This window comes from Myxocyprinus asiaticus, chromosome 16 (assembly GCF_019703515.2).
Source record: "Myxocyprinus asiaticus isolate MX2 ecotype Aquarium Trade chromosome 16, UBuf_Myxa_2, whole genome shotgun sequence".
Lineage (NCBI taxonomy): Eukaryota > Metazoa > Chordata > Actinopteri > Cypriniformes > Catostomidae > Myxocyprinus > Myxocyprinus asiaticus.
Genome location: NC_059359.1, coordinates 30,677,065 through 30,742,586, shown reverse-complemented (window position 1 = coordinate 30,742,586; position 65,522 = coordinate 30,677,065). Strand labels below are relative to the sequence as shown.

At 37.7% G+C, this 65,522-nt stretch overlaps 1 protein-coding gene and 1 long non-coding RNA gene across 3 annotated transcripts; one reads left to right on the top strand and one right to left on the bottom strand.

The window, feature by feature from the left end:
- Positions 1 to 5,784: 5,784 nt before the first annotated feature.
- Positions 5,785 to 43,254, top strand: LOC127454081 (ankyrin repeat and IBR domain-containing protein 1-like). 2 transcript variants are annotated; one of them, XM_051721034.1, is made up of 21 exons: positions 5,785 to 5,911; positions 17,166 to 17,430; positions 19,018 to 19,318; positions 19,773 to 19,955; positions 20,149 to 20,266; positions 21,941 to 22,149; positions 22,706 to 22,794; positions 22,911 to 23,055; positions 28,354 to 28,520; positions 30,942 to 31,030; positions 31,147 to 31,277; positions 32,452 to 32,586; positions 33,896 to 33,982; positions 34,072 to 34,138; positions 34,322 to 34,467; positions 34,797 to 34,975; positions 35,591 to 35,642; positions 35,886 to 35,960; positions 37,456 to 37,567; positions 39,345 to 39,388; positions 39,502 to 43,254. In XM_051721034.1, exons 2-21 carry the CDS (start codon positions 17,243 to 17,245, stop codon positions 40,294 to 40,296), a joined length of 3,312 nt encoding a protein of 1,103 aa, XP_051576994.1. In that variant the 5' UTR covers positions 5,785 to 5,911; positions 17,166 to 17,242; the 3' UTR covers positions 40,297 to 43,254. The 2 variants fall into 2 exon arrangements, with proteins under 2 accessions (XP_051576994.1, XP_051576995.1); XM_051721035.1 differs by lacking the exon at positions 35,886 to 35,960.
- Positions 43,255 to 58,406: 15,152 nt separating this feature from the next.
- On the bottom strand, positions 58,407 to 61,760 carry LOC127454082 (uncharacterized). The gene is made up of 3 exons (XR_007899492.1): positions 61,648 to 61,760; positions 59,061 to 59,123; positions 58,407 to 58,738 (listed from the first exon to the last, which is right to left on the bottom strand). It is a non-coding gene; the product is annotated as an uncharacterized LOC127454082 (long non-coding RNA).
- Positions 61,761 to 65,522: the final 3,762 nt, after the last annotated feature.

The following is a 65,522-nucleotide window of genomic DNA, read 5'->3' as shown; positions in this document are numbered from 1 at the left end:
TTCAGTTCTTTTAAAGAGACAGTTCAACACCCCCCCCCCCCTCCCCCCCCACACACACACACAGACCCATATGACTTTATTTCTTCTGTTGAACAAAAATGGAGATTGAAAGACAGACTGTAAGCCTCAGTCACCATTGACTTTCATTGTATGGAAAAAATATGTTTGCTTTTGTGTTCTAGGACAGTCACATGAGTTTGGAACAAAATGGGGCTGAGTGAGTGATGATTTTGGGGTGAACTATACCTTTAACTGACTTTTCTCAGTTTTCTCAAAACCAATATGCACCACTGGATCTTACCTTGATTAGAGTCTACAGTCAGTATAATTTAGAATAGCCATTACCAGATTATCAGTATGCAGCATGTTAGGAGATGAGTGCTGCATAAAAAGCCTGAATTCTTCAGATGTGAGAAAAAAATTAACAATGCATGATTATGTTCACTGCAGTGTTGTAGAAAAAACAATAACCAAAAACCTGTCTTTCAAAGTGAAAGGATTTCTCATTAATCTGTGATCTACTACAACTAAATCTAAAACTAAAATCAGCTTAAATTCTTCTCTAATGATATGTAAGCAGCCATGGCAAGACGCTTGCCATCCAATAGCAATCATAAAAAGATATCGTCTGACCACCATTCACCACCTCCCAATGCCCAAGTGAACATGTGATGTTTTAATCCTCAGCAGTCCTCAGTCTTGAGTAGTCTAGTTCACAATGGGTTCCTAAAACTAATAACCTCAATACCACAGGATTAGCACTACTTTAGCAGTTGGAGGGGAGCTGTGGTGGCTTATCATGAGCTCTTTCCAAATTTCTTCTAAAATATACATTCCTCCTTTGTGACTGTAATCTTGCTGAGTATTATAAAACAATTTATATTAAAACATATGGTATTATAAGGGGGGTTTGGTTTGTTTGCAAAGATTAAAATGTAATCACTGGAATCAATAGAATATTCTGGGAAGCAATATTCCGGGTTCGATACAAGTTAAGCTCAATTGACAGCATTTGTGGCATAATGTTGATTACCACAAAAAATTATTTTGACTCGTCCCTTTTCTTTAAAAAAGCAAAAATCTAAGTTACAGTGAGGCATTTACAATGGAAGTTAATGGGGCCAATTTGTGGAGGGTTTAAAGGCAGAAATGTGAAGCTTATAATTTTATATAAGCACTTACATTAATTCTTCTGTTAAAACTTGAGCTGTTATTTTGTTTAAATCATAATTCTTAGTCATTTTAGGGTTTCAAGGTTTGTTGACATCACGTTGTCATGGCAATGAAGTTGTAAAATTGGATATAACTTTATATAGAAAAGGTTAGTTAACCATTTTATCACACTGAAATCATGTTAACACGCATATTGTTTATGTCTTGTGTCTTTACTTTTGAAACAGTGAGTATTTTAATGTTTACGGAGTCGTCCATTTTCAATTCCATAGTAAGTGCCTCACTGTAACCCATATTTTTGCTTTTTTTTTTTAAAGAAAAGGAGTGACGAGTCTAAATAATTATTTGTGCTAATCAATATTATGCAATATTTTATTGAACCCGGAATATTCCTTTAAAGGTGCACACAGTAATTTTTTCTCATTAAAAAGTTTAACTCCTAAAGACATTATTTAAATTTTGCAATATATGTAGGAAATCATGACCACTCACATTAAAAGGAAGACTCCAGTCATAACAATAACCTTATAAAAGCTGTTTTATTCTACATGGAGAGTGTCCGCACATTGGGGCTGCCATGTTAAAATCACACGATCAGCCGAATACTACTCGCTTAATCTCAGTAACTGTCCTATTATGTGACACTTTCACTCATTGATTAAAGTAATCATGGCTGACTGTTTATACTAAAATTCTCCAATGGCATCTGAAACTGAAAACTATTGTTGTTAAATGATGTTGCAACCAAGCCGCTAGGTGTTACTGTAAGTCCAAAATGACACAAGAAAAAAGTTACTGAGTTCACATTTAAGGTATATTTTTGAAAATTTGAGAATAGCATTCTTTAACAAGAAGCAGCAAGTATAATGTGAAGACAGAGAAGTCATTGGCAGGTGCTTATTGGAGTCACCAAGTCAAAAACTCACATGGGCTAATGATGGTCTCTTTTGGCTTCAGGGAGCACCAAACCTCAAAATTGTAACAAGCCTATTTTACAACAGCAGCAACAACAAAAAGAAAAACAAGAAAAGCAACAATAAGAATAGGCCTCAGTCAGAAATATATCAAATGATGTAAGCTTTAAAGCCATGAGACAGATTAGAGTCTAAGAGGTTGAAGCCCTGAATTGTCTCTGAATACCCTATTGTTTTCAGACTCTACTTATGAGGAACACCCTTTAAGAATGTCCTTGAATTTTTACAACAGCTTAAAATTAGAGGGAATTCAGGAAAACTTCATAACTCCACAGCAGGAAGTTGGGGATGTACTGCTTGGTTAAGGATTCCAATTAGTCTATAATCCTGGGTTGTAACCACCATAGACATTGAGGGGGCACAAGTCCAACCCTAATATTCAGAATACTAGTCAGTCAATATGGGGTTTTCAAAAAACGATTGAAATATTTGGTTCCTCCAAATTTTGTTACATCCTTGCTATGATCTATTAATTATTAAGAGTTATCCATTGCTGTTAGTGGAATTTATGAGAACAATCCTCTAAAAAAAAACCTAATTTTATCTTCAACTTTCTTCCACTGAAACCATTGTTATAGTACATACATATAAGTGATAGACCGATATTATAAAAACAGCTTATGCTATATTTATCAGAAGCACATTGTGATGAGGAGGAGGGCCGGGCCGGGCCGTGAGGACACACGCCCAGCCCTGAATCGGGCTAATCAGCCGGGAGGGGGATAAAGAGGATCCGGAGGCACCAGTTTGAGAGAGAGAGAGAGCCACATGTGGCCGCTGTGTGTGTGTGTTTGTGTTTAAGTTGATTAAAGTTCATTTATTTTATTAAAAGTTACGTTGACTGTTCAGCCGGTTCCCGCCTCCTCCTTGCCCACCGTTACCCCATTACATTGGTAAAAAAACCCGGGAAGGTGGAGGGATGCGCTGTCGCAGATTCCTCACCGCTGCCATCCTAACGGGAGCAGCTGCAGCCATCTGGCTGCCGACTGCCGAGAGTTGGAGGAACCGCTGTCATCCGCCGAGAAAGGGGAGGAGCCATTCTGTCCGCCAGGAGTCGGAGGACTCACTGCTGTCCGCCAGGGGGCGAGCAAGCTGTCATCCACCAGAGGTCGGAGAAGTGGCTAAGGACCAGGTGATGGCGTGTCCAGGGACCGGCGAGACAGTTTTCTCTCTCTCTCTCTCCCCTCTCTCTCTGTCGCTCCGCCTCACTCTTTCCCTCTCCCCTTTCCCTCCCCATGTCTCTCCCAGGGCTCCAGAAAAGCAGGGAAGACCTGCCGGCAAGCACGGCCTGAAGGGCAACACCCCCCCTCCAGGAAGGGAGGAGAGTACATCATGCCGGGGGATTCCCTGGCCTGAATCGGGCAATGGAGGAGTGTGATGAGGAGGAAGGCAGGGCCGGGCCGTGAGGACACACGCCTGGCCCTGTATCAGGCTAGTCAGCTGGGAGGGGGATAAAGACGAGCTGGAGGCGCCAGTTAGAGAGAGAGAGCGCCACACGTGGTCGCTGTGTGTGTGTGTTTATGTTTGTTTAAGTTCATTTATGTAATTAAAGTTTCGTTGACTGCTCAGCCAGTTCCTGCCTCCTCCTTGCCCATCCTTTACCCCATTACCCACATGTTTGCAAGTTTACTGTAACAGTGAACATAATGGCAGCAACAGTGTCTACCAGCAGGGTGAATTAAAGTAATATGAGACACTGAGTAATGTGGGGCACCTATGATCTGACAACAAGCAAGTCTATGGTAGGGGCATCGAGCCGTAATGAGGGTGAACCGTAAACTGATCTGGGAAATATGGTTTCCTATTCAAAACAAGTGACTAATTATGACGTCTATTGAAGTGAAAATTTTTACTCATCAGTGATCTATTCAATCAAATACAAAGCTTCGTTTTGTTGGGGTTGCCACAGTAAATTGCATTGAAAGTGCAAAAAAGTGTCCAAGATTATCCAATAATTATCCCTTTTAGTGTACCCTAGGTTAAACAGGACATGGGTAAATTGCTTTTTAAACTTCAAGAATGGAGGCACCTAAGGTAATGCTAAATAAGTTAAATTCAGGGATAAAGACATTAAAAAGAGAAAGGTGGTGGGACAGAAGAAATGGGGTGCAGTAAACTGTTAAGAGTTTATAAGAAGTCTACATATAATGAGGTACCATTTAACTGTATGATTCTTTGTCTGAGATTAACATATTTCAAATTAATTTTAAACACTACTTTAATTTATAAAAATATATAGATTTATATTACAATTTCTAACACATATTTTTAATTTAAAAAGGTTCCTTGCAAAAGGCAGTAAGTACTCTGCCATCGATGGCTTGTTCAAAGCTATGTCAACTTGAAGCAAATATGTGCAAAATGGAATTTTGTTACAGCACTGCCATCTCGTGTTTCATTTTAGTAATGACACAATCTCCAAGAGGTCACGTACCACAAAAAAGGCAGATTTTGACTTGCTTTTGTGTATTAAACAGAGTTTTATCACACGATGAAACCAGTAGCAATCAGCTTAGAGAACAACTGATTACACTTTTAAAACTATTATTTACTCACCTGTGCCTTTTATTTTGAAACAGAAAACATTGGTAGTGCAGCGGTAGCATAAAACATAAGCATAGCTGTCATCAACCCCCCACCCCCATGTAATCAGTTTAATTGCACTACTTTAATTGGACCTGAAGGGCAGGAACATTTTAAACACAGACTTTACATTTTTGTCAGCTTTATGCTAAGCTAAAATGCTATTTCTAGCCATTTTCATGCAGGTTACCAGGCACGCTCATATTTTTTTATCAAGACAATTCACATTTCTTTTTTTCTTGTAAGACCTTTGATATTAGGGCAAAAATCATATTCTTGATAATCATTTTTGTATTGTTTTCCTGTAAAAATATCTAAAAATCCTTAAAATAAGATCAATTTGATTGATCTTGTTTTAGAAACAACACTGCATAAGATATTTAGGTTTTTCAGAGAATGTATTTTTAACATGTATTTTGTCTTACTGTACTGGCAGAGTATTTATAGTCAAAACAAGTGAAAACATCTACCAGTGCTGAAGAAGTAATCCAAAGTATTTAGAATACGTTACTGACCTTGAATAATCTAACGGTTACAAATGACATTTTACAGCATGTATTCTGTAATCTGTAGTGGAATACATTTCAAAAGTAACCCTCCCAACCCTGGCTATTCCAACAGTTAAAAAAGGCTGAATTTTGTTGATAAAATAACATCAAAGCAACTAGCAAAACTTGAAATGGTTTTGCTAGTTTGAAGTGCTGCAGCTATTTTCTGAAATATATTTATATTTACTATTAATTATGTAAAATGTGCAAAGTAAGTTTCCTTTACAATTCTACCTTGGTTACTATAATAACATGCGCTAACTTGGTATGGTATTAGCCACCATTGTCATAAAATGTACAAAAGGTACCTTAAGTACATTCGAAACGACTTTTGCTTCTTAGTAACACGTCTAATGTGGTGTCTGGGCAGAGAAAAGTACCAAAAATGACCCTTCCTGTACGCTTGTACGGCTCTTTACGTTCAGGTGCTCTGATGGGACTTTTATTTTGAAACACGCAAAATCAGCGTAGGCAACGGCGTGATTGACGGATGCTTCACAGCGGCTGTGGACCGTTCACAACAAAGACGAGAGGCAGATTTTTATTTAGAGTCAATACAGATTTATCAGATAATCGCTCAGGACCAGAAAAAAAAAAAAAAAAAAAAACGACTGCTATCGCCTTGATAACTGGGTAAGTGTGTTATTTGGGTGTTTTTGTGTTGGATCGGTGAAAATAATTGCTTATTACGATATACAATAATATTTTCAGATGTTTACATCTAATAACAGTGGATCGAACGGTTGACAGCGATTAAATAGTGTTTATTTCTTATAGCTGTGCATATAAATAATCTTTATCTGTGTCTTTGTTGTGACATCTGGGTTTATAATGACAAGTTGCCAAGCTAACTCAGTTGAGATAAATATCATGACTGATCAGAACATAAACGAATTAGAAAAATCAGACAGCTTCTGTATTAAATGTATAATTATAAGTTGCAATGGGAATGCATGGCCAACCATTTAGCTATTAAAATCAGTGGCCAGCTAACCAGATGAAAAACACGCCTCGATGACTCTTTTTGTCTATGTAAATAATACTGTTTTTACAAACGGTTGCAGTGCATAACAATACACCCCAGTGGTGATTTTCTCGTGATACGAGTATGTTATCTATGTAACGTGTATGTAAATAGAAGAGGCTGTAAACACATCGCCCAGCCCCTTCTTGGAAATCGACGTTTGGCTATAAACAGCGCATAGAATCTGGAGCAACACAACGGCTGACTTCCTGCATGCTGAAGATTTCAGTCTCAAACGGCTCAAATTAAACGTTATTTTAATATCCCTTACGAAGATTACCATGGTAACCATAGTTTCCGCACCAACATACCCAGTTACTACAGTTATTGTTGCTACTGTAAAGCTATAAAGGGTGTTTCTTCAATTGTGGACACGTTTGGCCCTGTGGAAAATAAACTCCCTTAAAGGTGCACTCAGTAATTTTTTTTTCCTTATTAAAAAAAGCTTTACTACAAAAGGAATGAATAGTCATTTTGAAACATGTGAATAAAACCATGAGCACTCAAATGAGATGAAGACTCAGTCTTATCAACAAACGTATAAAAGCTTTTTTATACTACATTGACAGGGTCCCTTCATGGGGGCTGCCATGTTAGAATCACATGACCAGCTGAATACTACTTGCTTAATATCAGTAACCATCCTGTTATTGGAAACTTTCACTCATGGACTAACTTAATCATGACTGACTATGAATAGGCAATTTCTACAATTGTATCTGTAACTAAAAACTACTGCGTCTAAATCAAGCTGCCTGCATCCATGCCTCTAGGTGTCAGTGTAAAGGCTCACTTATACTAAGTTTTCCGTGTTCTGAATAATCTTGTACATGGTTGAATGCTAAGTCTTTCAAAGTATACAATTTTTGTTACACTTTTTTATTGATTAATATATAAAAACAGAATAAACACAATATATACAGCTTTAGAGTTGACACTTCAGAGGATGTGTAAAAAATCTTGATCTTACAGACATTTGGAGACTTCTGAATCCGTCTGGGAGGGACTACACCTTTTTTTCTAAATTATCAGTTTCTCTGGATTTACTATTTATAGGTATGTTTTTGAGTAAAATGAACATTTTTGTTTTATTCTATAAAGTACGGACAGCATTTCTCCTAAATTCCAAATAAAGATATTGTCATTTAGAGCATTTATTTGCAGAAAATGTCAACTGTTCAAAATAACAAAAAAAAAAAAAAAAAAAGATGCATTGTTTTCAGACCTCGAATAATGCAAAGAAACAAGTTCATATTCATTTCTAAACAACACAATATTAATGTTTTAACTTGGGTAGAGTTCAGAAATCAATATTTGGTGAAATAATCCTGATTTTCAATCACAGCTTTCATGTGTCTTGGCATGCTCTCTACCAGTCTTTCACGTTGCTGTTGGGTGACTTTATGCCACTCCTGGCACAAAAATTCAAGCTGCTCTGCTTTGTTTGATGGCTTGTGGCCACCATCTTCCTCTTGATCACATTTCAGAGGTTTTCAATGGGGTTCAGGTCTGGAGATTGGGCTGGCCATGAAAGGGTCTTGATCTGGTGGTCCTCCATCCACACCTTGATTGACCTGGCTGTGTGGCATGGAGCATTGTCCTGCTTGAAAAACCAATCCTGGTTGGGGAACATTGTCAGAGCAGAAGGAATGGGATGTATTTTTACTTCTCCAGGCAGTTTGATAGAAAGATTTTGCAATGGAGAGACTGGGGCAAGGCCCGCTTGTTCAATGTAGTACCAGGGAGGGGCTCTCTCAGGTGGAAGAGACCAATGGGCCAAGTGTCTAAGGTTAAAAGCATAGTAATAAAACACAATTCTGGGGAGGCCTAAACCTCCTTTGTCAATTGGTCTATGTAACTTACTGAAATGCAACCGAGGTCATTTACCATTCCAAATAAAGGACTTCGATATTCTGTCAAATTGTTTAAAATAATAGTAGATAATTGAATTTTGGACATTTTTATAACATTGACCTTCCCAGCGTGCTTAGTGACTCCAGTCAGGCTTCTTAAGCAACCAATTGGCCCGGTTGCTAGGGTGGGTAGAGTCACGTTGGGTTAACCTACTCGTGGTCGCTATATTGTGGTTCTCGCTTTCAGTAGGGGTGCGTGGTGAATTGTGCGTGGATGTCGTGGAGAATAGTGTGAGCCTCCACACATGCTAGGTCTCTGCGGTAACGCGCCCAACAAGCCACGTGATAAGATGCGTGGATTGACGGTCTCAGATGCGGAGGCAACTGAGATTCATCCTCCGCCACCCGGATTGAGGCGAGCCACTACGCCACCACGAGGACTTAAATATTTACCTTCCCAGCCATAGACAAATCACATCACATGAGAACCTTTTCATTAATGGGTCAAAATTAACTCAATCTAAATCTTTCAAATTTGCTGGAAATAAAATGCCTAAATACTTAATGCCCTGCTTGGGCCATTGAAAGGCATCAGGTTGGAAAGCCGTGGCAGGGCAATATGCTGTCAGAGCAAGAGCTTCCGATTTAGACCAATTCACCCTGTGTCCTGAAAATTTGGAGAAGGAATTAATAATTTTATGGAGGATAGGCATAGAGTTACTAGGGTCGGAGACAAATAATAATATATCATCTGCGTAGAGTAGAAGTTTATGCACCACACCTCCTGCTACAACACCAGGAAAATCCTCCTCTTTTCTTATTGCAGCTGCTAATGTTTCCAGGGCAAGACAGAACAATAAAGGAGAGAGAGGACAACCTTGCCGGGTTCTCCTACCAAGAGAAAAATAATCTGAAATTAATCCATTAGTTTGCACTGCTGCTAACTGTTGTTTATAAAGTAAATTAATCCACTTTATAAAAGTGTTCTCAAACCCTTACATTTCCAAAATCTTAAAAAGATAGTCCCATTCCACCCTAGAGATGGCAGCGATCTGGGTCTGATCATTCACTACTGACCACATGATATTTATAAAACGTCTAATATTAGCAGAAGAACTATGACCATGTATAAACCCACTTGATCTATATGTATAATAGATGTAATTACTCTACTTAATCGATTAGCCAGAATTTTAAGCAATCTTTTTACATCTAACTGGATCAGGGAAATTGGACAATAACTTTTACATTCATTTGGGTCCTTATCTTTTTTAAGAAAGAGACTGATCAGAGCTTGCGTCATGGTTGGCGGTAGTTCACCTTTCTTTAATAAATCTGTGTAAACTTCCAACATAAGTGGAGCCAGTTCTGTGACATAGGATCTAAAAAATTCTGCGGTAAAACCATCTGGCCCCAGTGCCTTACATGTTGGCAAGGCTTTAATTACCTCAACAAGCTCCTCCAAATTAATATCTACACTGATCAGCCACAACATTAAAACCACCTGCCTAATATTGTGTAGGTCCCCCTCATGCCACAAAAACAGCGCCAACCCGCATCTCAGAATAAGCATTCTGAGATGCTATTCTTCTCACCACAATTGTACAGAGTTACCGTAGACTTTTTCAGTTCGTACCAGTCTGGCCATTCTCCGTTGACCTCTCTTATCATCAAGGCACTTCCGTTCACAGAACTGCCACTCACTGGATGTTTTTTGTTTCTGGCACCATTCAGAGTAAATTCTAGAGACTGTTGTGCGTGAAAATCCCAGGAGATCAGCAGTTACAGAAATAACCAGCCCATCTGGCACCAACAATCATGCTATGGTCCAAATCACTGAAATTAAAAATTTTCCCCATTCTGATGGTTGATGTGAACATTAAATGAAGCTCCTGACCCATATCTGCATGATTTTATGCACTGCTCTGCTGCCACATGATTGGCTGATTAGATAATCACATGGATGATTGTTGGTGCCAGACGGGCTGGTCTGAGTAATTCTTTAAAGGCTTTATTAATATCTGTGGCAGAAGTAAATATATTTCCTCCAGAAGACTTCACTGAAGGAATGGTGGAAAAAACTCTATCTGTTATATGTATCTGGCAAGTAGTTTCCCTACTTTGTCCCCTTACTCAAAATATGCCTGTCTTGCCCTGAATAACCAAAACTCAACCTTCTGTGACAGAATAGTATTGTACCTATATTTTAGCTGGGTCAACTCTCTAAGACCATTGGATGACATTCAGCACTTCAGCTCTGTTTCAGCACTTTCAATACTCTTTTCTAGTCCTATGAATTCTTGTGCTTTGATCTTTTTAATGAATGAGGTAAATTGAGTGATCCACCCCCTAAGAACTGCCTTAAGCGCCTCCCATGCCACACCCACAGAGAACACTGAGGACCAGTTGTTTTCAATATAAACATTGACTTCTGTCTTTAACATTTGTTGAAATTCAGGGTCTTGTAGAAGGGATGTATTAAAGCGCCGTCTATATGATTTTCTTTTCTATATATGCGGCAACATCTCTAAACACACCAAGGCAAAAAAAAAAACTGCTCCCAATTGAGCAGTCAGTGGTAGATGGAATAAGTGACTTATATATATTAAAATCTATTTTACAGTAAATCTTATGAACTGATGAAAAAAAGGTGTAGTCCCTCCAAGATGGATTCAGAAGTCTCCAAATGTCTGTAAGATAAAGATTTTTTACACATCCTCTGAAGTGTCAACTCTAAAGGGTCTACACACTTTTGCGTCACTGTGATCAAGGACTGGATCCATTAAAAGATTGCAATCTCCACCCAAAATGAAGGATCCCATCGGCTTGTAGCTATAAAATCTATAAAGTTCTGATAATCAGCGTTGGGTGCATAAATATTAGCCAAAATAATGTTTGCCCCTGTATTTCAGCCAAAACAATAATGACTCTTCCTAAATTATCTTTGATCTGTTTGAGACATTTGAATTGTAAATGCTTACTTATCAATGTGATGACTCCCCTGCTCTTACTCGAACCAGCACTGCAAAACAAATGCCCACCCCATGCCCTACCACATTTTTCAGCTTCCTGTGAAGAAAAGTGTGTTTCTCGAAGGAACACTATATCATAGTTTTTTATGCTTAAGAAAAGATACAAACTTCCTTCTTTTGATAGGGTGCCCCAGCCAATTAACATTCCACATGGAGAGAAACATTTTACCTATATTAAAGTGTGACATATTGACATGTAAAGATAAATTGTGTACCCAAGCAAAATTATATAGACCACTTTCCAACATTGATGTAACAATCAAATCCTGAACAACCCACAGAAATAAAAAAATAAAAATAAAAAATGCACTTTAATCCCATGCACAAAAGTCCCAACTGGCATCCGTTCCCCGGAAATCTGATGGTCCATGCATGCTGAAGAGATTATCTGCAAAACTATTGCTAACAGATTACTCAAGTCCGGTGTGTTTTTTGTTGTTGTTTATTCTCGTTTTTAATTTATTTATTTTTATTTTTATTTTTAACATAAACCATGCCATTAAATTGCAAAAATATGTATTCCATAAAATAAGCCCCAGTAAATAATGTAAGGCTGGCACCAGAATGTCTACAAGAACTCTGCGAGAATCAACGTCATAGAACTCTCTCACAAAAGCTGAAATATACACCTGAATATCACCACGTGTGATAAAGTGCAAATCGCCTTTTGCTGAAATCTACACCTGAATATCACCACAGTGTGATAATTGCAAATCACCTTGCTGCCCCCCCTTCTCTCTCCCCTTCTCCCCTTCAACAGCTCTGGACCAACACAAAGACATAAGATTTATATGTAAAAAATATAACAAATAACATGAAAACAAAGAATGCAACTGTATGTGTTTGATATCATTTAAGAGGTCTCTGTGCGACTGGTATAGTGGTCTCTTTCCCATGTTGATAAAACTAATGGTAACAAAGTTATAAGGTCTTTGCCAAATACTGCATAATTCTGGAGGTGGCTCCCCCTCCTTGACCTACAATTGAAATTATCTCCTGTATGTTAACAAGGTTAAACCCCAGGAAGTCAAGAACCCATTCACCCCCAAATCCTCATTGTTCAAAGGATAATACCATTTGGTACACAATGTTTATTCTGTCTGGATATTTAAGGAAAGTTGGCATGAAGTTCTGGGAATCTGTATACAGATCTCCCATGCTTTACCGCTGCATGTAGTTTTGTCAGGTATGTTTCTTTGACTTGTCTTTTATTTTTAGTAATGCTTGCTTATTCTGATCATGTGAAATTGGCTTTGATTTGAATTTCTGCAACAATGTTTTATATCCTACCTGACAAATAAATTGTTATTATTTGATTTATTCTGAATTCCTCTGAAATCATTACTGGAGCTTTAATATAGGAGGAAGCCATTTAAAGACTCTCAGTTTGAATTTAAACCACTCAGGACAACCAGGTAGGACAACCACCTAGGACAGCCGGGTAGGATTTGAATTTCAATAGACCAGGTTAGACCAAACTGGAGCTTTAATATAGGAGAAACCACTCAGGACAACCGGGTAGGAGAAAGCCATTTAAAGACTCTGTCACTGCTCACCGCCCATCTTAGCAAGTTGTATGTACGTGACTAAGCGGCAATATCGTCTGGTTATGAGAAAAGCCAAACCAGACGATATTAGTTAACCCTACAACCACTGACTAAGAACGGAACTGGCTATCCATTTTTGGGAGGTTTACGTAATTTAATAACGGCCGGCGTAAGTCTCCAAAGATCAAAAGGACAATGAATAGAAGAGGATTTAGAGTAATCAATAACCTAAAAATGTTAAATTAAAAGAATGATCAGAAATTAGTTAGAGCTTAAATATAAATTAGAGGTCAACTTAAAATTGGAGTCTTATTAATATAAAATTGGAGTCAGATAAAATGAATAACGGAATTAAATGTGTGAATTAACAATAATTGATTTACTTCTGAAAAGACAGAACAACGCAGAGACCTTCAAGGGCAATTTATTGAAGTTCCGCTCCGGAACGGATATTTTTAATATAATATATATATAGATTCCCTTTTCTTTTTTTTACAATAATAACATCGAACCCACAAAATTAACTCAACAATAAGTCAGTAAAGGGAGAAAGAACAAGAGTCAGTGGGCAGCCAACAGAATAACAAACCCTCTCAGGCTGCATCAGTAAAATGCACGATGTGTAGCCTGTATTGTTGACCGAGTACAGGCAAAATTACCCACTCACACCAATAATTTAATGAAGGCCATAGCTTGTCGTGGACATGTAAAAGTCTTGCGACCACACTTGGTGTCAGTTCTCAGCTTAGCAGGAAAAAGCTCGCCTCGGTCCGGGTGGCGGAGGACGAATCTCAGTTGCCTCCACATCTGAGACCGTCAACCTGCTCATCTTATCACGTGGCTTGTTGAGTGCGTTACCGTGGAGATATAGCACGTGTGGAGGCTTCACGCCATCAGCCGCGGCATCCACACACAACTCACCACGCGCCCCACCGAGAGCGAGCCACATAATAGCGACCACAAGGATGTTACCCCATGTGACTCTACCCTCCCTAGCAACCGGGCCAATCTGGTAGCTTAGGAGACCTGGCTGGAGTCACTCAGGAATGTATGTGCTTTTTAATGTCACTACGGGCCGACGATTTAGAATTTCTTTTGACATCCTGCCCTCCCAGCACAGTTAGCAAACAAAACTATTACAGTTCTCACTGGTTAATATTGCTTAAAAGAATAATTGTTGCAAAGTTTAAGTGGAGCCAACCTTCGCATAGGTTGGCTTCACTAGACTCCAAAGTGTACACTTTTGACCGAGAGAATACGAACGCGTTCAATGACTATGCACTACACCTGCTTTGTGATACTATTTTAGTACGTTCAATGGCAGGAGTGACAGTGCACACAAATGAGGACTGTCCGTGTGTTGAGAAAAACTAGGTCGCATGTGGACAGTCTGAGCAGACTGTGCTGATGACGAAACTTGTGTCACGCATACTCTGCACACTCCGATCAGCAATGCGGACAACCAGAGTTTACTCTGGCCTCAAGTTCAACATGAATGCTATAGTAAAAAGCATAAATCTGGGGCTGGATGTAGGCATGGGCAGGGATGGGCTGAGCCCACCCAAACGTGAGTCTTGCCCACCCAATCAAACATTTGGGAAACACGGTTTTAAATTTTAATATATATATATATATTTGTTTTTTTTTTTTTTTTTTTTTTTTCCAATTTGTGCATTGGTTAAAAGCAATATGGGGGTGGGCTGTGTGTTGCAAACATTGAGGGTGGGCTATAGACTGCACAACCAATCACAAAACAGCACATTGTGAAATACTGGATGTGAATTATAAAGTAGAGGTCTATGCCGGATGGATTTTTCAGACCCGCTCCCGAGAGATTCTGTCCCTCTCCCGCAAATTTTTTTATATTTTATATTTTGTACCGCTCCTGCCTGCACCTTTCACGTTTTGTCCCGCTCCCGCCCACAAAAGCCCGCAGGTAGTGTGCAAATGTTTCAGTCCCACTCCCATAAGATTCTGTCCCGCTCTGGTATCATAGGCTATTTTTATTCCAATTCCCAATCTGAGAAAAAAAACAAAAAACAAAAAAAAAACAGGTAGAGTGAGAAAAAAAAAAACAGGTTTGATATCTCTCTAACATTGCCAAATATCTGATTGACTTTTGGCTGGTTTCAAAGTTTTGTTTGTACCTTTCTTTAATAAAGCGTTAACGTCCATAGCACTAAGGGACTTTCCGCTGTATGGAGCACAAATAACACTCTGTACCTTAAATACATGAAATTAATCTATTTTATTTTTTAAATAGATTTATATTTTACGGGAGTCACGCGGGTCATTTCTTTCTCCCGTTTCTGCGCACATCTTCCCACCCGCACCTGCATTCATCAATCAAAACTTGTCCCGCACCGCAGATGCATGATCAGTCATATTTTCAAAATCAATGCCAAAATTTCACAATTTCTGCCAGGGTATGCAAACTTTTGAGCACAACTGTGTGTATATATATATATATATATATATATATATATATATATATATATATATATATAATATTATTATTATTATTATTATTATTATTATTATTATTATTTGCTGTTTTTTTTGGTTCAGCGGCAGAGAAATCTGGTTTAAATTTCTCAATATGTTAGATGCTACACCCCTAATGTCAGTGAAAATATGAAGACAGCTGACAACTCGGGTGTCCATGTTGACAGATGGCATTTGTGGGGGCATAACTTTTGCCCTGCTGAATACTGCCCCTCGACAGAACCTGCTCTCAGTTGGTCGACAGCAGTTGGCAGAAGGAGCCGGAAGCCCCTAGTGTTCCTGGAGGAAGTCTGTGTTTTTTTTTCCATCACAAGCTCCTGTGGAGAATGAGTCAGTGTGTTGGGACAATTAACTGCTTGCTTCTGATCCAAGACCGGTTTTAGTTTTTCTCTTGAAAAGGTTGAGAAGGATTTGTGTGGACACGCTGGTTTAAGATCAGCTCTCAGAGATGGTTACCCTCTTGCAGGTCTTCTAAAGGGCAGGCGTGTGAAGTGAGACATGTTTAGCATCTGCTCCTGTCAGGCCTCTCATGCAGTTGAACATGTGACTTTGCATTGTTAATGCTGTTTTGCTGTTGTGGGATTCAGTTCACTGGCACTTCTGGTCTTTTTCATGCAGGTTTTGACTCAGACACAGAGCCTGCACAGGGTTTTAAAGTTTAAATATTTGAAGGAATAGTTCACACAAAATTTAAAATACTGTCATTATTTACTCACCCTCATGTTGATCCAAAACCATGTGACTTTCTTTCTTTGGTGGAACCAAAAATGGTATATTTCATGCAAATCTTTTCCACATGACCAGCTCATATTTACCAGACCATGGCTGTTAATCTACAAATGACAAAAAAAAAAAACACCTAATAAAGAACTTTATTAGGAACACCTGTACACCTACTTATTCATGCGATTATCTAATCAACCAATGTTATGGCAGCAGTGCAATGCATAAAACCATGCATATACGGGTCAGGAGCTTCAGTTATTGTTCACATCAACCTCCAGAATGGGGAAAAATATGTATCTCAGTGATTCGACCATGGCATTATTGTTGGTGCCAGAAGGGTTGGTTTGAGTATTTCTGTAACTGCTGATCTCCTGGGATTTTCATGTGCAACAGTCTCTAGAGTTTACTCAGAATGGTGCCAAAAACAAAAAATATCCAGTGAGTGGCAGTTCTGCAGATGAAAATGCCTTGTTGATGAGAGAAGTCAGTGGAGAATCACCAGACTGGTTTGATCTGACAGAAAGGCTACAGTAACTCAAATAACCACTCTGTACAATTGTAGTGAGCAGAATAGCATCTCAGAATGCACAACACGTCGAACCTTGAGGCGGATGGGCTACAACAGCAGAAGACCACGTCAGGCACTTAAATTAGGACAATTGTGTTCCTAATAAAATGATCAGTGAGTGTATATTCCCTCACTCCCCTAATATGTTTTATTTAGTAGAACTATAATTAGAATAATTACAGAATAAATATTTAGAATAAATGTACTACAATTTTTTGCCAAAATACCATAGTACAATACAGTTAGTGCTTTTTGGAGCTTAACTGAAATGGTCACTAGTATGAACTGGCGTTGTATGGAAAAGAGATGCATGAAAAATTCTCCTTTTACGTTACACAAAAAAAAAAAAGAAAGAAAAAAAATTGCACAAAGGTTTGGAACAAGGTAATTATGAACAAATAATGACAGAATTGTAATTTTTTGTGTGAACTATTCCTTCAATAGAACTTCAAGTAATATTTCTCTTTCTTTGGTTGGTGTTTTGCGTATTAATTTGCCCTGTGTTGGAGTTACATTTTTCTTATGTTGACTGTAGAATGTAGCTTAACTCTAATGTACAAGCAAGACCTAACTCTTATCTGATGAAGTTATCTGCACAGTGGACACATTCTTTGCTTTATTGATGTTCCCAGGAAGTCCACCATGTTGGTAAGTTGCGAGCCCACAGGCTGAAAAGGTCTGATCAGTTGGGAGTGCTGGGAACCGAGAGATGGGGAACACTGCCACCAAGTTCCGCAAGGCACTGATCAGTGGAGACGAGGTTCTGGCCTATCAGCTCTACGAGGGCAACCCTCAGTTCAAAGAGTCACTAGACCCTAACACCTCATATGGGGAACCTTATCAACACAACACCCCACTCCATTATGCTGCCAGACATGCCATGACACGCATACTCAGGTAAACCATGTTTTCTCCAGTGATATTCAGTTCTATTATCTCCAGTGTTTCCCACAGGATTTTGTGAGACTGTGGTGGGTGGACCTCGGACTCTCTATGGGGGTCTGGGGGCATGTTCCCCTGTAAGAAAATTGTGTACATTGTGTACAAGTTAAATGCATCAATCTGGTACACTTTGAGAGCAAAATTAAGAGTCTAGATCTATGAAGAACTTTGTGCTCTGGTAAACAATTTTGTGCTCTAGTAGTAATTTAATCATTAACACATTGGTTGTATAGATATGAATGGTGATGACACCGCAAAAAAGTCACACCCACAAAGCATGGTAAACGAGACAGAGTTTAACGCAGTTCACAAATGGTCAAAACACAAAATCGTACATTTGAACCATCAAAGAAATTAAGCAAAAGTGATTACCTGTGTTGAACTTGCTCCTCGGATGCTGACTGGGAGTGAGAGATGCTTTGCCGAAGCAATGGCGCAAAACACTACAGATCTTTTATGTTATTATGAGAAGTGTAAAAATATTTTCGGTTCATTATGAAACTGTGGTTGGACAAATTAGGTAATTAATGGGAAACACTTCTCTAATTGTTATTACTTACGCATACATTAAAAATGCAAAAATCATAGTAAATAACTACTGAATATGAAAATCTAGTGGGAATTTTAAAGATTGTTCCACTCGCTGATTTCAACACAATGGCAGTTGATGGAAACTCACTTTACAAAAGGACACAACATTTTTCATAAAAGTAGTCCATGCGACTCGTGCATTATATTCCAAGTCTTCTGAACTAGGTTTTGGTGAGATATTTAAGTTATTTTATAGTGAAAATCTTGACTTGCAACATGGATCATCTGTGCATTTATGAGTGCATGAGAGAAGATCATTCACATGTTTGTGTGTTCATGCAAGAATTTGCACTGTTTTTGCTTTCTCAAGTAGAAATGCACCAATACCAATTTTTTTTCGAAGGCAATACAAGCACTAAGTACCTAGTTTTAGGTATCGGACAATATCGAGTAACAATACGAGTAGTTTTGTGTTTGTATATGTATGCCATTCTATTTGTATTTGACTTCTTGGTAAAGCCAATATTAGCCTTTTCAGTAATTAAAAATGACAATTCAGGACCGTCTTATCAGGGTGTAGCTTACCTTTAAAAGTAAACCAGCCTACATGTAGTTTCTCTCCTGCTTTCATGAACGTGCAAAAGAGAGCTAATGCGGAAGTCACTGTAAACAAGCTTAAATTTGTTTTGTTTTTTCACAAAGGCTATCATATGTCTTCAGAAGACTTGGAAAATATGATGCATGAGTTTCGTGGACTACTTTTATGCCACTTTTGGGGGTATTATATAAGCTTAATACGGAGTCACTATTAACTGTCATTGTATTGAAGACAGTGAACAGGACATCCTATAAAATTCTGTGTTCCGCTTAAGAAAGAAAGAAAGTCAAATTGTTTTGGAATGATATGAGGGTGAGTAAATGATGATAGCATTTGCTATATGGTTGCTTATTTGTGTAAATTTTCCAGTATTTGTTTTAAGTTGAGCATTTAGTGCTTTTTTTCTTGTGCAGGTCCTTCCTCTTTAGCAAAGATGGGAACCCCAACAAACGAAATGTGCACAATGAGACAGCACTGCACGTGTTGTGCATGGGGCCCCACATCCTACTATCAGAAGGGGCGCTACAGCCGCGTCTGGCCCGGCCCTATGAAGATGAGCGCAGACGAGCCGAGTGCCTCCAGATGATCCTAAAATGGACCGGCGCCAAACTGGATCGTGGTGAATATGAGAGTGCAGACGTCAGTGCCACTGATAACAAAAAGAACACCCCTCTGCACTACGGTGCTGCCTCAGGGATGAAGACATGTGTCGAGGTACATGTGTGTGCACTCATTTGATTATGATCATAGAAGGGGCTTTTTTGTTCAGAACAAAAATGGACATATTTGTTTTTTAACTGGTTTTGCTTTAGGACTCAGGTATACATTAGACATCAAGTGGCTACCCAACACAGTAATTAAATTAGTTATCGCATGAAATGCTTTTAAAAATGACCATGAACTATATATTTGATATTATTTTACTTTAAATAGCTAAGCTTCTATCAAGTGACAGATGAGTTTGATTGCATGCAAACACTTTAATGTCAACAACAAAAGATATGGGAAGTGATTTATCCTTCCTTTAGTTGATAAGCGTATTTTATTTTCATCACCTTCAGTGATGTTAGCACACAATTCTTCATATTTTCCGACCCACATTATTTATTTGAATGGTCTTTTCACTGTATATAAACAGCATTGTCCCCTTGTCCAAATGCTTCTGCAGTTTCTGGTGAAGCGTGGTGCAGACCTATTTGCAGAGAATGAAAACAAGGAGACCCCGTGTGACTGTGCAGAGAGGCAGCACCATAAGGAGCTTGCGCTCAATCTGGAGTCTCAGATGGTCTTCTCCACCGACCCCCATGCTGAGGATATCGAGGCAGAGTATGCTGCCTTAGACCGCAGGGAGGTGAGTTCTCCAAACAAACTGTAGAATTTTTTGCGACATCAGGGCCTGTTGTCCAGATGTGACCGATTTTAACCTGCATTTTTTTTAGACCAATTAAAATATAAAAGTTAAGTGCATTTGACTGAATGTATTGATTCAGCTCTGAAACAGTCTCTGCTGAATGATTAAAGCATGGCTTTTTTCTGTGTTTTAGTTTTATGAAGGTTTGCGAGTGCAGGACCTCAGGAGACTGAAAGACATGCTGATAGTGGAGACGGCTGACATGCTGCAAGCTCCTCTTTTCACCGCAGAGGCTCTTCTTCGTGCTCACTGTACTCTTTTGTCACACTCATAAAGATCTTTAGACCGCCACTGGGTGATTCTCATGAAACCTGTCAAGAAAAAGTCCTGGTCACTATGTGCAAAAAGAAAATGAAGCCTACAATTAGGACCATTAAGATTTCTTGCACTGTGACATTATTTTCAGCACAATTAAGCTCATTTTACCACCTAATTCCACATTACCGTAATGCGTCTGGTCGTTTTACTTTTACAATTTCCATTGTTTTCTGTAGAATTTTGCGGGTACAGACTCCTTGCAGGCCTACCCATCAGGCTAGGTCTAAATTTTGAAGCAGTCTTTTTAGTTCCTTACTCATGAAAAGTACGAGTTCAAGAGTATTTAAAGCAGCTGTAGTAAACTCTACAATTGCTACAGATTTACATCCCTGAAAAGAGTTGCAAAAGCTGCAAGTTCTTTTTCTGTTTATCAAATCTGAAAAGCATATGTCCTCTCAATGCAGACGTGCAGAAAGCCACCAGGATGTTTCCTTCCCCTTATTTTTACAAGAGCTCTAATGTTTAGAGCTGCTAAACTGTTAAAGGCTCTCTGGCACTAGACTCATAATTGGATCAGTGCTTTCTTTAATAATCTCCAATTATGTGAGCAGTCTGTCTAGCAGGCCTTGTTCCAGATGACTGGAGCCCATGGGAGAAAAGGGCAGAGCTCTGATTCATGCTCGCTGCTATTATTGCCATGGCCTCTCTGGAGACCACCAGCCAAGGCTCAAATATGCATTCTCACCTTCTTTTAATGTTGAACCTAAATTTATACTTTTGACTCCCAAAACTGTTATATTATATATAGCGATTGGCGATTTATTGAATATTCATGATATTATTGCAATGATTTTGCTGCCGATATAAAATTAAGCAATATCATGAATATCACAATGATTGAAGGTTCCTTTTTTTGTCCATTAATTTTCCTAAAGAGTGCGTCATTAGACTCATTTCATGATCCTTTAGGGCTGCAAAATTATTATATAATATCAAAATCTCAGTATTGTCATTAGTGGTCGACTGGTACAGGTTTTTCAATGGCTGATGTCGATACCGATATCTAGAGAGCAGGATGGCCGATATAAATGTAGATAAACAAAACAATTTAACAACAGCAAATCTGATGTACACAAAATTTCTAAAGTGAAGCAAACACAAAATAGGGACACAGAAAAGGAGGTGGTGACAGCGTTCCAACAGATTTGCATTGAGCAATATTGCCAACTGTCAAATGCACACTGCATTTCACCTGTTCCGCAAAAACAAAAGCTTTTCTCACATTTACACCAGTGACTGATTATTTCATTCAAAGATATCAAAGTATTTTTTTAGATATCACCACACCATGTCATAGTTTAGAACAGGAGGAAGTTTTCTTCTGTTTGCAGAAATTATACTTTATAATGATAACTCTTTATTGCTAATTGTATATTTCACCTGTTTTAGTGCTTTTTTTTCCCAATACCAACTGTTTGAGATGAGAGCCAGGTTTAATATGATGACACTTAAGTGCTGTCCTAAACATCTGGTTGGGATTTTTTCACCCAGAGATGTCTGAATGTGCCCATGAGTAATGCATAGTTTTTTGGGGTGAGCGATCAGCCTTGTTCCTTTTTTGAAACAGCTAAAAATTGAAAAAATGAGAACGTCCCTCTTATATTTAGACTGGGACATGGAGAAACTTTTGGAAGCATGGATGTCTAATGCTGAAGACTGCTGCCAGCGCTCGGGTGTTCAGATGCCCACTCCCCCACCCAGAGGCTATAACACCTGGGACACCCTGCCCTCACCCCGTACACCTCGCACAACCCGCTCGTCCATCACCTCCCCGGACGAGATCAGCTTGACCCCTGCGGATGATGATCGCTCCCTGGTGAGGGATCAAACTTCGTTCTCTATTATTAATACTTTTTTCATCTGTTTCATCTTTCATCAGCAGACATTTTCATTTAAAGCATCCAAATGTGTGCAATCATGTGGTAACATTTAGTAGTTAAATTGGAACTCTGGAAACTCTTTCCCCATAATGCTTTGTGTCTAGTAAGCCCAGTTCATGAGATTTCAGAGACACCTTAGTGTGTTGTAGCACAATCAGTTCTTTCAAGTAAAAAATGGGCTCTTCGGTGCGTTATCACCACTTGGAGTTTACAATAAAGCCACAGTCTCCACCAGAAACAAGCTTGATAATAACAGACCATATAGGCATAATGGTGTTTCATTTTCTAAATGTTGTGGATAGTCCAGTTTGTCATAATGATATGAGACAATCAAACAAGATTTCATCAAACTTTGGTTATTTTGATTCATATTATATTGTTTTATTATATGTATTGAATATATTTTATGTCTGGATAAATAAATGGTTGGTTGGAGGAAAATGAACTTTTTTTTAGTTGTCTTACTAGGGTTGTTTTGCTTTCTACTTCCAGTGCGGCATTTGTATGTGTGCAGCCTCCATGTTTGAGGAGCCTGTTGATATTCCATGTGGTCATGAGTTCTGCAGAGGATGCTGGGAAAGGTGATTTATTGAAGCGTTCCTTTTCATTCAGTCTTTTAGTCATATTACAGTACCCTCAGTTCTCACTACAGCTTTAATGGTCTAACTCTTCAGTCATGTGTGTGTTCCCCCCACAGCTTCTTGAATCTGAAGATCCAGGAGGGGGAGGCCCATAACATCTTCTGTCCGGCTTATGACTGCTTCCAGCTGGTTCCTGTTGAGGTCATTGAGAGCATTGTGTCCAGAGAGATGGACAAACGCTATCTGCAGTTTGACATCAAGGTATAATCACATGATGAAATGCATGTTAATCATAGTTATTTAGTGTGGTGAGTTAAAGCTACTTTGAAGGTAAATGATAGTAATTGCATTTCTAATGCAGCTAGTCTGTAATTTGTAAGAATCAAAATCACCAGTTCAAAAAGCCTTGTTTGTGAATTTTTTTTTGATGATTAGGTCTGGGCGATATAGCTAAAACAAGTATATTTAAAGTATATTTTATATATTTTTTTCATCCTTTTGATGATAATACATATGTGTCTCTATATAAATTCAAGGAAGAATGCTATTTAATCATTTTCATTTATATGCACCAAAGTAATAACAGCAATTTTTATTGACATTTTTACTAAAACATTTTAAAACACGGAAAAGCCACGCAGGGACTTCTGTGAACATTTTGAGTGATGACGCAAGCAAATTGTTGAATCAGAGTAATAAATCAATTAATCATTTGTTCTTTCCATATTCAATTAAGAATCCAAAATCGGAAAAAATGAAAAACAACTTATTTCATTAATCATTTACAAAACCAATAAAAAAATTATTAAAAACAAAGACGACTTGTTTTTCATACTTTGGATTTTATACTCAAGTTAAAAATAGAAAATTAGAAAAATGGCATTTTGCTAATTTGATTTTCCATCTAAAAAGGAACAAAAAGAGGTGAAAATGAATTTGCACATGTGGGTGGCCCTGAAACGCCCTTTCTTCTGATTGGTCAACCTGCACCCGTCGGCTGTTCTTCCTCAATGCCGTGAGACAGAATAACTGTTCACTGCTGTTAAATTGTTTAGATGAATTCCCCTCAATTAATATTAAATTCTTTATCATTTCTTCTCCAAAATACGCCATGTTTATTGCAACTTTGGTATCTCTCGCAACACAATGCCTATAACACATACATAACCGTAAAATGTTTATATATATATATATATACACACACACACACACACACACACACACACACACACACACACACACACACACATATATAGTGTATATGTGTGTGTGTGTGTGTTTGTATGTATGTACTGTATGTTTGTATGTATGTTTATAAATTAATCCCTCGCTCTGTATGCCAAACGTTTTCTTACAGTTATCATTCCTTGTGCCACAAAAACTGTTCTAGAAATGTATCAATTCTGGGTACAGCTGGCTAGTTCATACTGCACTGGAGAATCGGATGCAGTTGGGTATGGCATTCGTGTGTGGCCAGATGTCCCGATAATACCGGGACAGTCTCGATTTTACATGCTGTGTACCACGTCCGATGGACATTAGAGTCAGAACGCCTTTTGTTCCAATAATTATTGCTTTAAATAAGTGTTTTAAATTGGCATTGCTGTTTTGTGGTTTTTCTGACATGAGAAATCAGTAGAGAGTAATGAAAGAATCACTCACTGCAATGTCATTAGGGTAATTTTCTCCAAGCCGCTAACGGCACAAAGCTTCAAGTACTCGCCTCCGCCACCTCCCATATCTCTCTGCCCAGGAAAAGCATTTAATTTCCTGCTAGAAGCCAAAATAGAGGAGGAATTGGTCTTTTGCAAAATTGTGCATAATATAAATAAATGTTATATGCATCAGTGTTTACTGCAAAAAGTATAAGAACAAAAAGAAAGTGCGAAAAAAGACGGGGCACCGTTTTTGCCGATTAGGCTAAATACTTGTATCTAAATGCAAAGATTACAACAATTCTCAGTTATTTTAATGGAATATCTGTTAACTGAGCTGCTTCAGTTGGGTTTATTGTCATTTAACATATTGCAGTGCGATGAACAAAATGAAATGGGAACAAAAATTCAGGAAATAAGCAATAGCTTACAGTCTAATGGCCGCATCCAAGCAGACAGATGAAAGTTATAGGCTGCATTCATGGCAGTGAATTATAACATCTACAACAGTAAATTACAAATAATACATTTTAATATAAGACAATAAGTATTTACATAACAGTGGATAGGACTATATGATTTTAAAAGCCAAGCTTAGATCATTCCGACGCCCATGTTTTAAAAGGCAGTATGGGTATCCTACTGGGGTGTAGAGTAGTAGGCTACTACGTGGCAGTATTGCGTGTTTTTTATTATCAGACAAATCAGGGCTGCGTTTCCCAAAAGCATCATTAGCTAATAGATCATAGAAACCATTGGCGCCAATGGACTCTACGATCAACTTAAGCTTGCGATGCTTTTGAGAAACGCAGCCCTGAAGGCAATGTGTAAATGCAGATTTTAAATTCACTAGTTGAGCTTTTGAGAGATGAGCATTCTTGAGCTTCATATGATAAGCAAGTCGCTCACACCCATGTGTGAGTCTTATGGTATATTTTTTATTTTGGTTAAATAAACTGAGACAAATTCATCTGAACAATTTAACAGCAGTGAACAGTTATTCTGTCTCATGGCATTGAGGAAGATCTATTGACGGTGCAGGTTGACCAATCAGAAGAAAGGGGCATTTCAGGGCCACCCATATGTGTGAATGCTTTTTCACCTCTTTTTGTTTCTTTTTAGATGAAAATCGAATGATCAAAACGCACGGTATCCCGTGGTCATTTTTCTAATTTCCTATTTCTTAATTGAATATGAAAAGAACGAATGATACACTGATTTGAAATGATTCACAGAAATTAATCTAACTTACTCTATCGACATTTTTGCCATTTGAAGTTTAAATTATAGATGCGATTAATACATCTGTCTTAATGCTATCATACACTCTTTAGGGAACTTAGTGATTTTTCTGTTGCTTAATTTTACATTCGCAGCACAATCATCACACATACTGAGAATCCCATCCCTATTAATAAAGCTAATCTCACTTGTTACTTGTGTTACTATGAACCTTGTGTTGCACTTGAGTGATCATTTCCCTGGACTTTCTCAGCCCATGTGAGACTCTTGAAGTTTAAGCAAACTTGCTATTGTCTTCAGGTGTTTCAGATTGAGCAGGGAGATTAATTCGGCTCATTAAACTCAAATTTGGGTTAATGCTCAGTTTCTTCATTTTTCTTATATTGCTGGACATTATCATTCAGTCAGCACTCCATCTCCCAGTTTGAATTTAACACCCTTTTGTCATCATGTGGAGTTTTCCTGCTGCACTGATCTGTCCTCTTAGTGGAGTTTGTGTGTTTAGTCTTATTGTTAAGTCAGTCATGAACATTGTAACGGGAGCTGAGAGGGTTGAAGTAACTGTAACAATGGCACCTCTTATCTGAGAATGTCTGAGAATGAAACTTCTCACGCTGTGGAGTCCTACGCCTTTCATTATGTTGCCATAGTGATGCTGAATCTTCCACAGGGGCGTCTGAGCTCTGTTGTAGCCATTTTCACGGTCAGAGTGTACTAAGGGACTTCTGGAGCTGTTGGTAAAAACTAACTTCGATACCTCCATTATAACAATGGTCTCTACGATCAATTTAAGCTTGCAATGCTTTTGGGAAATGCAGCCCTGATGCAACATATTTTTGGTTTAGTTTTGTTTTATCACTAAACGTTTAAGGCAAATTTGTCAAAACTTTACACAGAAAGTTCAGAAATAATGCAGTTTGTTTAGAGGTGAAGTGTGTGTGATTATTTTTTTTAAAATCTTAAAATAATTTCTCCTATCCCATTTTAGGCTATGTCTACATTAATCCGGATACATTTGAAAACTGTAACTGTTTTCATTTTCGAAATGCTCTCAGTCCACTCTGCTGTTTTAAAGTGTTTTCCAAAATTTGCTCATCCACACTGAAACATATGTTAACACTTAAATCCCCTTACTTAATCGCCGTTCCATGTATAGTCTGAAAAGCAATTGTCCTCGCTATCCGTCACCGGATAGCAGTTTCGAGTAAACTTCCCATCGCCTTTGAAGAAATGTAATGTGAATGTTGAACAAAGTAACATTTATCTTTAACAATGTTATAAAAGTGAATATTAGACACAACAACGCTGCTACAACATGGGTCACCATCTTGATTGTTTTGGGTTGAATGGATCACATGACTACGTCACATGACAACAAATACGTCATCATTTTCAGAAACCTCCGTTTTCCCTGTCCACACTATAGTGCGAAGACGCCATTTTCAAAGTTATTCACTTGGAAGAGCGTTTTCGAAAAGCTCAATTTTCGCTGTCAAAAATACTGTCTCTGTGTGGACAGAAGGCCAAAATCTAGAAAAAAATATGCTTTTTCATACAAAAACGTATCAGTGTGGACATGGGCTTAATATGCAAAGACAACTATAAGTAATTTGTAGGTTGATTCCACCAAAAAGTTTAAACAATAAATGTGTGCCACTATCAAAAAATCGCTGTGTTGTATGAACACCCCGACTAGCCCGGCATAACAACAACAATCTTTTTGTCTGACCAACGGTGCAGAAATTTCACACTTATATTAGGGCTGGGTGATTAAAACAAAAACAAAATTCTGATATGGATGATAAAGTTTTGAGTAATTTTCAATATTTATCCTATGTTCTACATCTAAACGATCGATTCAGGTACATGTCGCTAAAAGTGCAAGCAGTTTGGCAAAGTTATACACACAACTAGCTAACTGAATCACAGACATGAAATCAGCCTGTTAGGAAGTATTAGCAGGCTAGCCGCTACCTAGCCCTACTGTCATGGAAACTGGTAATCTAGCGAGCTATCTGGCCAATATGATATTGTTGGGTACCGAACAAGACAGCACTGATAATGCAATACCTCCGACATCAACACCATTGCTCTTTATTTATGTACTATTTAGTTAAACGTGTTTTTCATGATCCATAGCGCTGTCACAGGCATGAAAGTGTTTCTTTTTATTGTGATGTTTATTGACGGTAGGCAATCCAGCTTTTGGTGCATTACCGCCACCTACTGAGCTGGAGTGTGGAGTGTCACAAGAAAGTCTTTCAGTGGAGTCAAGCGTCAGCTGAAGATATCACAAAAGAGGTCACACACACCTTATGTAGGATTAAATCCTAAACTCAGTATACTTTAAAGGTAGCTTACACTCTGAGGTTTACTTGTTAACAAACAAGTTATGTTTACATTAATTCTTGAGGTCTAACAAACATGTGGAATGCATTTCCTCCCTGATTAATGGTATGAAATATATTGAGATAAGAATCGATATCGAACGATATGAAACAAAAAATATTTGATAATATTTTTGGCCATATCGCCCAGCCCTAACTTACATTTAAGATGCTTTAAACCAACTGTTGAAAAGATGATATGTTTTACGTGGGGTTAAATGTCTCCTTCACTTGTCCTCTCTCTCACACACACTTTCTTTTCCTCTCTCTCTCAGGCATTTGTTGAGAATAACCCTGCCATACGGTGGTGCCCGCGGGCTGGCTGTGATAGAGCAGTGCGTTTGGCTGGACAGGGGCCAGGTGCCAGCACCTCTGACCCGCTCAGCTTCCCTCTCCTCCAGGCCCCTGCGGTGGACTGTGGCAAGGGCCATCTCTTTTGCTGGTCAGTGCCAGTCTCTGATACAAATCTCTCAAGCTATAGTACCAAAAAAGAGACTCCAGTGCACTGGATCATCAGGCTCTAATTGCATTTTAAAGGGGCTGTATTCTACACTAATGCAGCATTTATTTTTTAAGCACTACATATTTTCAAATCAACTAGTTAGTTGCCTGAATGACTAGTCGATTAAGGAAGCCCTGTATAATTTGGCTGGTTGCTGGTTCAACTGACATAGTTGCGTTTCTCAAGAGATTTTTACATTAGATATATTCATGTGTTCAAAAACAGCTAGACGGAGCACAACAGGAAGAAACAGAACACAGAGGTCTTGAGATGGGTTTTAAAAAGTTTAACTGTTTTTAAAGCTTTTAACTCACCATCTTGGCAGGATGCAAAATTTTTTTTTTAAATAAAATAAACAAAGAGATGCGACGCAAGGAGCAAAGACATCCATCTGAATATATATGGCTGTAGCGGTGGTGCTTTAAAGAAGATGAATTGAAGGGATTAGAAACTAGGGGGGTTTCATGACACTTTAATAACATGTACATGATTTTTGTAATCCATTTATGTAACCAATATTACATGTAGTCCATTACTACCCAACACTGCATATATGTTAATGTTGTCATTGATGTGACACCATTACCAAGACAATTTTTAAATGACCTATTTTTTTAGCTTAGTTTTTTATAAATGTCCTAGTGGACTGGAGAGGGAGCTTTGCGTTATGAAGGTTAGATTATACCTCTTTTTTTCATAGGAACAAGGAAAATCCTGTTTTCCTTTCTTTTTTTTTTAATATACTTTAAGAATGCAGTGTTGCTACAAATCATGTTTCGGAGACATTGTGAATAAGATCACATATGTGTTAATTATATAAAAAAGGAAGAGTGGGTTTGAGTATATATTCTGCTCACTGTGGTCTCTGGAGATGCAGTTTCTCTTCCCCACAGCTCTGGACCTTCTGTCCAAACCACACAAACACATAGACATATACACACCCACACAGTGGGCACCTATCTAATCACTGTGCCAGGTCTGAGCATTACATTTGACTCAGTACTCTCTCCCTTCTCTTTCTCTCACACACAAACAAGCATTAAATCTGCCTGAGTGAATATGGATTGAATCTAATATGGAATATGAGCATTCCCCAGGCTGAAGCTGCCGTTTAAATGCGGCTGTGGTCAATAAGCTGTCAACATTTGGATGAATGTATTAAATAGTTGTGGCACTTTTGCATGTGGGTTTTTACTGCGAAAACCTGCATCATATTTACTGTCCACCTGCAATCTGCTGCTATAGCGTTTCGGCAGGCATAAATCAAGTCATTGTTGTGCTTTGCATACTTAAATAATTATAGATTGTGTCTTATTCACAAAAGTCCATAAAAGTCCTGCTACAGTTTAACGAAGTAGTTCACCAAAAATGAAAATGATCTCATAATTTACTCACCCTCATGCCATCCCAGATGTTAATGTCTTTCTTTATTCTGCAGAACACAAACAATGATTTTTAGAAGAATATCTCAGCTCTGTAGGTCCATAAAATGCAAGTGAATGGTGACCAAAACTTTGAAGCTCCAAAAAGCACATAAAGGCAGCATAAAAGTAATCCATAAGACTCCAGTGGTTATATCCATGTCTTGTGAAGTGATTCAATAGGTTTTGAGTGAGAACAGACCAAAGTATAACTCCTTTTTCACTATAAATCTTGATATCTGCAGTCACCTTGCCGATCATGATTTTAAACTTAATTAAACTTCCTAGAGCCATCTAGCCTAGAGACTGCAATGGCAAGATACACAGTGAAAAAAAAACAAACAATTAGATCGCTTCAGAAGACATTGATTAAAAGTCCTATGGATTACTTTTATGTGGCCTTTATGTGATTTTTGGAGCTTCAAAATGTTGGTCACCATTCACTTGCATTATATGAATCTACAGAGCTGAAATATTTGAAAAAAAAATCTTAATTTGTGCAGTGCAAATTGTGTTCGACTGTATTTGTGTTTGCGCTGTTACCTGATTTGCATACATTTTTGTGTGAATCAGGTGCTAAAATAATGCAGACAGTGCATGTGAATAAAATACACTTATTCTGAGTGAATTCCCCTATTGTGCTTTATCATCTCAAACTCTGTGGAATTTCTGGAAACTGCTATGGAGGGTACAAGGAAGGAACCTAAAATTAGTTATATTATTTGCACAACATGTTTAATGTTAGCATATGTTAATAATTTGCTAATGTTTGACACCGAAGTTAAATTGCTGCATTGCACACTGCTGTTTTATCCCCAAAAAGTAATTGCTACATTTTTACCAACAACACAAACAAACAGAATACAAATAAGATATTCTTTAGAAAATTTAATTTCCCTCATGCTCAGGCCTGACGTCACGCTGGTGTTTCTCCCCACAGGGAGTGCCAAGGAGAAGCCCATGAACCCTGTGACTGCCAGACATGGAAGATGTGGCTTCGGAAGGTCACTGATATGAAACCAGAAGAATGTGAGCATGTTTTGCTGAACACTCTGCAGTAACCACTTTCTTGAAATGCTGTTCAAAACTGTCTGAACATTTTGTCGGAGCACAAGGATCTGTATTTCTGTCTTTTTCCTTTTCAGTGGCAGGTGTAAGTGAGGCGTATGAAGATGCTGCCAACTGCCTGTGGTTACTCACCAATTCCAAACCCTGTGCCAACTGCAAATCTCCCATTCAGAAGAATGAGGGCTGTAACCACATGCAATGTGCCAAGGTTATTTGTGTAATAATCACAATAATATTAGGATTTATTTATATACCAGATTAAGAATGGGGCAGAGGTAGAAGAATGCCTGCTTGACAAGAGAGCTGGTGTGAACTTTGAAAGTGAAAGACAGGTGAAACATAATAAAAGAGCCTGAGTGGTTTGGGAGTGTTTGAAGTAAACTCCAAAGTCAGTACACGTCAGTTAGTTTTACATCTATTTTGTTAGTGTTCATGTGGAGAAATTTGGAGTTCACCTAGTGTTTTGATGACACAGATACAGACTATTAGTGAAATGGGTGGGATGACTTGTCTCAGAACAGGTGGTTAAATAAATCTGTGTCATCAGCAAAGCAATTATTACTGAGACCATGACAAACAATGATATGACTTTAGAGAAATCATGTACTGTAGATTCTGAAAAGGAGAGGGGCTTGAACAGAACCTTTGGTGGAGGAGTTGTGTTTCTGAATGGAGATAAAATATTGTTTCCCTGCAAGGTAGAAAGTTAACCAGAAGAGTTGGTCCAGTGATCGATGTGAGTCAAGAAGATGACTCACAGAAGTGGAATTCTGGGTAAAAACCAGATTGGAAGGGTCCATAAGAATTAATAATGTATTAAGCATTGCCACTTATGGTTATGTTTGACACATTCCGTGTAGATTATACAGTGTATAATAGCTCTTGTGGAACAGTAAATTAGTGTGCAGTGTAATGCTTTGTTGATACCAGAAATGGTGTGGTGGGCAAGCGTAATTGAATGTTATTGTTGAGTTTAAGCTTGTAAAATTATGTTTCGCCTACGGCATGCTAATGTGTAAGGATTCTCAGCTTTTGTGTCTGATTGTGACAGAATTGGAAAGCTACATACATTTCTCTGATGGTTAAAGAGCAAGAAATCTGTGTGTGCATTGGGAAGGAATACATTTCTGTTAAGTCAATCTTTACAATTCTACAACAAGGTTACCAAACAGGGACAGAAACAGCAAATACCAGCACTCCAAAAATACAAGTGAGAGAGATTGTTTCTTAGCAACTAACCTAGTCTTTGCTGTCAGAATCCCAAAACTCCTAGCACGCTGCCTGCTAGACTAATATAAGCATGTGCTAGTGACACAGTTTAAGTAGACTAGTTTGATTTAATATAGGTGTTGTTAATACATTGTGTATGTGTATCTGTGCAGTGCAAGTATGATTTTTGCTGGATCTGTCTGGAGGAGTGGAAAAAACACAGTTCGTCTACAGGAGGATATTACCGCTGCACACGCTATGAGGTCATTCAGCAGGTGGAGGAGCAGTCCAAAGAGATGACCGATGAGGTACATATAGTACATGCACAAAAGTAGACCTGTACATTTAAAGCAACAGTAGTGTAGAGGACAGTTAGATGCAGGATATCTTCATCAGAGTATTAAATAATTATGAGTCAGCTGGTCATCATAAATAAACCCCTACATGGAGTGGATGGGTCTTGTATCACTCTGAAGGGTTTTGTGTTGTGATAATGACATGCTGACTGTAGATTATCCTGCTTATTACAAAGCTACTTGCCTAATAAATAATTCAATGGACATTAAATATGGATTTGAATTGAAATGTTATTATGTGTGAAGAAAGAGACAGTGGAGTCTCCAGAAACCGCTGAATTCCACCTCCGGCTTTCATCTAGTACTGTAAGGTGTTTATAGTGTGAAAATCACTGTCTGACTGCTTATTACAAGAATACTTGCCAAATAAATCAATAAATGGACATGAAATATATTGATTTGAGTTGAAATTGTTATTTATAATAAATAAATGTAAATGAAATATTTATTTGAATTAAAATTATTTTATTAGCTTATTTGTAAAAATTGCAGAGTGATACGAGAAGTAGGAAGTATGACTCACAGCACCCGAGTGATCGGTGAAACATCACTTTATCCCCAGATGTGCAGTCATTATTCAGAAATATCAGATCGCTGGATTGCGGGATTTGACAAATCAGAATAGAGTATTCCAGAGAGCTGTGTAATAAATAAATGTATACATTGGTTAAAAATTTATAAAGATTAATTTTTTTATTATACACTATTATTTATTATACACTATATAGCCAAATGTATATTATGTGGACACCACCTTCTTATTAACAGGTTTGGCTATTTCAGCAATACTTTTTACTAACAGGTGCATAAAATCAAGTAAACAGCCATGCAGTATCCTTGGACAAACATTTTTAGTAGAATGGGGCATACCTTCTCTATTCTAGCAAGGTCCATAAATAAATTATTTACGAGTCTGTTGTGGAAGAATTGAGTTGCATGCACAAAGCCCAGACCTGAATCCCACTGAACACCGTTAGTATGAATTGAAATGCCAACTGTCAGTCAAATCCTATCACTCAACATCAGTGCCTGACCCTTACTGATGATCTTGTGTCTGAATGGAAGTAAATCCCTGCAGCCATGTAGTTGAAAATCTTCCCAGATGAGTGGAAGCTGTCATAGCAGCAAAGGGAGGACCAACATGCACTTATGCTGATGGTTTTGAAATGTATATGTTCAACAAGCACATGTGGGATTGGCATGTGAGTATGACCATTTCTGCAAGTTCACACACTGTTTTGACTATCTTGCTAACTTGCAGGTTGAGAAGAAACACAAAAACTTCCAGGAACTGGACCGATTCATGCATTATTACACACGCTTTAAGAACCACGAGCACAGCTTTAAGGTAAAATAGTCTCCAAACAACTGCTTTATGAGATGTGACCCAGAGATCTCTATTTTAAAATGAGGTATCTTTACTGCTCTCTCCCACAGCTGGAAGAACGTCTGCTTAAGACGGCTAAAGACAAGATGGAACAACTGAGCAAAGTTCTTAGTGGAAGTAAGATGCACAACAACACATATATAATGTGTTTAAATCATTTCCAAGCCATGTTAATGGATGATCAACCTTATGTCCCTTGTTAAAATTTACTGACTGTTGGTACAGTATACAAAATTAAACTTGCTTATCTATTCATAGTGATTTTTCATTCATTTAGTAATGTTTATTTTGTTGTTGAAGGAGAAGGAGGCCCTCCAGACACTACTTTCATTGAAGATGCAGTGCATGAACTGCTTAAGACTCGCCGTATTCTCAAGTGCTCTTACCCTTACGGGTTCTTTCTTGAGCCCAAAAGTACAAAGAAGGAAATATTTGAACTTATGCAGGTCAGTAATACAGTGATACCCTAGACCATGACGACCATTGATATGTCTTGGAGAAATCATGTAGATTAAGAAAAAGAGAGGTCCAAGAGCTGAACCCTGGGGGACACTCTGAGTCGAGAAGTTGTTTCTGAATGGAGATTTGCCACTTTATTAAAGTTTTTTGTTAGGTTATGATTGGCAAAATTTTTTTTTAGATTAGATTACTTGTAGCTCTTAGTGTAATTTCAATAAATAATTTCACCAAGTAATATAGGTGCTAGATGTGGTAAATGCTTAACATGTACTGATTTGAGTTAGCGATAACTCCATACTCTTTCTCCTCTTATTAGACTGACTTGGAAATGGTTACTGAAGACCTTGCACAGAAAGTCAACCGGCCTTACCTCCGCACCCCTCGTCACAAGATAATCCGTGCTGCTTGCTTGGTGCAGCAGAAGAGGCAGGAGTTTCTGGCCTCTGTGGCGAGAGGTGTGGCCCCCAATGACTCACCTGAGGCCCCTCGACGCAGGTAAGAGCCTCTTCACAAATGACCAGCTTCTTTCCCTTCCCATGAAATGGTATTTGCTACCCATTTTACTTCTATAATGTAATGTACTTCTGAGTGAAAAAGAATGCTCAATGAGGAAAAAATGTGGGGTGGGACTCAATAATTGTATTTTTATTTTTTTCCAAACATTAATAAACAACATACTATATAAAACAACATGAAATTACTGCATTTATTTGGCTATAAGTTTAAAAAAATGTTCCCTCACCCATGTGGCCATATTTAACCTGGGTGACATCAGCTGAGAAAAGTCCAGTAGATTCAGAAGCGGAACAAGTTATTTTATTTTGATAAACGGTTATGAAGGCAAAGATGGTTTTCTTTAGAATAGTATGCACTGATGAATCATTTACATTAAGATCAGAAATGTGAATTAAGAAAGTAAATTGGATTATTTTGATTTTTCATGTTGAAATCAAGTTTTTCAGCACTAGTATTGTATTTTCTTAGAGCTGCATTCTATATATGTGTCACAAATGTTCACATGCACCTGTAGCCTCAAAATATACTGTATGAGTTGTCGAGCAAAATACATAAATATAGTGAACTTAATACAAATGTTTTATGTGTTTACAGTTTTGCCGGTGGAACATGGGACTGGGAGTACTTGGGTTTCGCCTCTCCAGAGGTAACTTTTTTTAATTTTGAGAACACAATGGAAAACTGTGTGGGACATACTTTGTTGTAGAGTGTTTTTGGTAAATCTTTATTTGTGGCCAACTTATTTGAAGTCGGCATGTGGTGCCTGAAGTTTTGGTAGTACATACAGGCCTATAAAGCAAGATTTGGTCCAGCTGCAGTATTTATGAATGTGTGAGAAGTGTAATGTGCAGTTAAAAACAGTGTACCGCTATTTTGTTCTGATCTAAAGATCCAGAGGAATCATGCCTTTCTCGGGGGAATTGAGCCGAGAGAGCTCTGTCAGTATACAGGAAGCCATCCGCAGGTATTAATACAGTAAATCCTCATTAGACCCCATCTCAGGAATGGCTAAATGAACAGTGGAATTGCACCTGTCATATACACTCCATCACTAATGTCTTTGTCCACTTGATTTAGTTGATTTTTTTGGGGGGTTGCATGTTTTCTCTATTTTTTTGGTTTGTTTATAATTTATTACAGCAGTTTCTATATTTCAAAAGATTTCTGTGCACTTCATGGAAAGATTTAGAATTCTGATGCCATTTTAACATCATCTGGAAACTCTGATCTTTTTCTTTTTAAATCATTCATGTATCCTGACAAGGTCCTCTAAAAGATACCTTTGATGTTGGAACTTAAAAGGCAGTTTCATCGTTTTGCTTCAGCTATACTATGAAATATGCGCTTTTTGGAGACTTTCCAAGGTGAAACAGGCTACCATTTCAGTCTGTAATGCTGGTTGCTTGCCTTGTTTAGTTATCATGTATGCAGGCTATAGCATAGTTGAATTTAGTTTAAGACAGAATAATAGTAATGCACTTTATTCAGGACTTCTGTTATGGATGCTTGTGTGGTACCTCTCTTTAGCGCCACCTTTGTTGCATGCTTATTGCATGCAGCTTCAGTTTGGTTTAAAATGAGAAGTTTATTTTCGGGAATTGGTTGTTTTGTAAAGCCAAGACCTTTGGTAAGTGAAGTTGGAATGATCCCAATAAAGACCAATTATCTTTGGTGCTTAACTTGATAGAATTAACTGACACACATTTAATGAAGTGCCATATCATGTTGGTTTTAAAGTAATTTCCATTATCAATAATCAAGCTGTATGAGAACATACATGATTTGAGAAACTTAAAGAACTAGTTCACCCCAAAATGAAAATTATGTAATTATTTACTCACCTTCAGGTCGTTCCAAACCTGTATGCTGTTGCTTTTTCCGTAGAACACAAAAGTAGACATTTGTGAAGAATTGTTACACAGCTCTTGCCATAAAGACATTAAGTATTGTCCACATCTTTCAAGCTCCAAAAAGGACAAATAGCAGTCCATACGACTTATTATAATCCAAGTCTACTTAAGTCATATGACAGCTTTGTGTGAGGTGCAGACCAAAATGAAATCGCTATTTGCATATAATCTTCACCTCCAATTTAAAAATAGTACATCGATATAATAATGGGTGTATATATAGCCACTCTGGTCACTTGGAATATATGGACTTTTTTTGGGTTTGGATTTGAAACAAAATGAGCATGGTCAATGATGACAGAAATTTCACTTTTGGGTGAACTATTCCTTTAAAACTTCCTCAACTTCAAAATTACTCAAAATGCCCATCTATTATTCTGACACGTCAAAGCCAATAACCATGAAATGTAATGCTGTCACAGCAGTTCTTTTCCTGTAGAGAGGTATAGGGTTCCTCTGAGTCTGACTTTTATTCACAGGGCCCAGATGGTGATAGCATTTCTTGTGGCAGATCTAAAAGGGTGTTGTGTGTTTGATTTTGTGGTGTAGGAGTATGCAGAGTTCCAGTACAGACGCAGGCACAGGCAATGCAGGCGTGGAGACATAGCTAGCCTCCAAAGCAACACACCTGACCCTGATGACCCAGGCCACAGCACTTTAGGTACTTTTTTGTGAAGATAAAAAAACTATAATTAAAGGGTTAGTTCACTCATAAATAAAAATGATCTTGTCATTTACGCACCCTCATTCCATCCCAGATGTGTATGACTTACTTTCTTCTGAACACAAACAAAGATTTTTAGAAGAATATTTCAGCTCTGTAGGTCCATACAATGCAAATGAATGGTGACCAAAACTCCAAAAGCTCCAAATAGGAAATAAAGTCAGCATAAAAGTAATGCAAACAACTCCAGTGGTTTAATCAATATCTTCTGAAACGATCCAGTTGCTTTTGGGTGAGAACAGACCAAAATGTAACTCCTTTTTCACTGAATATCTTGACAGCAGTCTCCTTAGCGATTGTGATTTCAAGCTCGATTACACTGCGCATGTGTCATCTGCTAGGAAGTGTAATCGAGCTTGCAATTATGATCATGCCTATAGACTGCATTGACAAGATGTGAAGAGAAAAAGGAGTTATATTTTGGTCTGTTCTCACCCAAAAGCAACTGGATCGCTTCAGAAGACATTGATTTTACCACTGGAGTTGTTTGCATTAATTTTATGCTGACTTTATCTCCTTTTTGGAGTTTTGGTCACTATTCACTTTGTATGGACCTACTAGAGATATTCTTCTAAAAATCTTTGTTTATGTTCAGCAGAAGAAAGGAAGTCATACACATCTGGGATGGCATGAGGGTGAGTAAGTAATGAGAGAACTTTCATTTTTGGTTGAACTAACCCTTTAAATACTGATGTCAAAAGCGAATGTTTTTCTTTGTAGATAATTTTTGTGTGAAGGGCAAACCTTGTTAAAGTAGACCTTAAAAATCTATTCATTTTTTTACTTGTGTGTCAGTCTGCTGCAACATTTCGGTGCCCATATTAAAAAGTTACAGCTTTCACACTGTGTGTGTGTAAGCAGTGCAGGGCTACGTAGTAAAAGGGTAAAATAGAGTTCTGCACTGAACTTATTTTTGCTGTGCTTTGACAAACACAGTGAAAATGCCCTTTATCACCAAAGACTGTGTTGATAAATAGGCTTAAAGGCTTTTATGAAGTATCATCATAATATGATGGAGTGAACCTTTTACAAATTGTTTGAAAAAAAATTGTTTTCCCCAAAATGAATTAAAACAACCTTACAAGCCATTGAAGATACTGTAAATCTGTAATTCACAGCCTTCAATTAATTCAAGTAAAAATAAAAAATGATACTATCTGAATAAGATTCATAGCTTACATTTTGGGGATTGTGTTCCATATAAATAAATTTGGATAGATGTGATCCTTCTGCTGTGATCCTGGTGTATTTGTCTGTTATCAAAGGAAATACTAAATGTGGTAACCCAGAAATCACTTTCTGTATAGAGCTCCAGTTATGTTATGCAGCAGAATTGCTGTCTGTTTGAAAGCTCAATGTGTGCCTGCTGATGCAATTACACTGCTGCGTTGCTTACATGCTAAAGACTGAATGAAAGCTATGAGAAAGCTATCAGCATTTGACAAATAAGAATGTGCAAGATGCGTTTTGAGGGTGTGGAAAGAGCTGGGTCAGTTTGATATCGCAACCCATTGTGATTTTCATCTAGGTCCTTGCGACACGCCATTCCTGTTAAAATCAATGGATTTGCAGCATCCTCTGATGCAGCATAAACTTGTTACTTGGGTGACCTTACTTGTTTGCATTGCCTGGGATGCAAAAAACAAAACACAACAACACTAGCAAACTTAACAAAAGATGATGTGTACATTTGCCTTGTCTTTTCCTCTTGCAGACACACAAGAGATTGGTGGCAGTCAGAGACAGGGAATGCCAATGGTGAGTTGAGACAAATGTATGCATTATTTAAATAGAGGTGCTTTGGTAGAATGTCATAAAAGGTAATCTGAGGATCCTCAGCTGAAAGTATCTTCTGATCTTTTATCCTGCAGCCTCACAGCTCCCTAGATGAGGATGATCCAAATATCCTTTTGGCCATCCAGCTTTCTCTGCAGGAGTCTGGACTGGCTGCAGGCGGTGTTAGTGTTGATGCTCAAGAAATACTTGCTAACGAGGCATCACTGGGGGCCATCGGAACATCCCTACCCACGCGGCTGGACCCGGTACTGTGTGGGGTAGATGTGCCCCGTGTTGCCCTGAGCAGCTCTGAGCTGTTAGAGGTTGGTGATAGCCTGAAAAAGCTGGGTAATATCAGTGGGCAAAATGTCCCTCTGCGTTATGATAGTCTGAACAATCCAACCCGTGAGTCTGCAGAGGGTCCCTTCCCAGCTTCTTCTGGACACATGGAGTCCTCTGAGTTCAGTTCAGACAACGCCAACCTTCTAGGCAACATCATGGCCTGGTTTCATGACATGAACCCCCAGAATATCAGTTTGGTTCCCTCGGCCGGTGCAGCGCTCCATGAATTCAGCACTCAGTCAGCAAGGATGACATCAGAGCATCAGATTGTGGAGTGCGGCATTCCACAGTGGACGGCAGTGGGCGATAGAGAGCAAGAGTGCGAGTATGGCACCAGTGGCACCACCGGAGTGCGCGAGCCTGTCAGGCCGACGCAGCTTGACCTGGTAGGTCTCGATGTGTCTCTGGTGCCTCCTTCATCTGTCGAGTTAGGGGAAACTCCCAGCGGTTCCAACCCCTGTCACTCCGATACCCCAAAATGTGACTCAGACCCTGACCAGCCTAGCAGTAGCTCCTCTGAATGGGAGGGTCAAATACATCTTGTATGAAATACTGACTCCACCCACTAGCTAAACCACTTTTTGACGTGAAATAGCTGCCGGATTAAACCCAAGGAAACAAGATTAATCATGACAAAAGAAGCTTTTCGTCTAGATCAAAGCCGTGTTTTAAGAGTACACAAATGTGTTACAGGCCTCTGTTAATGTGCTTTTGAGGCATGTGTTCTTTGCTCACTGAAAACTCTTTCCAATCATGGAGTTAAACACTTGTAATCAGTCAGCAACTGGACCAGAAAGTGCTATGAAATCCCAGACAGGAATGGATGTGCGGTAATCTTGTGCAGGTAGCCAGATTGTAGGGTTCCTGTCTGATTTCTATTGATGAGAAAAAAATTTACTGTATAGAACAGGACAGAACCCATCAGTGCATGTCCTGTTAGGAGCAATTTCCTGTCTTTGTCCGTAATTACAAGGATGTAAAACATGCTGTAGGTGCCAAAAACACTGGCTAGCACATGCCAAAATCACTAACGCCCAGTGGACGTTGTGCTGATCGTGCCTGCTGCTGCTATCGAGTACACTATCCTTCCTTTAAACTAGACCTGTAGTATCAGAAAAGTATACTTTAGCATCTAGCTCAGTAGAGCAGTGTGGTGCTGATATTCACAGAAACATAAAGAACAGTAATTCTAGTTGCAGTCTACTTTTGTTGTTTTAGTTCATCTTAATCACTGTAATCTGTCACTGGTAAATTCGAATTAAAGTATTGACGAGGTTGAACTCAGTGTAAGAGCACGAGCTGACTTTGTTAAACATTTTCTCTTTGCAACTTATCACAGTGCCTTTTCTGTGAAACTTCTCGTTATTTATAGCCACTCTCTTTTGCGCTCAGAGCCCAGAGTGTGGGAAGTTCCAACACACATCGTTGTACTTTCAGGTGGCTATTAAGCAAACAGCCTCTGAGCTCAATGTTTTTTAAAAGATATTTTTTTATATACTGTAAGTTCAGTTTTCCTTTAGCATGCCTCTGGTCCCTTTCCCCAGGGTGTTTTTAAAGGAATTATTTCAAAAAGAAAGAATGAATGAACTCAGACACATTTTTCTCGATCGTTTAGATTATATACATCTATATTTAATCTGGAGATACATTGCGTGTTAAAGGAGATGTGGTATCCATGACATGTGGCCACAGTGTGTGTTTAGGGAAAGTTCATCAAAAAAATAACTTTTTGGTCATTTACCCACCCTTATGTTGTTCCCAACCCATAGGGTTTTTTTCTTCAGTGGAATACAAATGAAGAAGTTTAACAGAATGTTCACACCGCTCTTTTCCAAACAATGAAAGTGAATGGTGACCAGGAGCTGTCAATCGTGAACATCCTGCCTAACATTTTGTGTTCCATGGAAGAAAGAGTCAAATGATGACATTTTTTTTTTTTTTTTTTCATTTTTGGGTGATCTTTTCCTTTAAAATGTCATTACCGCTACAAATCCATAGATGGAATCTTGGTGCATGTCAGATACATTCTCCCAAGAACCACTATAGTAAAACAAAACTGAAACAATAAAATTTAAATTTCATTTATTTTTCTTTCTGTTTTATGACACATTTGTTATCTTTTTAGAATATATGCAGATTTCATCTTTGGATCTGTCAAGGGTGTGTGGCAAAGGCACATCTATGTGATGGCAAGCAGCTGTTTTAGCTGCAGATAGTACATTTCTAAACATGGTGGTACTCGCCCACAATTAGGTTTTTTTTCTCTTTTTTTTTCTACAAAAATACTGTGGTATTTCTCTACAATAAATTATGGAAAGAAATTAGCTATTTATTTGATATTGAATGTCATTCTTAAAAATGAATGAAAATGAAGGTGAAGTTGATGTAAAAAAAAAACAAATGAGTGCCAATATATATTTTTTTCTTTGTATACATCATACTATAATAACACAGTGCCACTTTTCAATATTTGCTTAATAAATATGTGACTGCTGAAATAATTGTTAAAAGCCATTCAAACAAATTAACGGAATGTGTTTGATTTGCTTTAATTTCCTGTGAATGCCTGGCCAATTTTTATCAAATGAAATTGAGCTTCACCGTTCAGCTAAATCACAGCAGCACTGAATTTTAAGCACTTCAGAAGAATTGCACAAAATCAGCTCACACTTCAGCCTTGAAATAACCCACTTTATTTGATAGGTTTGCTTTATATTGGCACTTTTAACTTGATTTGATTGAACAGGTGCTTAATGTATTGCTGTAAGATTGAACGAATATAAACGTTGAATCTGACCTTATGCACTAAAGCAGTATTGCACTGCATAATGAAAAAGTGCAAAATGAAGGCAAACCTGTTTATTAAGAGGTATTTTAAGACTTGAAATCATTCCATGGGAATACAGGAGTAGCCACATCTAATTTGTTTTCTTTATGTATGTGTGATCAGAATCAATTCAACTCAATAAATTGCAGTATTTCTTCAGAGTAATGTATGTTGGCAAAGGTTGAGGTGGAGCTAATGTCTGTTTTAATGAAGTATATGGTGAATTCTGAACATCTGTCCAGACATGAAATTTAAGATAAAAAGTTGTCTTGTATGTGATGGTATGATGTGCATTGAGTAATTACAATAAACATAAATCATGTTTTCCTGATAAATGGCCATTCAAGTGTCAAAGATATTGTTTGGGGGAGGGAGGAATATTTTATTTGTGGAGGGGAAAGAAGCACATTTTGTAACCCATTACAGATTTTTTATTGTTAAGCATCTAATCCTTGAAATGGAATTTGCACTTTCATAATCTTTACTTGATACATTCCCAATTTATATGGAAAACATAAACAAATGTGTGATGTTTGGCCATTGAATTGGACCGATATGAGTGTGAATCTTAATAAAGTTGTTACGAAAAGTTTGGTTGTAAAAGTGGTAGTGTTTTTTGAAAATTATTGTAAAAAAAAAGAAAAAAGAGTCTATGGGCTGCAGAAATAAAAGTAACATACAGAGATATATTTGTTTGCTTGCTTTAGTCAGCTATATATATATATATATGTATATATATATATATATATATGCAGTTGTGCTCAAAAGTTTGCATACCCTCGGAAAATTGGTAATATATGTACCATTTTTAAAGAAAACATGAGTGAGCAGGCAAAACACATTTCTTTTATTTCTTATGGGATTCATATTCAACTGTAGGTTATAACAGAATGGCACAATCATAAAACAAAACATGGCAACAAAGAAAAAAATTAAATGACCCCTGTTCAAAAGTCTGCATACCCTTAGTTCTTAATACTGTGTATTGCCCCCTTTAGCATCAATGACAGCGTGCAGTCTTTTGTAATAGTTGTCTATGAGGCCCCAAATTCTTGCAGGTGGTATAGCTGCCCATTCGTCTTGGCAAAATGCCTCCAGGTCATGCAAAGTCTTTGGTTGTCTTGCAAGAACCGCACGTTTAAGATCTCACCAGAGTGGCTCGATGATATTAAGGTCAGGAGACTGTGATGGCCACTCCAGAACCTTCAACTTTTTCTGCTGTAAACACTGGAGGGTCAACTTGGCCTTGTGCTTAAGGTCATTGTCATGCTGGAAAGTCCAAGAGCGTCCCATGCGCAGCTTTCGTGCAGAAGAATGCAAATTGTCTGCCAGTATTTTCTGGTAACATGCTGCATTCATCTTGCCATCAATATTCACAAGATTCCCGTGCCTTTAGAGCTCACACCCCCCCAAAACATCAGTGAGCCACCACCATGCTTCACAGTGGGGATGGTATTCTTTTCACTATAGGCCTTGTTGACCCCTCTCCAAACATAGCGCTTATGGTTGTGACCATAAAGCTCTATTTTGGTCTCTTCACTCCAAATTACAGTGTGCCAGAAACTTGTGTGTCTGTAACAAGGCCAAACATTCAAAGGTATGTAAACTTTTGAACAGGGCCATTTGGGTGATTTCTGTTATCATTATGATTTAAAAAGGAGCCAAACAACTATGTGATAATAAATGGCTTCATATGATCACTATCCTTAAATAAAATATTTGCATGATAAAAATTTGCATGATCAGTCATATTTTCAAAGTCAATGCCAATATTTTACCATTTCTGCCAGGGTATGCAATCTTTTGAGCACAACTGTATATATACATATGTATATAGTGACATGCAATTATTACTGTAAGGATCTATTACTACTCGATCTTACTTTGGTTGATGTAATCTAAGGTAGTTAGGTTGATTCAGCCATAATAAGTAATATTTTTGACTTGAACAAAACCAGATAATTTAGATGTTACCTCATGAAGCAAATTTTAGGTTAACTGACAAAACATTTTTTACAGCGTTGCTAACATGCTGAAAAATATTTTAGTTTTAGTTAGTTTATATTTAGTTAAATAGAAATGAGCAAAGTTGTAACTTGTAAGCATCAGCCCCTCTAGTGGGCAAAAGTGGGGTGAAACTTTCAATCAAAAAATTTTAAATCCCTACATGCTTTCTTTACCTGTAACCTCTCAGAAGGTAAACCTGCTAGACCACAGCAACTTTAAGAGAGGCAATCCAATATAATGTTTTTTTGTTATTAACAATTTGTATTGATTCCATTCATAAGACAAACAAACACAACATAAAATACGGAATCAATTATACACATTAAACCCCACCCAACACAAACACGCACTACAGTGGTCACTAACATTTAGAACATAAAAATTAAAAAACATTAAAAAATATATACTTTCAAAAAACAAGAATGCCCTCTCCACTCAAATCCCTCAAATATCCACCCCACTTCCTATCAAACAAATCCCATTTTCCCAGCCTTCTAAAAATCACCTCCTTGAATGCTGCTACCCCGCCCATCTCCCCACACCACTCACGAAATGAGGGTGCCCCAGCTGACTTCCACCCCCTGTGGAGGATTTGTCTGCCAACCATAACTCCAGTTAGGACCCAACTTTTTAAATGACTATCCCCAATATTAATGACCGCCCCATCGCCTAAGATGCAGAGTCTGGAGCAAAATGAAAATTGAGTGTCCAATACTTCACATATAGAGCTCTGAACCCTCAACCAAAATTCTTGAATCTTAATACATCCCCAAAAAACATGGGTTGTGTCCCCGTCTTCTGATTGGCATCACCAGCAGGTGGGTGTGTCTTTAAGACCAAGCCTATACAATCTAGAGGGGGTCCAATAGAATTGATGCAAAATCTTACATTGCATCAGATGCACCCTTGCATCTCTAGATGTAGACTTTATGTTTTTTTAGAATCCTAGCCCACAGTCCCTCCTCCAATACCAAGTTTAATTCTTTCTCACATAATCTCTTGAGAGAAGTTGAAGTTCTGTCCCCCAGACTTTGAATTAACAGGGAGTAATACACTGATGACCTTTTCCAAAAGCAGTAATCACCACTTCCAGAGTATCTGCCGCTTTAGGAGGGTGTATGCTACTTCCAAAAATAGTACAGAGCAGGTGGTGCAGCTGTAAATACCTAAAGAACTGAGATCAGGGAATCCTAAAATGTTGAACCATATTTTCAAATGATCTCAACACTCCACTCATTTTAGGTCATTGAGCGTATTAACCTCCCTCACAATCCACTCTGACCAGCAGAAAGGGGACTTATTAATACGTAATTTTGGGTTCAGCCATATGCTTGAGCCCCTGGAAAATCGTCTTCCTTTCTTATCGCAGCTGCTAATGGTTCCAGGGCAAGACAGAACAATAATGGGGAAAGAGGGCAACCCTGCCGGGTGCCCCTATCCAGAGTAAAATAATCTGAAATGAATCCATTTGTTTGTACCGTCACTACTGGGTGCCTATAAAGTAACTTAATCCATCCAATAAAAGTATTCCCAAACCCATATATTTCCAAAATATTAAAAAGATAATCCCATTCTACCAAATCAAACGCCTTTTCAGTGTCAAATGAGATGGCAGCGACTGGAGTCTGATCGTTTGCCACTGACCACATGATATTAATGAAACGCCTAATGTTATCAGAAGAGCTTCGGCCCCAAATAAACCCCACCTGATCAATATGTATAAGAGATGTCATAACTTTACTTAATCAGTTAGCCAAAAGTTTTGACAATATTTTAACATCTAGCTGGATCAGGGAAATTGGACGTTAACTCATACACCTGCTTGGATCTTTGTCCTTTTTAAGAATCAGACTGATCCGGGCTTGTGTCAAGGTTGGCGGAAGCTTTCCATTCTTTAATGATTCTGTATAAACTTCTAGCAAAAGTAGAGCCAGTTCTATAGCATAAGATGTAAAAACATTCTGCTGCAAAGCCATCTGGCCCCAGAGTCTTGCCTGTAGGCAAGGCCTTAATTACCTCACCAAGCTCCTCCAAGATTATCTCAGAATCAAGAGAATGTTTTTGCTCAGTCGTCAGTTTAGGAAGTTCTAATGGTTCCACAAAGTTTCTAATATCTATATTCTATTAATTCTAATAAGTAGATGAAGACGTGGAACTATAGAGATCAAGATAGAATTCTTTTAAAGCATTATTAATATCAATGGCTGAGGTAAATATTTAACCACCAGGAGATTTCACTGAGGGAATGGTAGAAAAAGACTCTATCTGCTTTATATATCTAGCCAAAAGCTTCCCTGATTTGTCCCCAGAAATCAAAGTATGACAGTCTTGCCCTGAATAGCCAGAACTCCATCTTCCGTGACAAAATAGTATTATATCTGTATTTCAATCAGGTCTATTCTCTGAGGCCATCAGATGACATTCGGTGCTTCAGCTCTGCCTCAGCACTTTTAATATTCCCTTCCAATTCCACGAGTTCTCGTGCTTTGGATTTTTTGGTGAATGAGGAATACTGTATGATCCGACCCCTAAGAACTGCCTGAAGTGCCTGCCACGCTAACAGAGGATACTGAGGACCAATTGGTCTCCATATAAACGTTGATTTCAGCCTTTAACATTTGTTGGAATTCAGGATTTTGCAAAAGGGATACATTAAAGTGCCAACTAAATGATTTATTTTTCTCCGTATGTGGCAACACCTCTAAACACACCAGGGCGTGATCTGAGACTAAGATGTTTCCAATTGATCAATCAATAACAGATGAGATGAGGGACTTATATATATATATATATATATATATATATATATATATATATTCTAGAATAAATCTTATAAACTGATGAAAAAAATGTATAGTCCCTACAAGATGGGTTCAAAAATCTCCAAATATCTGCAAGACAAAGTTTTTACACATACTGTGAAATGTTAGTGTTGCTCTAGGGGGCTTACACACTTTGCTTCACTATGATCAAGGACTGAGTCCATCAATAGATTAAAGTCTCCTCCCAATATTATATCATGAGGTGTGCCAGTGACTTGCAACATCCTTTCAAGCTCTATAAAAAAGCCCTGATCATCAGCATTAGGTGCAAAAATATTAGCCAAAATAAGACTTTGCCCCTGAATTTCTGCTAAAACAATAATGACTCTTCCTAATTTATCTTTGAGACCTTTGAATTGTAGATGTTTACTTATCAATGTAATGACACCCCTACTCTTACTTGAGCCAGCACTAAGAAAACATGTCCACCCCATATCTTCCCAAATTTTTCAGCTTCCTGTGGGGAAAGATGCGTTTCTTGAAGAAACACTATATCATATATCTTACGTTTAAGAAAATAAATAACCTTCCTTCTTTTTATGGGGTGCCCCAACCCATTCACATTCCATGTTAACATTTGACATTTTGACATATTAGAAAATATAAATTGTGTGTCAAAATCTAAATTATAAAGACCACATTCCAACATTAGTGCAACAATCAAACCCCGAACCTCCCCCCAGAACCAAACAAACAGAAAAAAGAAAAATGTACACATTAACCCCGCGCATTACAGCACCAACTGGCATCCATCTCTCTAAATTCAAACAGTCCATGTACACCTACGAGATCCCCCGCGACAACTTTGCCATCGGATTGCTCAAGTCCGGTGTTTCTATACAAATGTTTTGAGACAGAATTACATAACAGAAGAAAATCTATTAAACAAACTCCAGCCAACAGGCAGTATAAACACAAAGAATATGTAGATTCATCCACATAACTGTCCCGAAGGAGCGTTACTATACAAAACAAACTCCAGCCTCTAGGCGGAACCATCACAAAAAGAAACAAAAAAGGCACCCAGTTTCCTCAGACAGTCAAGTGAATGTTCAGTGAGTCAGGCCCACTCGGCTGCAATGTAAACACCACACAACGACCCATTCACTCCATTGACTCCATGAAGGACATCGCCCGTTGTGGACATGTAAATACTTTGTGGCCATCCTTAGCATCTATTCTCAACCTGGCCGGGAACATCAGTGCAAAAGTGACCTTCCGTTGAAGTAAGAGTTTCTTGAAGGAGTGTTACTACACAAAACAAACTCCAGCTGCTAGGAGGAACCAGCACAAAAAGAAACAAAAAAGGTGCCCAGCTTCCTCAGACGGTCAAGTGAATGTTCAGTGAGTCAGGCCCACTTGGCTGCAACGTGAGAATCACACAATGATTTACTCACTACATTGACTTTATTAAAGACAATGCTTGTTGAGGACAAGTAAATACTTTGCGGCCATCCTTAGCATCTATTCTCAATTTGGCCGGGCACATCAGTGCAAAAGCGACCTTCCGTTTATGTAAGAGTTTCTTGCATTCCTTGTATCAATCACGTTTCTCTCTTAACGAATTCGTAAAGTATGGGATCAAGAAAATGTTGTGGATCTTCCAAGAAAGCCTTCCTTAACTCTTCGCCTCTCATAACACAAGATCTTTATTGGATGATCTCAGAAATTTGGCCAGAATTGATCGGGGCCTGTCTCCCTCAGCGGTTCGCTGAGCCGGATCTCTGTGAGCTCGCTCGATTTCCAGCTTATGGCCTGTTATGTTGAGCAGACTCGGAAAGAGCCATTACAGAAATTCCACCATATTCTGACCCTCTGCTCGCTAAGGAATTCCAACAGTTCAGACGTTGTTCTGCTGACTACGATTTTCCATATCCTCCAACTTTTCCCAGATACGCTCCATGTCCCCCTTGGTCGCTAGCAGATTAGCAGCTAATTCCCTCTCCGATGACTCCAGATAATCGATCCGCCACTCTTGTAACCACATCAGTGATTTTCGTCTCCATGGCAGTGATCGATCGACGTATTGCAGCAAGATCCTCCAAGTCAGCAACGACCTTCGTCAGCATTGCCGTCACATTCAGCAATTCACGCCGAATCTCTTTCACCTCTCCGGCCAGAATTGACTCCCTGGTCTGAGGCCTCCGGAGGGGCATCAGCTTGAGCACATAAGTGTCTTTTAATGTCTCCAGAGCCCGAGGATTTTGAATTCTTTGACATGTTGTCTTTCTAGAACGGTTATGGATCAGGGTGTATCAAATTTCACCGGTTTATTTCATTAAAAGTATTAAAACTAGTCAAGTGCGCAGAGCTCGCTGTTCACATGTCCGAACCTCGCATGGCTTCATGTGACTCCCCAATATCATTTTTTATGATTGTACTGCAAAAGGGATTTTAAAAAATAATACATTTCTTCATGGGATTTTTACTTTATAGGCAGGGTTGGGAGGATTACTTTTAAAATGTATTCCACTTCAGATTACAGAATACATGCTGTAAAATGTCATTTGTAACGTATTCCGTTTGATTACTCATCGTTAGTAATGTAATCTAAATACTTTGGATTACTTAAGCACTGGTAGATTTATTTGACGTGTTTTGACAATAAACATGTTAATAACAATTGAAAAAACTATCAGAAGGTAAGATAAATTACTAATTTTAAAAATACATTCTCTGAAAAAAAGCATACATGTCTTCTACAGTGTTGCTTCTAAAACAAGGTAAAGCAAATTATTTTTAGATATTTTTACAGAAAAATAATAAAACAATTATCTTCAAGAATAGGAGTTTTGCCCTTATCAAATGTCTTACTAGAGAATAAATATTATGATTTAACATGGATTTTCTTGATAGAAAAAATGTGATTGTGTCTGGTAACAGGTGCATGTAAAAGGGCTAGAAATAGCATTTTTAGCTTAGCATAAAGCTAAATGTTCACATGACTATTACATGTTTATTACTATTTCTGCTCCTTCAAACTTACTTCAAACTTCTCTGTCTGCTCGTATGAATGTAACACATTATATAAGAAAGTGTTTAAATGCAGTTGAAACATCTCTCGGATTGCATCATTTATATGGTTAAATGTTTTCCAACTGAATAGATTAAATATTAAATGAAACAAATGACAATAAAATGCAAAGTAATCTCTTCAGTAAAAATAATACTTTTTGAATGTAACTGTATTCTGATTACCAATGATTTAAACTGTAACTGTAGTGAAATACAGTTACTAATATTTTGTATTTCAAATACCTAATCCCGTTAGATATATTCCGTTACTCCCAACCCTGTTTATATGACAGTAAATTGTAGACAGGAAAGTAGGGTTGAGACATGATGAAGGTCAGACATGAACAGGGGTCTTCATGAGCAAATAGCTCTTACATGCTCAGAGCATCTGCACAGCCCACTTTTCCAAAGCTCATACAGGGGATTTTTATTATTATTTTACATAACTCTTAGTTCTTATAAAGCACACGCAGAGAGCTATGTGCACAGAGATTGATGTGTCAGGTATTGAGGACAATGGTTATAGAAAATGCCCTGGGTCCCCTTATGTATCACTCAGAGCACTCAGTAACATTTGTCTTTGTGTCATCTTGGACTTACACTGATACCTAGTGGCTTGGATGCAGCATCACTTAAAATCAGTCGTTTTCAATTTCAGATGCCATTGTAGAAATTTAGTATTCAAAGTCAGCAATGATTACTTTAATCAATGAGTGAAAGTGTCAAATTATAGGACAGTTACTGAGATTAAGCGAGTAGTATTCGGCTGATCATGTGATTTTAACATGGCAGCCCCCATGTGCGGACACTCTCCATGTAGAATAAAACAGCTTTTATAAGGTTACTGATATGACTGGAGTCTTCATTTTAATGTGAGTGGTCATGATCTCCTATATTGCAAAATTACAATTCATGTCTTTAGGAGTTCAACTTTTTTAATGAGAAAAAAATTACTGAGTGCACCTTTAAAACAACAAAATTCTGTATAATAAATGATGTTTTATTTATTGGCATGGCTGGATGCCAAGTGGTCAGAAGTTGGGGGAATACGTGGAGTAGAAAGTCACAATGGCTTTACTGAGCATACAGTGCATCCGGAAAATATTCACAACGCTTCACTTTTTCCACATTTTGTTATGTTACAGCCTTATTCCAAAATGGATTAAATTCATTATTTACCTCAAAATTCTACAAACAATACCCCATAATGACAACGTGAAAGAAGTTTGTTTGAAATCTTTGCAAATTTATTAAAAATAAAAAATGAAAAAAAAAAATCACATGTGCTGTGAAAAAGTGAAGTGCTGTGAATACTTTCCGGATGCACTGTAAATGTTAGATGGGAGGAAGTTGCTACATCTGCAACCTGTCATTGCATTAGGGTGACCCATTTTATGAAGTAGACTGTGATGCTGTTTAGGACCAACAAAGATTCACTTTCCTTTAATAACTGGCAATACTAATGTAGCACCAAAAAGTTTTCTGCCACACTTAAGATGTATAAATGTTATTGCATTAGATAACAAAATATCGAACCAAATAGTTTTCATTTTTATAGAAAAATAGCACCAGCACAGTTGTCACACAAAGCATTGTGCAAAAACTATATAGTATTATTAAAGGGTAGTTCACCCAAAAATTAAAGTTCTCTCATAATTTACTCACCCTCATGCCATCCCAGATGTGTATGACTTTCTTCCTTCTGCTGAACACAAACAAAGATTTTTAATAGAATATCTCAGCTCTGCAGGTCCATACACTGCAAGCGAATGGTGACGAGAACTCAGTCTGAAGCTACAGAAGGGAGAACAAATTTAGCATAAACATAATCCATCAGACTCCAGTGGTTTCTTCTGAAGTGATCCAGTTGGTTTTGAGTGAGAACAGACCAAAATGTTACTCCCTTTTCACTGTATAATCTTGACAGCAGTCTCCTTGGCGATCCTGATTTCAAGCTCGATTACACTTCCTATAGCGTCATCTAGCACTCTACGCATGCGTCCAGCGCTAGGAAGTGTAATCAAGCTTGAAATCACGATCATGTCTAGAGACTGCAATTGCAAGATGTACAGTGAAAAAGGAGTTACATTTTGGTCTTTCTCACAGAAAACTGATTGGATTGCTTCATAAGACCACTGGAGTCTGATGGATGTACTGAACCAATGGAGTTTATGCTGAATTTGTTCTTCTTTTTGGAGCTTCAGGTTCTGGTTACCATTCACTTGCATTGAATGGACCTACAGATTTGAGATATTCTTCTAAAAATCTTCGTTGTGTTCAGCAGAAGAAAGAAAGTCATACACATCTGGGATGGCTTGAGGGTGAGTAAATGGGTGAACTAACCATTTAAGACAAAATACTTTGGATACTTTCTGGTTGTAAAACTTATTTAGTGGAACGTCCATGGTTAATTTGATGAACTACACCTGTAGTGACTCTGCTGGGACACCTGAGTGAACTTTTCATCGAGCCTACTAAAAATGGCCTTAAGACCAGTTGCTTAAAATTATTATTAAAAATAAAAAATGACTAAGAAAAGTGAGGTTTGTAGAAAAGTTCAAACATCATTTGTTTGCAGATGCCATTTGGTTTAATATTTTGTATGTAATGCAATGAAATTCATATTTTAAAGTGTGATTTAAGTGTCCAAATAAATTTGTGGGTCACTTTCAAAAGCCACATTTTTAGTGAGTGTGCTAACTGAGGACATAAAAACTTGACAAAAAGTAATACTAACAATAAAATACTTAAATTAATAGTACTTTTTAAATGATCACAGCCTAAAGTTTTGAACCTGAAACATGATAGTTTGGTAAAGTTGGACATATTCACAGATTCGAACTTCCCGGATCAATAACTCATAAGCGAAACGTTGTTAAAACACAAACGATGCCTCTTTCCAACCATATCAAAACGAGCCATCCTCCGAGCTGGACAAGTAACATCGGTTCCTACATGCAGATGGCTGTGAGACGAGTGCACAGGGACCGTCTAAAATGTGGAACACCAAAAAGCGATACTACAAAAATATTCAATAACTTCACTCTTACAAAGTGTAGTGTCACCAAAATCACTTCACACATCAGTGGTCTCCCGCTGGTTATACTACAACACTTAGTTAGGAAAAAATTTGCTTTTGCATAATTTTGGAGAATTTGTTTTTGGAAAAATATTCAATAACATTACTCTTATACAGTGCAGTCCCATCAAAATCACTTCACACATCAGTGGTCTCCTGTTGGTTATACTACAAACTTTGGTTTGGAAAAATGCACTTTTGCATAATTTTGGGGACTTTTTATTGTGAAAAATATTCAATAATGTCACCCCTATACAGTGTAGTGTCACCAGAATCACTTCACCCATCAGTGGTCTCCTGTTGGTTATGCAACTCTTAGTAGGGGAAAAAGGGTTTTGCATAATTTTGGAGAATGTTTATTGGGATAAATATTCAGTAACTTTCTCTTATGCAGTGTAGTGTCACCAAAATCACTTCACACATCAGTGGTCTCCTGTTGGTTATACTACAACACTTAGTTTGGAAAAATGTGCTTTTGCATAATTTTGGAGAATTTTTATTGGGAAAAAGATTCAATAAATTTCCTCTTATGCAGTGTAGTATCACCAAAATCACTTCACACATCAGTGGTCACCTGTTGGTTATACTACAACACTTTATTTGGAAAAATGTGCTTTTGCATATTTTTGGGGAATTTTTATTAGGAAAAATATAAATAACTTCACTCTTATACAGTGTAATACCATCAAATTCAGTTCACACATCAATGGTCTCCTGTTGGTCATCTACAACACTTCAATTTGGTTTTGAATAATTTTGGGGAATTTTGAATATTTAGGAAAAATATTCAAATGTCTTCATTTTTTATGGTCTTAATGTTTTTTAAGATAAAGTGTTGTGACACCAAATTCACGTCAAACATCAGGAGACCCTTGATGGTTAAATGAAACCACCTAGTTTTTAAAGATTTTTTGCTTAATTTTGCTTAATTTTAACCAGAATCGCTTTAGCATTGAAACCATGTTAGAAGGTGTCCTATTTGCTTTCCACAAACCAGAACATTGGTTTAGGCTTCTTTCATGAATTGACATACAGACTCAAACACACAATCCATCTTATATTTACTCAACTGCTTCTTCTGAGAAGGATGAAAGTTTGGTTTAGGAGCCCTTCCTAGTGAAAAGTGGGGTTCACTCTGAACAGTTTATTAGTGAATTACAGTCCCAAAATAAAAATAATTTTTAGGAAATTATTTGTGATTCACCATTTGATTTTATGACCAATAAGTGAAAAGATATACAATCATTTTTGGCAGGTGTTGTCCAATTCTCTTTGTGGTGAGTATTCCAAGTTACATTGGTATAAAATATTGTGATTTGGTCAAACTGGTGCAACTGTGGACCTATGCCGTTTTGTATGGTGTATTTGCAGTGGTGTAGTAATGTCTGAAGAGGTGGGCATACTGTGAATTTATGAAAGACCCATATATACTGTACATATATTTACGTTTAGCAGGGAAATAAATTTACAGTGCAAATTATGGTTACTCCAGGGAAGCTTGTGCATCAGATGCTGGAAATATCCTGCCCCTTACTGAAACGGAAAATATTATTATCCAGTCACATTTGAAATTAACATTCTGAATAGTCGATCAGCTTGGTCGGACTCTCTGTCTTGCCAGTGCCATCAGTTGTGCTCCCGCAGCTCCATGCGCATATAGAGAGAATCTATATATACACAGATGTTTATTACAGTTAGCACAAATTTTGCAGCACTGTATTTTTAATCCTGATAAAAATTCCCCAAAATTATACAAAAGCCTTAGTGTTGTAGTATAACCAACAGGAGACCACTGATGTGTGAAGTGATTTTGGTGACCCTACAGTGTATAAGATTAAAGTTATTGAATATTATTCCTAATAGAAATTCCCCAAAATTATGTAAAAGCCTTTTTTTCAAACTAAGTGTTTGTCATGTTCTGTCTCCCTCCTGTTTCTATGGACTCTTATTTTGAAGTTTCCCCCTGGACTCCATTTCCCATAGTGCAATGCCCTTATCACCTCCATCTGTTCCTGATTACCCTCACCTGTCTTCAATTCCCTCATTTAGTCCCTTTGTGTATAAATACCTTTCAGATTTGTTCTTTGTTTGTCAGTTCTCTTCTATGTAATAGTTGTGGTGGTTTGTTTATTTAGTTTATGGTATGCCACATTATTACATATCTTTCTCATCTTCTCCATTAAAGCCTGCAAATAGATCCACCACCTCTCCATCTTCACTACCACAACTTGTGACAGTGTTGTAGTACAACTAACAGGAGACCACTGATGTGTGAAATTATTTTGGTGACACCACTGCATAAGAGTAAAGTTATTTAATATGTCTCCCAGTAAAAATTCCCTAAAATTTATGCAAAAGCAAATTTGTCCAAACTAAGTGCTGTAGTATAACCAACAGGAGACCATTGATGTTTGAAGTGATTTTGGTGACACTACACTGCATAAAAGGAATGCATAAAATCCCAATAAAAATTCCCTCAAATTATGCAAAAGACAAAATTCTGCTACAACTAACTTATGCTACCTTCTGTAAAATCGGCTTGCAAGGATTTGGTCCAAAATATCTCCCAAATAAACATCTTTACATTTTAGAGTTATGCTCTTGGTATATGCTTAATTATTGAAATGACTTTAAAGAAAGTGCTTTTATTGTCAAAGTGACAATAACAAAAGCAGTATCTGACAATGCAAATACAAGTACGAACACTACAGCAAATGCTAACAGTTTTGCTACCTGATTGCTAGCATTGCAGCACCAGATTACTTACTACATTTCAAGCGTAGTAAACTGTTATGTCTTAGCAGTCCAGTAGAGTGTAGTAACTTCCCAGAGAATGGAGGAAAATTGAGACTGAAACACTCAGGGCACGAGGGCGTCTGCATTACTGGCAAACAGAGCTGGCACTCTCAATCCCAGAGTCATGGAAGCAATTCAAGACATTATTTAGAGGAGGAGGAGGAACTTGAAGGTTTCTCAAGAGGCCATTAAAATACGTCAGCAGAACATCCTACATTAAATTCACACAGCCAAGATGAATTCAAGGTTAATAACGTAGTTCTAAAAGGAATATGAAAATACAGCTCTTGTATTTTTATTTTTTTTGAAGGTGCACCACTTGTGTTTGTGTGGGGCTATTTATATAACACTATAACTATAAATGATTACAATATTGTTCGACAGCTGTTTATTTTGTACTACGGTGTAGCACAAAGATAGTTTGAACTGTAGCTGATTCTGAAGAAATACATTTTTAGACAAAGATTAAATTTATGGACTTCTAGAAACTATGGTTCTTCAATCAAAATCTCTCTTGATTCTAGGTCACGCAGGGCAAGCCATAGTATCACTCATCAGTGTCATTTTTTTTAATTAGTTTTGCTTATCAAATAATTCATTTATTTTATTGCTTTATAAAGATATTAAATGCTTCCATTTATGCCATCTCACTATGCAGAGGCAAATGTAAGCAGGTAAGCCATTTGTATGATTCCCTGAAGTGCAACCACATTGGCTCTGTGGCACTTTCAAAACATTGCTCTGTTTGAGAAGTTAAAATTACACACTTCCCCTTATTTGAGACTCCTTTTTAGTCACTCATTCATACAAGACAGTGACAACATCTTGAAACATCTAAAAACCTAACTCAGCCCTCCATCTGTCATTGAGAATGAAAGATTCAGATGTTGAATAAACCATCTGAATGGTCACAGTAATATGAGAGATGTGTGTTTGGTCAATCCAGTGACCCCTCGTGTGAGTTTTAAACAGACAGACCTAATAAGGCAACTCACTAGACTAGAGGATGCTGTTATAAGGAGGAATAACCAAACTTTCAAATGTCTATGAGACATTATTAGATAATGATGCATCAGAGAAAACCACAAACAAATGAACAAAAGGATGATTAAGATGTCTGAATAAATGAATGATGAGGAAAGATTGAAAGAGCTTATCTGGTCTATGGTTAAAACATGTCTACACAAACCTTTGAGTCAAAAACTGGGTAAATATTCCAATGATAGATTTTAATTCCTATGTATTAGGATTAGGATTTCGTTTGTCTGTTGTGATCATCTGCAAATTTAACAAATTTAGCTTTTCAGTTAAGTCTCAGTGTTTCATATTTGGCAGGGTCCAGTGTTTTTCCAGTGTCTGCTGGTGATGACTACAACAGTTTTAGTGGGATATGTTTTGAGTTCTTTATGTCGCAGATTCATAATTGATCCTATATATTCTTTAATGCTGTGACTTGCTGACTTCTTGGCTCTATTTGCATTCAATGAGCCTTGAAGGAACATCAGCATTTCAATGCATTAAGATCTTATACATATTGGAGACATAAATTACAAAGACCACAAGCAACTTGTAGCCTGTAACGTAATTTTGTTTAGTTTTTACCTTTAGGCAGTGTTTCCCATATAGTTTAAAAATGGACCCATGACTATACATGTCTACCAGCCTCTGGAAAATGAAACCTCCATAGAGGACAGGGATATCCACAAAGACTATGTTCGGAATGTCAGGTAAATCAGGCTCACCAACTGCCTGGGAACAGGTGTTTTGCATCTCAGGTATAAGGTCATGGTAATTATTGAGTTTACCTCCTCTGGATTTATAACTTGGCCTCCACCATTTTAATGCACTCTCATAATGTGTCCTATCTTTAAGAGGCAAAACTGTTCTCTTTGCTTGCCATAATAGATCTCAGTGTTCTGACAAACACCAAAACAAAGGGGAAATCTTGTCAGGAACATTGTAATGAATTTGTTGCTAGATGTTTTGCAAACTGTACAGTCCATTGTTATCCAGGGACTCCTTTGGTTTTATAGCTGTATCACTTCAAAAGAAAGAGAGCAGATTAGGAAAAGTGACTTTAAATGATAATGTTTTTATAATTAATGCCAGAACTGAAAACAAGGCTTCATGTTGTTACAAATAAAATGATTTATGTTGTGCACTTACACAACATTTGTTTAACATTGCCTAATGAGACACCTAATGAGGTACATAATTCTTGCTCAGCTTCCATTAAAATCACAGAGTTGTATTAAAGAGAAGTGGTCCTTGTTCCCCCCAAATTCCATGATTCTTACATTTTGACAGATACCAAAAATAAGTGGCAGAGTTTGTGGGAAGAAAGGATACAAGACTTGACACCAACTGAGAGGCCCTGAGGTAATGCCAAGACTCTGGGGATGGAGCCCAAGGTGCTGTCCTGAATCAGGGTTAGTGCTGGATTACTGCAAAGTGACAACACAATTACCACACAATGAATGTGCCTGAATACAAAATTTCAGCAGACAATTTCTAATACCTAGCAGGCTTTATAATAATGTGATAACTGCGGAGAAGAACGCACAAAAGATGGGCCAGCTGGGGTTCTCATCCGCTGCAGAAATAGGACCTCAAACTAAATTCCATTTAGAGATTACTGATATGGCAACATCAACATAGGAAATCAACATTTTGCTTCCAGTACCCTGACATTGACCCCATTCTGCCGAATTACTGACCACCGCCATCTCCCATCACACATATTTGCATCAATTCAAGTGTGTTTACCTTTTCCTGTGGTGCTACTAACAGCATGTTGCATCAGCAGCCTCAAAGATACGGGCTCTGGTCCTGCATGGAAACCAGGAATTAATCGTGTTCACCTAATCAAGAATGTGCGTTAGAGGTTGGCCGATAGTGGATTTTGCTGATACCGATAACTAAGGTGGCTAAAAAGACCAGGGTTGGGGAGTAACGAAATACATGTAATAGGAATGCATATTTAAAATACAAAATAAAAGTAACTGTATTCCACTACAGTTACAATTTAAATAATTGGTATTTAGAATACAGTTACATTTAAAAAGTACTTTGATTACTGAAGAGATTACTTTGCATTTTATTGTCATTTGTTTCATTTCATATTTAGTCCTTTCAGATGGAAAACATTTATACATATAAATAATGTGATCCAAAGTGCATTTGAACAGCGGTGAAACAATTTCTTATGATGTGTTACATTCATACAAGCAGACAGAGAAGTAAGTTTGAATTAAGTTTGGAGCAGAAGAAACAGAAATAAACCTTGTGTAAATTGTCAGCTTTACGCTAAGATAAAATGCTATTTCTAGCCATTTTACATGCACATGTTATCAGGCACGATCATATTTTTCTATCAAGAAAATTCACGTTGGATCATAATTTATTTTTTCTGGTAAGACCTTTGATATTAGGGCAAAAATGGTATTCTTGATAATAATTTTTGTATTTCTTCCTGTAAAAATATAAAAAAAAATCCTTAAAACAAGATCAATTTGATTTTTCTTGTTTTAGAAACAACATTGCATAAGATATTTAGGTTTTTCAGAGAATGTATTTTTAACATGTGTATTTTGTCTTACTGTACTGGCAGAGTTTTTATAGTCAAAACAAGTGAAAAAATCTACCAGTGCTGAAGAAGTAATCCAAAGTATTTAGAATACATTACTGACTTTGAGTAATATAATAGAATACGTTACAAATTACATTTTACAGCATGTATTCTGTAATCTGTAGTGGAATACATTTCAAAAGTAACCCTCCCAACCCTGAAAAAGGCAGATAACTGATTAATAGGACAACAGATTTCAAAATCTATTCTTTAAATGTAAAAAAAAAACAACAAAAAAAATGTTTCCTTAGTCTTATCCAAAAAAATGTTCCTAAGGCTACAAGAGTCCAAAATGAATAAAATCCCAGATGCAGTTTATTGTTCAACCAAAATCCCAATAATAACCAGAAAGAAAAAAAAAGAAAGAAAAACAAATTAAGATTTGGGACTTTTAACTATAAACAAGCCCCAAACACACAAGGGACTCTTATTCTGAAATTACAGAGACTTGGCTCTTTTAGGATGCTCTAAAGTATTTACTAAATAAAGGTTTTTATTTAAAATAAATTAATTAATTAATTGTAATGATTGGGCACATTTTCATATAGTCTCATTTTTATAGCTTCAATATAGAACACTTGATTATCTAATCAAAATAACAAAATATGCATTGAAATGAGGATACAAATTTTGAAGAATGTTGTCAATGATGAAAGATTTAGATACAGCAAATCCCAACGTGATTGTTAATAAAAATAAATAAATAAAAGTTTAGCAGCTAACGGCATAGATTTCTGCCAATATCCAATAATATCAAAGCAACTATCAGTGCTGATTAATCGGTTTAGAGGTTGCATTTTTCATATAAGATTACATTTTTACTCCAGTTACGGTTAGGTTTAGGGTTTACAACAAAAATAACTTGCTTTCGGCACCCCTCTGTGGACATATCACCCAGAAACTGGAGCTCATACATTCAAAAAACAACACTTTCTGCTTTGACCACTTGGGGCAGTGGTTTGAATTTTGGTAAGTACAGACTGATTTTAGCTTTAGAAATTTCGACCTCCTGTTGCCAAATTCACAATGAGATCCATCTGGAAATGACTACATATATCTTAAGTGTCTATGTATATACTATGGGGGGAATTCATTAAGAATTATAAATGCTCACTGAAAGAGCCATTTATTTGCACTTATTTACTAATGGAATTTTGCAATTTGGGGTAACACGCAAATGCACCTCCAAAATTACGATGGTGCAATTCTGAATCTTGCGAGTTGGTTCTGAGTGCTAGGTTGTGCATTTGGATACATGTCCAATTGTAGCAGTCTTCTCCATTATTTGAACAATGTATGACAAATTACTGCTGCCATGATCAATATTAAATGTACACAGTCATCTCTTTTAATAAAATTCTATTCACTGCCTGTTTTCCATGGCAGTAATAGCACAATGCAGTGTTGTAGTACTCGAGATCAGTCTTGGTCTCGAGACCTTTTTGAAGGTCTTGGTCTCATCTCGGAATCGACCGCATTTTTACTCGGTCTTGTCTTGGTCTCAGACAAAGAGGACTTGGATTTTATTTCAAGACCGGTCAAGACCACAACTGCGGGGATATCACCAAATTGCCTGTGCATTGTCTGATTTTTTTGTTAATAGGGTTGCAGCAGTATACCGGTTTCACGGTATACCACGGTATGAAAATTGACAGTTATCATACTATGTACATTTGCTTATCTATGGTATTGAGAAAAAAAATGCAACCAGAAGGAGAATCTCACCTGCACGTGCGCATCTCCTTTCCTCCTTGACTGTCTGTCAGACTCGTCAACTTGCGCCACACACACACATGCAGCGGAGAAAATGTCAGAGAGAAGCGAGGCGAGGGGGTCTGACATAAGTGAGTGTGTTTGTGAGTTAAAGCAGTGTTTCTCAACTGGTGGATCGCGACCCAAAAGTGGGTTGCAGGTCTACTCGGACAGCAGGGAAAGAACAATGCCATGGTTCTCCCATTAAAGATATTTCGGCGGCTGCCCAAGTGATAGCCTATTTAGGACTGCCGAGTCAGATTTAATGATAATCTCGCAATCAACTAAAGGCTTCTCATCTGCACTTTCGCACGAGTGTAACGGAACCAGCTCACGATCATGATCTGCTCTTCACTCTGGCGCGCGCGTGCAAAAACCGGGATTCCCTCGATATTGTGGCACATAGACCTCAAAACTGATGTGACCAATTTCAATTCTAGTGAGGCTTATCTAGTTTAAAGTGTTACGGAGGAAGTCAAGTCAAACCCATCAAACAGTAGGCAGCCCTGACATGCCAAACAGCACTGAGGAGGAAAAGAGCAACACTGAGCTATTTTTCATTATACATCATCACATTTACAAAATTGTTTCACGATTTTACATGAGTAAAAGTAACTTATATTTTGACAAAATGTTTTAGATTCATATGAAATAATCTAAAGGTAGAATCTATTAGACCTCATTTTATATCAACAGTGGCAGTTGTAGTTAAAGTTTCAAGATGTGTTTAAACTAGTACTTATTTTTTCATAAATACTATCAATTATTATTATTTAAGACTAGCTACACTGACCTAACCATGGTAATGAGGAGCCTTTCCTCCTGTGTAATATGTATGTTCTGTTTGAAATTAGGAAACAAATGGGATAATAATGGGCTCATATAAGTAAATATGCTCTTCAATTTTTAAAAGGGGGGAGAGAAAACTTCCTGTAGATTTTGTTGTTGACGTCAACAACAAAAATAATGTCACTTGATGCATGTCCTTGTATTGAAAATCATGAACAAAACTATGCAACATAAAAGGAAATGCGACCCAGGATACATTAAAGACAGGTTATGTTTTTACTATGGTGGGTCGCCACTTGATTTCCAATGTAAAATCTGGGTCCTGAAGCAAAACCAGTTGAGAACCACCGAGTTAAAGGTACAGACAGGAGCAGCCTGGATGCGCTGTCGCACACATACAGTATATGTTAATTGTTAATAATCATAGGACATTACTTGAAAAGCTCACACAGCTGATGTTATTTTTCATTTAGTAGTTAATTTATCATGCTATGCTAACATGCTTTAGTTATATAACATGTTATAGTTACATGCTGTTTTTTTTTAATCATGTTTATAATTCGGTTTATTATTATTATTCTGTTAGCTTTCTTATTTATTCTATTTATTTTCAAAAGGGAGACTTTTTTTTACACATACTTCAGTTAATTGTGTAATACCGTATACCGTGAAACCGTGATATTTTCTGAGACAGTTATCATACAGTGAAAATCTCATACCGTTGCAACCCTATTTGTTAACATCATTACTGTGACTGGTTGTAAATCTTCCTGCTTCAAATGCAAGCAATAACTTGACTCATTTCTAATTAGAAATTTTTGTTACTGTTAATGGCTGTCACCCCTCCCCGCCCCCCTTCACACGCACTCCAAGAAAGTGAATGCGGGAGACAGGAGAAGAAACTGTGGCTGTCTGAGAGATGTCAGCCAAATCTTCTGTAATACAATCTGGCTAGCTACCTAAACCACTGTGCCCACTAGTGTGCCATGAAAGATTGTCAGGTGTGCCATGGAAAATTACCAAATTCCTTAAAATAAATACCATTCCCCCCGGTATTTTAGTGAAGGCATAGAGATGGTAGAATAGTTTTAAAGTTGCCAGTTCAGTATATTTTCCATTACAAAGTATTTTAAGCAACTAGTTTAAATATTTTGTCCATCATAACATTATTGTTCTAACAAACTCTATTCCGCTGTCAAACTCCTCACATGCCCACAAAATAATGCTTCATCATCACACTTGTAGTAAAAACATTCAGTCAGTGAACCGAATGAATGAACAGAACACAACAGATGTATTGTTTTACTCAAAGACTAAAAGCTGTTTATTTGTGCACAGCATAGTTACAGATGCTATGAACAGATGTGGCTTACTTGTCACATTTCTCTTATGAAACATAAAAAGAATATGAGAAACTGTTACATACAATTACTAAAAGCAAATTCTCCTGTTTTAAACAAGTCCAAAAACACAGTGAAAGGATGTGTAAATTCTGAGGTACTATAACCTTCATGGAGCGCGTTTGACATCTGAACCGGTGAATGGAGGCTGGGCGGCTGCTTTGGGACAGGGCATTGAATGCCTGCCGGATTCAACAACGCGATTTTGACCCTGTGCCTTATAGTCAGCTGCGACTTTATTTCTGGAAAATACAGTAAATAAATAAAAAATAAAACATTTCTTTGATTTGCCATTGCAGGAATTAATTTGCAAGAACAAATCTACAAATGGGAAAACACACAAATTTGTTGGTTTTTCATTATCCAGTTAGAGCTCTTGGCATCTGTGACCTCATTATACAGTGTACCTATGTTACTTGCGTATTTTTGCATAGCCGAATTTCAAACATTACGAGTTCACGCTGCTAAGACAGACAGAAAACATGGACAAGTCTATTAACGATGGTTATGTGGGATAGTGGTGTGCCATGGGATTTTTTAATCGTAAAAAGTTTGCCATGGCAGAAAAAAGATTGGGAAACACTGGCCTAAACCACAAAGAGTTCATCTGCAAAAAAGCGTCCTAAAGAAAACACACAGCAGTATGTAAATTCTGCAATGCAATGCTTACCGAGACGGCTGGGCCCACATCAAAATTTTATCGGCACTTTGAAAGGAAACATAAAGAAAGGTAAGCTAAGTGTATGCTGCATTCCATTCAACTCGGAAAGTCGGATTTTCCAACTTCCTACTGAGAAAAGTGCAATGGAACGCCACTTGAAGTCGCAATTACAACTTGGAAAGTTGTGTGGAAATTTTAAACTCGCCGAGATGCAGGTGCGTGACATCACACAATCCTGTCTGTACCCAGGAAGATGTACAAAATAAGTAATAAACATTCACTTTTATTAAATAATATTGATAAATTAGTTATTAGATAAAGTTCCTACATTACATGATATTAAAGCTTGTTTAACAAACGTTAGCAGAGTAGCAGGTGTTCAAAACATAGTAAATTATACTCTCTTTTGATAATCATACACCTGTAGCACAAATGCTAGCATTGCAGATTGCTTCTGAATTGGGTCGTTAGAAGACATCTCTGGTGACAATCAAACACCTGCTAAGCTAACTCGAGCAATGCAGTTTTGTTTCCTTTAATGTCATCTTCCGAGCATCTGGCATTGGAATGCCTTTAGTCGGAGATCGGAGATATCAAGTGGAATATCCCACATCCGATTTGAATAGAACTCAGCATCTGTACCTAAACTCATCTTCACCCCTCACCCAAACAGATTTGGCAAGTATTAGCTATACATATTAGCTACGTATGTATTTACTGTTTCTTAGGGCGCTAGTTTCAGTTGCTTGCCAGCTATTTGCCACCTAGCTAGGGTGCGCAAGATACCTAATTTAGTTAACATATATTGAGGGATGTAGCTAATGCACTGTTAACTTTGTGAGAGATTGAGGGGATAGGGCATGTAGTGACAAATTATTGTTCCCAAGTTACGTTTTTGCTTGTGATAAACAATAATAAGACAGGCCACATAAAGCTATGTAGCTAATGTATATAAAGTTACGTTACATCAACGTTAGCTAATGTCAGCTCCGATGGTT

What these genes read in the sequence shown, in the direction of transcription:
- LOC127454081 (XM_051721034.1), top strand. Translation starts at nt 17,243, where the DNA reads ATGGGGAACACTGCCACCAAGTTCCGCAAGGCACTGATCAGTGGAGAC. An exon ending in CGGATGATGATCGCTCCCTG is followed by an intron (nt 22,150 to 22,705) that starts GTGAGGGATCAA and finishes TTCTACTTCCAG; the next exon opens with TGCGGCATTTGTATGTGTGC. An exon ending in CCCAGGCCACAGCACTTTAG is followed by an intron (nt 37,568 to 39,344) that starts GTACTTTTTTGT and finishes TTCCTCTTGCAG; the next exon opens with ACACACAAGAGATTGGTGGC.